This window comes from Thalia democratica, chromosome 4 (assembly GCF_965202585.1).
Source record: "Thalia democratica chromosome 4, ktThaDemo2.hap1.1, whole genome shotgun sequence".
In the NCBI taxonomy this organism is placed as follows: domain Eukaryota; kingdom Metazoa; phylum Chordata; class Thaliacea; order Salpida; family Salpidae; genus Thalia; species Thalia democratica.
Genome location: NC_139168.1, coordinates 69,789,870 through 69,852,681, shown reverse-complemented (window position 1 = coordinate 69,852,681; position 62,812 = coordinate 69,789,870). Strand labels below are relative to the sequence as shown.

The 62,812-nt window shown below is 26.2% G+C and overlaps 1 protein-coding gene and 1 pseudogene across 1 annotated transcript; one reads left to right on the top strand and one right to left on the bottom strand.

Annotated features, from left to right (window-relative positions):
• Positions 1-2,990: 2,990 nt before the first annotated feature.
• Positions 2,991-24,851, top strand: LOC145834543 (uncharacterized). The gene is made up of 17 exons (XM_082941989.1): positions 2,991-3,336; positions 6,079-6,175; positions 9,767-9,912; positions 10,828-11,086; positions 11,416-11,484; positions 13,122-13,223; positions 14,015-14,134; positions 14,278-14,351; positions 19,526-19,642; positions 20,523-20,670; positions 21,438-21,566; positions 22,174-22,353; positions 22,793-22,909; positions 23,239-23,364; positions 23,725-24,046; positions 24,266-24,343; positions 24,579-24,851. Exons 1-17 carry the CDS (start codon positions 2,993-2,995, stop codon positions 24,614-24,616), a joined length of 2,466 nt encoding a protein of 821 aa, XP_082798115.1. The 5' UTR covers positions 2,991-2,992; the 3' UTR covers positions 24,617-24,851.
• A 2,558-nt stretch (positions 24,852-27,409) lies between these two features.
• On the bottom strand, positions 27,410-27,859 carry LOC145833618 (ubiquitin-conjugating enzyme E2 E3 pseudogene; annotated as a pseudogene).
• Between the last annotated feature and the right edge of the window lie 34,953 nt (positions 27,860-62,812).

The window sequence follows — 62,812 nt, the reverse complement described above, 5'->3', positions numbered from 1 at the left end:
AATAAAATCCTGTGTATATATTTTTATTTTCTTGAATAACAATATTAATTATTCCAGTCATACTTTTATTGATTTCAAACATCAGTTTTGCGGTTTTCCTTAAAACTTGCTTCAGTTTGATCGTACGAATACGCTTTTTACGTAAGTTAACAAATAAGTAAAATGTTTGAAAACGAATAAGTTTAATATTTCATTTAATCGAAAAAAATTGTTAATAGTAAAATAAAGTAAAGACTTTGTAGTTGTATTTGTAGTTCAAATGTTTGAAATAGCTAAAACGTTATTAACTTTACTTTCTAAAAAATGTCTTAAGCAGTTGAAAAAAAAAAGTTGAGGCTTCACTATTGATATGTGCCGATTGTTTGTAGTTTTATTAAAAATAAACATAAAAAGCATTAGTTCAATAAAACTTTTTGAAGTTGTTAACTTCTGTATTAAGTATTTACATGACAAATGAAAGTTTAAACAAATATTACAATGTTTTAGTTATGTTGTGTTTATTATTACAGGTTTTATTAATTTTCTGAAAGTTTTTTAATAAAAGCAATTATATTAAAATAATCGACTTTTAAAATCAATTAAGCTTTTGTAGAAGAAAGTGCCTATAAAACTTATCGATTTGTATATGACCTGACTGTATACTGTATACCTGATAACTACTTTTTTATAGTGTTGAAAAAAATGAAGTCTTTGTAAAGTAGTTATTTAGGGGAGTGCTTGTGCTTTGAAGAGTTAAAGAGTAGTTTAACTTTTATTAATAAAAAAATAGTTGTTAGACAAAAAAAATTGTTTGTTGTAAAGTTAATAAAATCAATTCCTTACTTTATTGCAGGTTGTAATAAAACTAGTTTCGATCAAAAAGGAAATAAAATGAAACGAAATAAGTTCTTTATCCCTTTTCATTTTATTAGTTGTATTATGATTTTTTATTGTAAAATTTTATTTGCTGCTACTAAATAAACTTTGATGATACATAGTGCACACTACACATACACACCCTAAGTTTGCTATTGTTTTGAAATCTTAGTCCGATTTTTATTATTGTTTATTGAACGACAAAAAATACGTTCAAAAATTTGGTTCAAGGACCAGATTTATAATTGATTACGTTTTTAGTTAAAAGTTTAGCTGTTTATGTTCTTAGGAACTGTTTTTACAAAAACAATTTAATAAGTAAATGTAGAACTAATTCATCATCAAAATATTGTCCATCAAACTATAAAAAAAACTAAAAAAAATCAATATTTTTTTTAAATATAAATTCTTAGCTTAATATACAACCTTGTTAAAAAAAAAAAAACGTTACTAATAGTATACAACTTTTTAGTACTACATATCTTGTACAGAAATCTAAGACAAAATTCATTCAAAAACATCTTTATTAAAGCAACAAACAAGTAAAATCGATTTCGGCTAACGCTTTTCAATTACTTTAGTTAGCAACTAATTTTAAGATTAAATTTTGAGTATATAAATAGTTAGAGGTTACATCAGAAAAATCAGAAAAATCAATTAACACTAATTAGCATAATTGAGCAAAATTAATTAGACATTCACAATTCATAAATGCATATATAAAACAGTTTATCAGTAATTTAACTAAGATAAGCAACATTAAAATAAAATAAAAATAAGCGACAAAATTCAAATAAAATCTATAACAACTTATAAAGATTAGATTTATAAACATATTGTTGCTTACACAATTTAGGTTTATATGTTTTTATAAATAGAGATTCTAAAACACTAAGGTGATAATCGTTACGAGCTTTACTTAAAATTGAAAAGTTACTATCATTATAGTTCTTTGCGCAATCTGAGTTGTTTAATAAGTGTTCAGCTATCGCTGATGATCTATTAGATGGTTTTTTAAAACCAGTGTCCATCCATCTTCTGAGGGAATTAAAAACGTGTTGGTCCCTTCTAATATGGAATCTTTGAAATAATAGTAAAAAATATGTATAAGTTCTAGTAGCATATAGTAGTAATTAAAAATAATGTTTTTAAGACTAGATAATAATAACTTATGAAAAGGTCTTATGATTCATAAGATTATATAAAGTATTTATTCATAAGAAAGACTCTCTTATTTATAAAATTTTTGTCGTTTTAAACATTGTAACAATAATTGAAAAAAGGTTTTATATTAATTTTTAACACAAAGTTAGGACTATAAATATTTTATGAATTATATTAAAGTATAGTTTATTAGTTGTGTTATATAACTTTAAAGAGTTAATAACTACAAAGTACTATATTCAATCTTAATTTGCATACAAACTAATTTAGTCGTATAAGTTCTTTTGAAATTAAAAACTAAAAAATAATTACGTTTATTATGTAGTTTTTTGAAAGTTTTATTTTTACACTTTTACGGTAAAGAACAAATTTAATCATTTGTTTTCTGTTTATGTATATGTTAACAATAATAATATTCTTTATATGGAATTAAAAAAAATAATTTAAAGTAAGTTTTTTCGTGAGAAACCAAGGGATTGTACATTTTAGTTTTTAAGAAAGTTGACAGAATATTTCTGTTTTTAGATCTATGATATTAATACATTCATATTTTATTTTTTCCAAGTACGTACTAAAAAAGCAGTAAAAACTACTAGACAAAAAAAAAGTAAAGCATTACTAAGACTGTTGAAAGAACTATTTTTTTGTTATATTTTTCATGCGATTTTAAGTAGAATTATTAGATATTAATTTTTTAACTTTATTGTATTTCGTTGAAAAATTGCAAAACTTTCTTTTAAACTTTAGGTTTTTATTTAAAACTAATGTGCTGCTTATACCCTGGTATTTTCTACTCTGTTTGTTATGCGCTAACTTGGCCGCATTCAAAAACTCGCAAAGAATTTATTCAAAAACACTTTTTCTCCATTGATGCTCTGTAGTAAAAGTAGAGAGCATTTGTTATTGTTTTGATTTCTTCACCTAGCAAACAGTGTTAAAGCAAATTTTAAGATAAAACTCTAATATTTTGAACATGATAGACTCAGCCACGACGAGCCAGGGCTTGGTCCAGGCCCACAAGGCAGAAAGTGTTTTGATACCACCTAAACCAAATATTTTAGGCTGCATAACTGGCAGCTACATTGACGACTACTTCATATGCAAGCCAACAACTGTCATTGGAAGAAACTCTGCCCAAGGTCTGGTGGACCTCCACATAAACCTGTCTTCCTACATTTCTAGGAAGCATGCTGTCATCAAGTACAATGGCAAAATGAAGGTGAATTCCTTCACAATGAACTGTGTTGGCAAGAATGGGGTTTTTGTCAATGGTGATTTTCACAAGAGTGGCACGCAAGACATTCCACTAAATGAAGAGTTTGTTTATTTTTTATGACAAATAAGTCTAATAACATGTGTTTTTAGAGAATCAAGCTATTATTAAGTAATAAAAATTATTTTTATAAGTTATTGAGTAGTTTATATAAGCTAAGGTTTTAAAAATTCTAATTAAGTTATGCTATTTTAGCTTATCAGTTGTTGTTGTACTAAGATTTTTCTACTTAGTGTTTTAAAATTGAATAAATTTCAACACCAGAATGAAATAAAACCTTTATTTTATAATATCTTTTTTTTGTGTCTGTGTAAACCACTGTTTTTTTTTTTTGCTACAATCATCGCATATATTAGCAATAGCTTGTTAAGCAAATTAAGTTAAAAGTTTAACAGCTATTTGCAAACATCAAGTTTAAGCCACACAACAGGAGTATTGATTTTTTATTAATAAAGTTGGTTTGGAATACAAGCATCTAGGTCTAGTTTATGTAAATGTCATCACTATTTTTTTAATTGACCCATCAGAATTCAAGTTTAACTTTTAAGATTTCATTGAAGTTTCATTTTTGTTCTTACAGAAAAATATGCTAATTTTCATACTCCAAAAAGAAATATTTGTTTATAAAATTATAACCATAGGGGGCCTTCACATTGCTTTTTACAAGTTAATACTATTTTGTAAAAATTAGTATATGTTATCAGACATTTGTAACTGCTTATTATAATTCAAAATAACTTTTGTTTTATAGATAAATAAATAAATGAGCTTAATATTTTCCTTGTAGAAGATGCAAACAAGAAGCGTAAATAATGGTTTTACACTCAATCATATTTATCCTTAATTTTCAACCAACATTTTTACAATAATTCCGTCAATAAATATTTTTTCTTACTGGATAAATTTTTTGTTCTTAAAAGTATTTTGAATTTTAATTTTTATAAACAGTTGTTTTACAATTTTTGTTATCAATTTAATGTCATCTTCAAATTCAATAAAAAAACTAGTTTTTCAAACAATAACACTAAAAATGGTATTGAACTATAGAACATATCATAAAAATTATTACTATAGGATGCAAACTTTTATATTCTAAAATTAACAGTGGCTCTTATATAAAAGTCATTTTTGAAGAATTAAAAAACAAAAATTGTGGTATAGTGTGTTATGTAATTAGTTCCTGATACATACATATAAATCACAATTAAAAATTGTAAATTTTGCTGAATAAAAAAGAAATTTACTTAATATCTATTAATTTTTTAATTTTATGAGGTCAAATATTAAAGAAAACATTGCTTAGACTGTTATATATATATATTTAATTTTAAAATTTTCTGGAATTCTACAATAAAGTTATCAAAAAAAAAACTAAAAATTGTTCAAATATATATTTTTCTATAATAAGTTTTAGTAGGAATATTGAAATGTTAGAAATGGACTAACTGTCAAGATATGAAGAAAATTCTATAAATATAGATAGAAGATAGATTTGAAATAAGTTCTTTTTTGTCATTTTTCTTTGACCCTACCTTAAACAACCTTTTAAATAATAAGTTTTGGTTCCGTAAATTTGAAAGTTAATTGGACTTTGTTTGGTGATAAAATTTTTTGACAACTAGGATTAAACTCAACTGATATTAAACTTGTGTTATAGTAAAGTGGATCTCCTATGGCCCTATTGGCCAACTTGTATCAAACGTAGTTTTATTGACAGCTTTAGTATTTGTTTTGAAACTCTAAACAAGAGTAATATATAAATTCAATTGTAGTTTATTCAATCCAACCTGACACACCTAACTGTTTTGTACTTTAACTATCATATGTTTTCAAAATCTAGTTAAAGGTTGTTTGTTTTGTTATGGTGCCGAGTAATGACTTGAATGCGGATTCTCCAAACCTTGTTTACTTATTTACAATGTTTGTTTACTATGTTACACACACAAGTTCTATAAACTTACACATCTTAATACTTGATAGTTTACTGTTGTGTAAATGTAATGGAGTAATAAACAAGATAACTTAATTGAATTTTTGATTAGTTTAAAGCATTTATGCTTATATTACGCATACTAACTATAGACAACAATAACTAGCTATAGTATTATAAAACATAATGCAATATAAATTACTTTATTGGTGTTTAAACTTAAAAAAAAATTTTTAGTGATTATTTATCAAATAATAAGAATATTTTTATGTTAATACAATCCCTATCTAATCTAATATATTTATTCAAATGTGTCTATTTTTCTCTATAAAGTAATAAAACAAAAATTTTATTTTATGTTATAAACTTATCAACTTAATATATATCTGTTTTGTTTGGTGTATCACAATTCAATAGTAGATATGAGCTATTGTAATTTATTAATTTTCCATTTTTATGAAGTTTTTACTTCTTTTATAATTTTCAATAGTTTGGCCTTATAGTAATTTTTTTAGCATTTAGAAGACATGGTTCCTTAAAATACTTAAAAAGATCTTGAACTGTCAAGTAAAGTTTTATCAATTAGTTAATATTGGTATGATATAATGTTAAATATCAACTAATCTGAAGAATAACTCCGTATTTAATTAGTTTAGTTTATTTATTTTTGAATAGGAACATATTCTTTATGATATTTTTTCTGTATTAAATTAAAAAAAAAATAATTAAACATAAATAATTATAATAAAATTAGTAATAAATGATAAATAAAATAGTAATAAGCTATAATTATTTATTGTTTAACAATATACTTTAATAATACTAATAATAATAATAATAATCATTAAATAAACAGGTGCAGTATAAGATTTCCAAGCACATCAATAACTCTGGAGTTTCAGCCTGAACCACCAAAGGAAATTCATGTGGAACAAAAAACTATAAACAATTTGGTTTGTTTAATTTATTAGTACCCATTAACTTTGATAAATTCATTTCTTTATTAGGTAGTAAAATAGAGTTTACCAAAGCGATTATGCTTTAAGATTAACAAATGATATTTTATTAATGACTTCTAGAGTTTTAATAGTAAATCAATTGTATTTCAAGTTTATAAACATAAAAGAGTATTGTTGTTTTATGTTTTAATCCTTAAATTAGTATTCAACTATTTTGTTTTAAAAATAAATAAAGACTATGTAGAGTATCACAACAACACTGTACAACTGAACTTTTTAAAAATACTTAACCATTGGACTTAATTTTTTAATGTATTTATTAAACTGTTATTTGATAGACCACAACTTTAGGTACTTAAATGTTGTATGTGACCCCTTTATTTATGTTCAACCTAGTATTAACACATGTGTACCAACTCATTATGTAAATTCATCACAAAAATATGGTTACATGACAACTCGCATTCTTAAAGTTTAAGATTTTCAAGAGGCTACACCTGAGAAAAAAAAACATTAAATCAATGAAATGAAAAAATGTTCCAGAATTTTGTATAGAAATGTTATAACAAAGAAAAGTGTATATATTTGCTAAAAATAGCCATATTTTAGTAATTTTCAAATTAATTTGAGCAGAATCTCAAAAAAAAATTGAAGAAAATAAAAATATACTAGATGGTACAGTTAGTAAAACGATGATAAAAAATATTAAAACATATCCGTCACAGTTGCTGAGAATAAAAAATATCAGAGTTTAAATATATCTATAGCTATGTATTCTTACATGCTTACCATACTTTATTAGATTTTATTATTAACTGATGGTCTTTTTTTTTGAGTGAAACATTGTTTTGAAAATAAGTATCAAAATATTCAAACTTATATTATTTAGGGGTAGGGAGTATAGCACATTTTTTTGGTCATGTTGTAAAATCCATATGAGGAGTCTTGATTTGGATGTGTTTTGGTATCATTAAGAAGAATTTAAAAAAAAAATTAAAAAAATTCCTAAATAACAAAAATGCACCCCAAAAAACTGATCCGGACCCCAAAAATCACATAATTTTTGATTTTTTGACTTAAATAGTAATAAAATCATTCATACACGTCTTAGACTTATATTTTATATCTTAAATTAAAGCTAATAATTATAGGCATACACTTAATGACATTTCAACTGCTTTTGGAATATTATGACGTCATAATCACACAAAATGTGTAAATTTTATCTGTAAAATGGTACGTTTTGTAAATTAAGAAGCATAGCTGGTTGTCTAATCTAATTAAAACAAAATATTTTAAAATAAAACTTTGTAGATATACTTACTTTGCTTTAAAATTTAGGTGATGTTGTATGTATATTAATGGGATATTTGATTTCATAATTCATTTAGCTATAAGTATTTAAAAATAACCTAAGAATGTTATTCAATTTGCATTACAACAACATAACGAAATACAAAAAAGTTGTAATTTATTATAGGCAACATAATGTTGTATGGCATTAAACATTAAAGTTAATGATTGCAAAATAAATAGAGACTAGTATAATAAAGAAATAAAGAACATTGCATAATAAAACGAACATTGCACTGTATCATTTAGTATTAACACTTAAGATTACTGCAAAATGACTGATACTTTTAAAAATACTAGTATAAAATAACTGTCAAATGATTGATAAAAATCTAACTGACTATATGTACATAATACTCATAAAAATACATAAAAACTACTTTTTAACTTAATGTAAAAGACATCTGTTCTGCTATTAAATCTATTTGGACATGGTTTCTCAGTGAAAAAGTAATAGATCTTTCATTAGAAACATCCTATTCCCCATCAACTTTACAATCAAGAATAGAATCTAAATGCAAGTTTAGCAAATCACGTTTAGGTGGGTGTTTCAACTTCGAATTTCTTCTGTCTTGAACTCTTATGAGGTGGTCCATCTTATAAGTCCCATCATCATTTTTACCTTCACACATAGCAATATACCATGTGTCTGATGACCATTCACTAATTAATGTGACATAAAAATTCCCTTCCATAATATCTTCATTTTTTTCTTTCTGTATATTGGGGGAAGAACCCCCTACAATTAATAATGCATCAGTGTTTGTTGGTAAAGATGATTGAGGGCACTCATCATCTTCTGCAACAAGAGCACATAAGTTTAGAAGTCTTTCTTGGTGAGTATTACCACTAACTTTAAAAAGTTCTGGATTGTATAACACTTCAGATTTGTGAGACTCTCTAAAGTAAATTAACTCATTACGAACAATAACTTCATTTTGATCAGGATGAGATTTTAAAATAGAACGCAGCTCTTCCACGCTCACTACAGGCCCACCCCAACTTTTACACAGTTTGAGACGTTTCTGCACATATTGATCCCTTTTTTTCCCTTTTTCAATTTTTTCCTTTATCTGTTTGAGCTTTAAATTTTTTTGATCTGCTACCCACCTTTGCTCCATCTCATTCAGAAATTGAACAACTTTATTAATTTTTTTTTCATGTTTAGTTTGAAAAGAATCAGATATAAGTAATGTACAGTCATTTCTTATCCCTTTTTCTGTGAATTGTTGGTTCCTAAACTTTGCCACTGCTGCTCGCCTTCCAAAACCAGCAAGGTGTCTTTCAGATTCCAAGTTGTTTGTTGGGAGTCCAACCAGTTCTTCATTACTAACCAACTAATTTTTATAAATTTACATGTAGTTCTTTTAATATATGTCTAATTATTTTACTTTTACTCAGGTGCTCTCAATAAACATAATATCTAAAAATGGTTTAGAGTGTTTTTATATCTTTATAAAGAAACAATTGAAATGACTTAGTAATATCTTTCTGGTTGATTGAATTCAGAATTAGTCATTCAAAATCATAGAAACTTAAAGTAAAACCAGCAGAAGAATTTGCTTTTTATAATAGAAAAAAATCAATTTTACAGACAAAATTTGCATATTTTGTGTAATTATGACGTAATAATATATCAAAAGTAGTTGAAATGTCATTAAAAGTATGTCTATAATTATTAGCTTTCATTTAAGATATAATATATAAGTCTAGGACGTGTATGAATGATTTTATTACTATTTAAGTCAAAAAATCAAAAATTATGTGATTTTTGGGGTCCAGATCAGTTTTTTGGGGTGCATTTTTGTTATTTAGGAATTTTTTTAATTTTTTTTTTAAATTCTTCTTAATTAGACCAAAACACATCCAAATCAAGACTCCTCATGTGTCTAGCAAACATCACCCAAGTACTCCCTACCCCTATATTATTCTCCTTATCAATAAGTTTATACGTTATCTTTAAAGATAAAACTTCTACATTAACAGCTGTATAACTTTACTATATAATTAAAACAAAAGTTCTATTAAATTTATTGCTTTTCAACTGTTTCTCGCTTACATGATGATCACAAGAAAATAAACAAAAAGTATATAAAATATCAAGTAAGCGTGGAACAGTTGTAGCAATAAACGCAATAGAACTTTTGTTTGAATTATATAAAGGATTCTTAGTGTGAAGTTCTCTAGCAATTTATTGTTTAAATTTCAACGTAACTTTGCTATGTGTTGCAGGTCAACAAGCCACAGGTTCCAAAAGCCAACAGCAGTTTGCCGGAAGCGTTTCCATTGCCAGTGAACAGAATTATTGCTGAGCTGCCGAATAAAATCCTCACTGCTTTAACTGATAGTGCGCCCGCGTCGCCGGCTGGTACATTGAGGTAAGTTTGTAGTTTATATTTAGTTTTATTGATAAAGTTATTTTAATATTCTGTCTACTTCAGTGGTCTTCAAGTTAATTGAAACACACCCAGGATACTCAGTATACTCAGGATAACTCAGGACAGATTGAAATTTTGAAAAAACTCATGATGAATTAGAATAGTTCAGGACAGTTTGAAAATTTTCAAAAAACTTAGGCTGAATCAAACTTTAAAAAAAAAAAATAATTTAGTTTTATAATTTCTTGGAACCTCAGGTCAGTTTTTCATGTTTCTTGAGGGAGATTTAGTTGAATTAGTTTCAATATTTTGTTACTTTATTACGAATTTTGTTCAGAAACTTGACTACATTGATAAAGAAAGTTAATTAATTTTTTTAGATGACTCAGTACCCTTAAAGGTCGTCCAGGATAGAATGTGGTAAGTCAGGAAACTTTTTTTAATTGTATAATTGCAACCCTGTAAAAACAATATCAGAAAAATCTTACTAGTCACATTTGTCTAATTTGTTCTAGTTTTTTATACAAAGAAGTTTTCTAACTAGTATATAATATATAAAGTGAAAAAAGACTATAATTGCAAAAATCAAATCTAACCAACATATAAATATAAATATCTTACACCATCAAATATCACTTTTAGTTATGTGTTTAAAAAAAAATGTATCAAAATATTTGACTATATCTACTAATTTGTATACTAACTGAAATGTATACTAACTAACTTGTATCAAATATTGAAATGTGTGTATTTTATTTTCCAAAACTAAATTGCATTGAACAACTTTCACTATAAAAACTAAATAGAATTTTGTGTAATTTTAAGAACTTCCACTGAACTTATAATGTAAATGAATTAATTATAACAGTTTAAAGTAATTAAAAAATGAATTAATATATCGGTATAACATTACAGTGCAGTAAGCTCATGCCCGGCTTCACCAAAACCAGTGAGGAAGAGAAACACAAAAAGTTTAAACGATGTTGTTAAGGAACATTTGAACAAAATTAACACAAATCAATTGAATAATGCTCAAATTGAAGGTTCAAATAAAAATAACACTAACAAATTTAATGGTGCTCACATAGAAGACCTGAATAAAAATAATACAAAGCAATTGAATGATACTCATAATGAAGATTTGAGTAAAGTTCTTACTGCTGAAGAAAGCAAGGTAAGTTTAGAAAAACTTATTTTTTTTAGTTTATACTTTTAAGGTTCCAACACTAGAAGTTTTAATCTATCAAAAATGCTTCTTGAAAATTTAAATTCCACAACCAGTTTTTCAGTAAAGTTTTTTTTATTTGTATTCCGTAAAACGGAATATTAAGTACTGAATAAATCAAGTTTTAATTTTTATGTTTAGATAAATATGTTTTACAGTTTTATTCAAGATTTATGTATCTGTTATACTTCAAATTATTTTACAAAACTTTTAAAATGAACATTTTAACAGTGGCCATTACACAAAAGTTAATTAATACATTTGTTGTTTGCAAACAGAGAAAACTGCATAGTGAGCCGATTTCATACAACAAACCTCCATTTAGCTATGCTCAATTAATTATACAGGTAATTAATATTTTTCATAACTTGAAAAAAAGTTTACTGTTATTAGTTTTACACGTTTAATTATTAGCACATGCAATAATTAATATTTATTATATTCTAATATGGGCGATTTTTTTAGTAAAAAATACTTTAATTAGTTTTGTGTGTTTTATTTATAACAAAAATAGTAGTTATTTATGATAGTATTTTATATAGTTATATTTATTGAAGTAAAGAAATTTTATTATTACTTTTTTGACATTCAAAATAAATTATTATGAAAATTAATAATATTTACTAAAATTGTTTTCACTTGCTGTACAGTATGCATTAGAAATACTTTAGTTATATTTACAGGTGCAAAACTTTTTCTGTTTTAAAAAACAGATTTTTGTTAATTTAGGCCCTGTAGTTTAAACTTACAATTTTTTGAAGACCAAGTTTTAAATATTAAGATTTATTAAACTACTCATATCAAATTAAAGTTTTAATTATCAAAGTTTTTCACTATAAAGTAGAATTTTGATAGTTTTAGTTTTATTATTATTATTACTATTTTTTCAATTTGTTAAAAGTTTTTACCAATAAGTCTTAGAGATGGTACTTCCAATAAATTTATTTTGAATATGCAGTCTGTTATTTAAATAAAATAGTCTTCAACACCATAAGTATCTGAACCTGTTTAAAAAAGCTTGTCGTTTATGAATTTAAGTAAATTAAATGTTTTACAATAAGTAGGTGTCAATCTTAATTATGTTGAGTTGACACCAACTTAAATAAGGTCATTTGGGTTTAAAAAACAAGTTTATTAGATTATAGATTACCTGACAATTGTATGTTAAATTTATCTTTCTCTAGTCGTAATATATATTATCAGGCCAAATGTTAATTATACTATTTATTTCCAATTTTTAAATAAAAAAATAGTATACAATGGTAGATATGCCCTATTTTTTTTGTAACCAACGATTCGAACATAAAAAGTTTCGCTTAAAAGTGTGTATAAAAGTGGTAATGTTACAAAACGTTTATAATCATTCAATACTTCGCATTTTATCGTGAAATGGTTTTAAGATAGTACTAATAAAATAAACTTGTTTATGTTTTGGTAATTTACCAAAAAACAAAAATTATAAACAATTTGACGATTTAAACGTGTTTTCTTGCACGCATTTAAATTATAATATTTAGATTATTTTATATAGTTTGAAAAAGAAACTCATAATCATCCGTTAACTTTATCATGTACAATTTTTTAAAATTTTATTGTAATGGTTATAATAATCACATTAATTGAATCATGTGTGGTATCATTTTGACTTACATATTTTATATTGTCTAAAATCACTTATGTATGTATATGTAATGCTTTTAAAAGAATGTTATTTTCAGTATATCATTAAATTTTTATTTTATTAAAGTTTATTTAATCAACTAATAATCTTTTAAACCTTTTTATGTTTATATTGTGGTTATTTATATTACCAAATCTAAATATCAAAACTGTTCTATAACAGGCAATTTGTACTAATCTGTTTAATATTACAGAGTTTTTCAGAGGCTATTTCGTGGACATATATTTTACTTAACATAGTTAGAATTTAAAATAGTATATAAAAATATTGATTAGTTTATTTAATATTAAATACTTTTAACAGGCAATATCTTGCGCGCCACAGCAGCAATTAACATTGAACGGAATTTATAATCACATAATGAAGTATTACCCTTATTACACTTCAGCTGAAAAAGGATGGCAGGTTTTTAGTTTATTTAAATATTTGTTAATAATTTTGTGACATGTTATGAAATATTATCCATACTATAGTAGTTCTAAAAAAGGATTGTAGGTACTAAAATTATTATTTATTTATTATTATTTTTTCAATTACGCAATGGGATATTATCCGTACTATACTAGTTCTGAAAATAAGCTGGCCTATAATTAATTTAATTTTAAATTTTTTAGCTAATTATTTTTAATATGTAATGATATATTACCCATACTACACTAGTTCTAAAAAAACTGCCCGGTATAAATTTAATTTTCAAAATGTAGTTAGTATTTTGTGATACATATTGAAATGTTACCCATATTACATTAGTTCTTTAAAAGGGTGGCAGGTATTGATTATCTAGTATTTAATATTCATATGATGTTTATTTAATGTTTGTTATGTATTTAAATTGTACCCGTGGTATTATTTTCACTACAAATGATTTATTATTGTAAATATTATTTAGTAATTACCACTGATTTAAATAGTATACAAACTTCTCCACTAAGTCTGAACAGAATAATAATTTTTATGTAGATTTTTGCTTATTGTATAGTAGTGTTAAACCTTATACCAATCGAAACAAAATTCAATTCGTCACAACCTGTCGCTGAACAGATATTTCGTTAAAGTAAATTAATGTAAAAGTATGTATTAATTCAAAAAAAATAATCCTTCTGTCAATCACCAAAATAGAACTTAATATTTAAATTACTTGTCTTATGTTTTTAATTATCATTAAAGCAGTATATAAACCTTTTTTTTTTCAACAGAATTCAATTCGTCACAACTTGTCGTTGAACAGATATTTCGTGAAAGTTCCACGAAGCGACGAATCAGCTGGGAAGGGTTGCCACTGGAAAATTGATCAGTGTCAGATTAAAAACTTGCAGGTGAAAATATACTGAAATATAAATTACAATTAATAAATATAATAGTATAAATTTGTAACCAGGTATTAGTGTACTGGAAAATAAACTACAAATAATAAATATAATAGTATAAATCTATAAACTAAAGTTCTCTAAACTTGCAGGCTACCGCTTGGAAGAAGAGAAGACCTCAAGGTAGTGGTAGCAGTGGTAGTGTGAAAAATAATCAGCTTTTTTTGTTAGTTGATTATAAGTATTACTAACTAATAATAAATATTTTTTAATATCAAACTTTAGATTATTATTTATTAATGACTCAGTTGAGGCGACAACGTCAAGAATAATCAGTAGTTTTTGTTAGTTGATTAAATAAAAAAATATATTTAATATATTTAACAGCATAAATTAGTAGTAACAACGTGAAGAATAATTAATTATTTCTGTTATCTGGCTGTAAATTAAGGGCATGGGGTCCACCTTGATTTTTACAAGTATATCTTATTTTGTAGAGTTTTATCTGAGCTATCAGACATTTTTAACCGCTTGAAAAAATTCAAAGCATTTTTTAAGATATGAGCGATCAAAGTTGGTGATTTCAATAGGTTCCTAATGGAAGGCGCAAACTAAAAATTCGAAAAAAGACCATTTCACTATAAATGTATCTCCTCCTTCATTTTTTAAGCAATCTTTTTCAAAATTTCACAGAAAGTGTTTTACTAAGTTTTAAAGAGATCAAATGCAGGAATTTTTTTAATTTTGAAAAATAAAATTTTTATTAAAATAAAACCACCAATTTTTTTTTTGTTTTTTTATCTAAAATTTTTATATTTTAATATTTTCAAAATTCCAACATTCAAAGTCTTCCAAATTACAAAAGGAACGTTTCCTGAAAGTTTGCGGTCTTTAGCTCAAAAAATGAAGGAGAAGATAGGTTTTTAGTGATTTTTTAAACTTCCGAGAAAATTGACCCCGAAAAATTTGCGGTCCATACGTTTGTATCGGAAACTTTTTATAAAAATTACAATATCTCAAAAGTTAAATAAGATTTTTGAATTCTATAAAAACTGGCTTGTAGTTTGTATTTTAAGCTTTAATTTAAGATACAATGTTATTTTAGTAAAAAAAAATGTCGGATTCCCCCGTATCCCCTTAAAATGTTTTATTGACAAATTATTAATAATTTTAAGTTTAGTTAATTATTTCTGATAGTTGATTATAGTAATATAAATGATAATTAACATAATATATTGGAAAATATAATCATCTGTTTCTGATAATTGATAACAGGTATATAATAATTAACACAAAATAACATATTGTATATTAAGTTATTTCTGTTAGTTTTTCGTTAATTGTGTTTTTTTTTTCAAATTGTCCTTGTTGATAAGTATGTTATAGTATACATACAAACTTATAACAATAAAAAGAATAACCAGCTGTTTCTCTTAGTTGATAATAAATATAAATAATGTAATTATTTTATATTAGTATAAGTGAAAAGTATCTAATCACATATTTTGCTAGTAAATATACTTAATAACTTACGCAAAATAATAGAAAGAATAGTCAGTTGTATCTATTAATTATAACCATGTATATAAAAATTTTACTATTGTTATAAGAAATCAAAATCTTTTAATTGAGGTTATCTGTGAAAATTGTTATTTTAATGTTACTATAGAAGAGAGTAATATACCTGTATTAATATGTATAGTAGCAAAAAAGGTTGTATAATTTTCTATTTTCTGTCAGAGTGAAACCTTCTTTTAGATCTCAAGTCCTTGTCTTTCTTAACCTGGTTCCAAACGTTTTAAATACTTTAAAGATGAGATCTCTTTTTGACATTTATTTGCACTTATAATTACTTAAAAACTGAAAAGTTGAAAACTTTAGTGAAAAGTGTAATTTATTGTGCAAGTTTGGTGAGTATAAACATGTCAACAAAATAAAACGAAAACTAAAGTTATTTCCAGTATAATAAGCTAAAGCAGTCAATTTAACGAGTCAGTTTAATCTATAAGCTTTTAAACAATACAGCTCAGAAAGTTTAAGTGCTTACAAAAGTAGAATTAAATAGCTGAGCGCTATCAATAAAAGTTAAATGTAAACTCCACAAAATGTTACTCCTTTTTTAAAAATAGCAAACTTGTTTGTTTTCACAACAATTTGTTTACAAAAAAAATCCAACAAAAGTTTATTTTTGCAAAATGAGTTTAGATTCATTTTTCATTCTGGTTTTTTACAAATAAAATGCTATGTTTAGTTCCATTATCTTTTAATTGATTTTAGAACTAGAATTTTGAACCAAATCTACAAGTCTACTTAAAAAAAAATATTCTAACGTATTCTTACTCATTAACTAAGTCACATAAGAACAATATATCAGCTGTGTTTTTAAAAAAACATACAAATAAAAGTCATGCAGAAAAATAAATCACTTTAAAATTAAAAATGTACAACTATTTAAAACCCTACAAATATTTACAAGTAAATGTTTCAACGTCCAAAATTTTACTTCATTAAAGCAGCTTTGACCAGAATGTCCACAAGTGAATACACATGAACATGAGCACAAATATGGTGAAGAAAACATCCAGTGCAGTCAGAATGCTATCCCAAATCTTTTTTACGTCAAAACCTTTCTGGTAAATATCATCATCAACGTCATAATAATATACATCATCTTCAAAATCGTCCTCTTCAAGACTTACGTCATAGGTTGTAGTTATCTGATAATTTTCATCACAATCATCACTGCTTATTTCGTAAATATCCTCATCAAAACATACGTCATGAAGCACATCCATTATGGTGTCTTCGTCCAGTTCTCTGATGCTTGATTCCTCACGGTAAACTTCGAGTTGGGTAGCGCTCATTTTTTTCAACAAAATCAGACAATCTTTTATGGAAAATAATAAATCCAAATTGACTTATCAACGTTTTATTCTTTGCACGAGAAAGTATAGGAAGCGAGAAAAAATAATACGGGAGTTTATTTTTTTGAAAGAAAAAATTGCAACAGTTTTACGATGCTGATGAAAATAAATGCTCGTTAAATTTTATCGAAAGAAAAATTTCAGTGTGGGAGTGTTTGAAGTTTTATCCCTTACTTGACAATTTAATTTTAAATAAAAATGACTGTGAAACTTAGAAGATTATTTTTTTCAAATGACAGTTTTATTTTTATATAGAAATCTCAAACTTGAATTTAATATTTATCAATTTTTAATAAAGTTTTTAGTTAATAAATATAGTATATATGAATATATGAAGTTTTAACATTCTTGAAACGTTTTATTACATTAAATGACTCATATTGAAAATCTTTAAGTTTAAAAGAAATTAATTTTTACTAGATTTAAACTAAATACTGAAATTCAAACTAGTTTTTGAGATATAGTGATACAAAGTAAGATAATATCAATAGATACCTTTCGGAAGAACCAAATTACAAAAAAAAATCATCTATAATAAATATTCTCCTAATATAGTTTTTTAGTAATTGTGTTGAATTTTTATCAGTCTAATCTTAAATTGTAATAATAAGTAATTGTAATAAAAATAACTTATTGTATGAATTGATTTAAATTAGAATGAAAGATTTCTTTGTACTTTAAAACAACCATTTTTAAACTTCGATCATAAAATATTTTTTATAACTTTTATAACAATGTGATTTTATAAAAATTCGAAAATGTTCAAAAAATAGACTTAATTGCTTAAGAAATAAAGGAAGATATTTATTTTTATCAAACTTTTCAAAATTGTTAGCTATCATTAGTTCTCAGCTCAATAATTTAAGCTTTCACTTATAGGTAAGATTTAATTTTTGTAAAAAACGTTTGACGCCTATGGCCTTAACTGAAACTGTACATTTAGAAAAAAATAACAAAACATTATCAAACACTTTTAATTCCCAAACTTTTAAATATATTTTTTTATATTTTATAAAGTGGTTACTGATACTTATTAGTAGAATTAGTAATGCAATTAAAGGTTATAATAAGTTAACTTACAATACTATCATCAGTTTTAATTAACTCTAGTAATATTAGCTGTTTTTTGTAATTTAAGGTAATTATGTTGGTATGCAATCCAATTAAGTTAATAGTAGCTTATTGTTTACAAAATTATTAACAGCTGTTTATACAAGTTTTTCTTTTTAACTAAATGTTGTATTTTGTATTTTTAAACTTAAAATTTATTGAAAAATAGAATTAAATAAGTTGAGCATGTTTAGTTTATATTGAAAAGTTTTAAACTTGCATCAAAGTTCGTAAAATACTTAAGACAAGTTTGAAATATGGCTACTATAAATTTAGATATGCTTCTGTCATATATAAAAATTCTTATAAATTGATATATTGTGCATTTTAAGTTATGCTCCTGATAGATTTATTTCAATAACTACAAATAAGCTGTAATAAATAATTATACTATAAAAATTAATTTTAACTTTACAAAATTGAATTATGTTCATTCTTAAAATGAGTTAAAATTTGAAACTACTACTTTTAAATAAACTAATCAGAGTTGCCAAAAACCTGGAGTTTTTTAAAAACCAGAAATTTGACAGTCGGGGAAAAAACCTAGAATTTGAGAAAATTTAAAAAATAAAAACCGGGAGTTTCTAAAAAAATCACTAAAAAAACCTAGAAAAACCTGGAGTTTTAAACTAGTTTTACAAGTAAAGTAACAAAATTTTGATGAAATCCGAAAATATATTATAATGATTAAAGAATTTAGTATCATTTTTTTTTTCATTAAAAACACATTTAAAGTAACTTAACAGTATCTTTATAAAATTGTTATACACTTGAAGATATCTTTTTTAACCTAAGTTTAATTTTATATCAAAAATAAACCAAAAATTTAGTTTTTGAAACCCTGAAATAAACTAAGAAAAAAGAAATAAACAAAAAAAACTTTTGGTAACCCTAACTTATGTATTGAAAAAAAGTTTTTTAAATGTTTGCTATTTTTGCTGAATTATACTTACCTGAAATATTTTTAATAACTAGACAAAACTTTAAAGCGCATAACATTTCATACAACAAAATTTTGATATTGGTCCCTTTTATTTTTTAATAACATTTATAACAATAATGTCTACCTAAAATATTTTAAAATTAAAAAATAAATAGCTTCTAAAAAAAAACTATTCAAAAATTATAAAATAGATATCTTGTTAGTTTCAATCTGTAAACAGTAACATTTTTTTATTTGAGTAGGTAAACTTAAAAAAAAACACATTTGTTTTATCACACTAACTCTACCCATCATTTTAGTTACTACTGTTTTATTAAGTATCTGTTTTTAAATTCAGGTCAGCACCTTCAAAATAAGATTAAATATATAAATCTATATTTTATACTATGTATTATTTTATTGAATATATATTTTTAAATTCAGATCAGCACCTTCAAGCCCATCAACAGCGAACAACTCGAAATCGAGCGACGATTTCACAAATTCCGCTGGAAGCCCGTCGGTTGTACAAATAAATAACAACATGCAAAATATTTTCAAGTAAATGTTTTTATTTGAAGTGTATTTTGAATAGTTTTAATATAAATTAAGTATTTAAAAAATTCCGCTGGAAGCCCGTCGGTTGTACAAATAAATAACAATATGCAAAATATTTTCAAGTAAATGTTTTTATTTTATTTTAATTTTAAGTACTAATATATTAATTAAGTATTTCACAAATTCTGCTGGAAGTCCGTCTGTCGTACAAATAAATAACAACATGCAAAATATTTTTAAGTAAATGTTTTTATTTGAAATGTGTTTTAAATAATTTTTGTATAAATTCAGTATTTAAAAAATTCAGTCTGTGAGTTGTACAAATAAACAACAACATGCATGAAGTTTTCAAGTAAATGTTTTTATTTGAAGTGTGTTTTGAATAGTTTTTATATAAATTAAGTATTTTAAAAATTCTGCTGGAAGTTTGTTGGTTGTACAAATAAATAATAATAGCAAAACATTTTAAGTAATTATTGTTCAGTAACTATTTATAACTAAAATTTTAGTTCAAGCTTTAAAAACCAACTATTTTTTCTAATATTTTATTAAGACCTAGTACAAATAAAAAATCGAAGCCACACAAAAGTCGACCTTTGAACTAAAATTTTGAACTAAAATTTCTTTAAACTTTGCGCTAAAGTTTATTGCTTTTAAAAGTTAAATTAAAAATATCTGTAACTCCTCAAAGTTTTTATTCATAGCGACTTTTAAACTTCGTTGCGCTCACATGCAATCACTTGTACAAATACTTTAACAAACATTATTTTATGCTCAACATATTTAATATCAACTTGTAACAAATTAGCAGTTTCAACCTTTAACATATTTTATATTTTCAATAATATTCAAACAAACATTCTACCAAAATAACTCGCAACAGGTTAGCGAGATCGGCTCCTACCAGCCCTGCAACTAATACCAACCAGAAACAAGAAGGAAATATGCAAGTGGTCAGTTCGCAACAAAATGGTCAAACACCGCTGATTATTGGGCTTCAAAGCACGCCTGCGTACCAGCAACAACGACAGGTTTAATGAAGTTTAACATTTATTATTACATATTTAATTATAAACATTTTAAAAGGTCTCTACTCTCTATAAAAACATTTTAAAAAATCTTAAATTTCAGTTTAAGACAAATATAAAATCCTTCTTATTTTTTACACAAAACCCAAATTTATCATAAAAAATACCAACTAACTTAAATTTGATACTTAACTATAAACTTTGAATACTTTATTTATGTATTATGTTATAAATATTTATTAAACTATATATTTGATTACAAAGATTTATGCAGCTCAGCTATGAATCATAATAAGTTATCTTAGTAGAACTCAAGCGTATATTTTTTTGAGTACTTATTACAAACAATTTATCAGGTACTAAGCATACGGTCACTAGTGTGTTGTAAATTTAAATTAGTTGAAATTGTTTTATGATAAAGTTCGTTTTTGTATAAAAACATAAATAGAAATTTATATTTTTCTTAAACTTAGAAGTAAGAGTTTCTTTATATTACTGCTTTAAATTAATATGACTTTAGAATGGAAGACTATACTTACATATATTAAAACTTTTTTTAAACTTTCTTTAATGTACTAGTTTTAAACAGCTTATCTTGTACTAAACATACTTTTACTAGAATGTTGTTAATTCTATTGAATAATAAATTAGCAAGCTTTTATATTAATTTTAAAGCACCCATTTTGTACTAACTGTAAAAAATTGATCAGATTCAAATAAACTATAAATAGTACCTTGTTAATCGTTTTTAATCAACTACAATTTTTTAGGTACCAAACATAATATCTGCCCCGCCAAAGAAGTTCACCCAGAATCATCAGAAAACAGGTCTTCATTTGTTGAGTGAAGTTTGCTCGAGTCAGCCGTCTGCCATAAAGAACTCATCTAACATTATTAAGGTCAGTTTCTTTGTATAATTGATTGGAGAAGATTGTAATTATGTCATTTTTGTGATTGGTTTTTAAGATGATTTTTAGTGATAAACAGAATGTTTTTCCCTTGACAATTAAGGATTTAAGGAAACTTTTAATTTAGTAAACCATAGTCCGGGATCCTAAAAGTTTAACGCTTTTTGTTGATAATTTTGGATATCAGGGGACAACAACTAGTAATGGAACAAAAAAAGTAAATTAATAAACTACTTTTAATATGGCGATATCTAATAGTAAAGATTTTTTTTGAATTTTCGTCAAGCTTACGATTGCGAAAATGAGTTTTAGTGTCTTGAAGGAGTACAAAATTAAAAAATGTTACAATATTTTAGTTCTACTTGAACAAGATTTGTTTAAGCACTGACGAGGTCTTTGACCGAAACTTAGTTTGTAAAATTAATTCTTGAAAGATTATTTTCATTATTTCTCCTCTAGCAGCTAAGATCTCTTTATTTCTTTTCTTAAAACCAAACCAAATAATATTTTAGTTCCAGATAATCCTAAACTTTCAATATTATAACAAAACTATAAAAAAAAACAAAAAAACTAATTAATTAATTACTTTCCCTTCCAGGTCGGCGCGCAAGTCGGGATCAATACAAGCTCAATAAAAAACATAGTCAGTAAGTCGGCAACAGCGTCATCTAGCGGACAGATGATTTCGTCTGGCCGTAAGCAGCACATCGACATAATAAAGCCTCACAATTTCAACAAGCCTTCCGCGCAGTTCGTACCAAGAAATAATATTAACCAGGTTTTCACTAGTTTATTTTTGAATTTAAGTTTTTTCTGCAAATTAAGTTGTTTTATTCACGATTCCAACTACAACTTAAAATAAGGTTGTATATTTATATATTTTTACTTTATTTACCTACTTATACTAAAACAAGCAACAATTTCTAGCGAGTAATTTTTACAAACTCGACTTAATAAAAAACACCAAAGTTAACTTTTTTTCCGCAAAATATTTTATTCAAAACTCTGTAGAAAACCTGTGCATGAAATTTTAATAAAACATTTTTGTGTCAAAAGGTTAAACTTAACACTTCAAAAAAGTCGTTTCAAGAGTATACTACTTAACTCTATTAACTAACACAAAAGTAAAACTTTTATACTTGAAATACTTATCACAAGGTGTTTATAAATACAAATGTTTATAATACAACTTATATAATACAAATACTTATCAACAGTTTTCGCAAGCGGTTACAACTCAACACAAGTTAATGAGCCCTCCCCAAAAAATTCCAGTTAAACTGCTGACGTCTGCAAATAGTAGAAATAATAAGCTCCACACTGTCTACAACATGGTTTGTTCGTAACAATACCTTGATAGTTTGTTTTAATGAATTTTTTTAAAATAGTTAATAAGTTAAACAATAGTTAAACAGTTAATAGTTAAATAGTTAAACAGATAATTGATGAAAACAATTAGTTTTATGCTTTTTATAGTATTGCTAAGAATGTATTGTAGGTTATTTTAAAAATAAATACCAAGTTAGAAACTTTTAATGCTCTACTAATTCTAAACAGCTATCATGCTTGAAAAGCTTTTTTTTTTTAAAGTTATTAGTTTAATATTAATCAAAATAGCAATATAACTTTAAACAACTTGTAACAAATATCACTCTTCTAACAGGCAAGCACGTCATCACAGAGCATTGTCTCACCCAATCAAAACGTTCGAAATTTTGTCTCACCCAATCAAAACGTTCGAAATATCGTCTCTGCCAGTCAGATTAAAATTATACAAGCTCCACAGCAGGTTAGATTTGTTTTAATGAATAGAAATTGGACGGTAAGGTTTGGGTGCGTTTTAATTTCTTGTTTGTACTAATAATACACGTTTTCTTTTTAAATTAAATTCGTTTGGTATTTACTTGCAAATACTTCTAGTTTAAGTACTTTTTAAAATATTATATTTTTCTTATGGCTCAATACATAAGATTAGCCTTACTTAAACAACTATAATAAACTAGTTCGTTAAAACTTGTTAGCAAATAATTAATAAATACTCTAAAGTATAAATGCATAAGTTGTAAATATAATTATACACATAAGCCGATTATAACTCAGCCATATCGAAAACAATAATAACACTAACTCATACAATAAAAAAAAACAGTGGCAACCATCAAAAATACAAGTCGGCCATCAGCAAAACAAAAGCGTCACGATCGTGTCGGCACCAAATGTGAACGATTTTACAAACGTTGGTCAGCCAATCACAGAGCAGAATGTCGCAGTGCAGAGCTCGGTAGCGCCACCACAACTCGTTGCGGTCAACACGGCTGAAACGGTTAACAACCTGGTGAAGAACCCAGCTGGTTCAGAACGAAATGCTGACTCAGCGCAAAATAACGTCACTGTTGTGAACAGTGTCGCTGTTGTGAACGCTGTCAGTCAGTTTGCAGTTCCGAAACCGCTTCTGTCCGATGAGCAACTGGGTATGAACTGTTTTCGTTTTCTTAATTAATAAGTTTTTTACAAATTTGCCCCGAGTCGTTTGTTTGATGCTTTCATATAAGCAACTAATTAATCTTTTTATCCAGAGTGGTTTAATAAGCAATTGTGATTTTTAATAATATCATTAATTTGTTTCTACTCGTTATAATATTTCCGATTGAAATGTTGTAGGTTACATAATAACGAATAAATAAAATTAGAAAAAGAAACAGATAGAAAGATGAAGAGAAAAGCCGAGGAGATTGCTGCAGTTGAAGCCAAAAAACTGAAAATTCAAGGTAGTATTTAAATTATATGTATATATATTTTTTATATAATTTAAATATATATATATATATAATATATTAATGATTAAGTTAAGAGTTATATTTTGGATTGAAAAAAAAGTTTTAATAATAAAGATAAAGTTATTGTTATTTTATTCCTAAAGCAGACTCTAGTACAAATATTTTTTAATAATAAAGTTCCCTTTTAGGAAATTAATTTACTTTAATTACAATTTTTTATTTACAGAGGAAGTCTTTGCGAAATCATTAGACGAGTTGGAATAAAAAAATCACAAAAGTAGTAAATAAAAAGTAGATAGTTAATTTTAAAGTCATTTAAACTAACTACACAAATATCTGTTAAACTGCCTAAAATTTACTAGATAGTAAGTAGGAGCTGTAAGTTTAGTTTGTAGTTTTGTTACTGTAAAATTTTAATTTTTTGTTCAAAACTTAAACCAATAATTTTCAAGCATTTAATCAAAATTTAGTTAAGTGGCAATTAAGTTAACATTTTAATTTTTTTAAAGCCTCAAATATCAAAAACTTGGTTTTTTAATGTATTTAAGTTTTAAGGTGAAACATAGTTTGTTTTAAATTTAATTAGTTACAGTAGATAATCAAAATTGCCTTTTGTAGAACTTTTCTAAGATTAGATATTCAAACTAATAAGCAATTTTTATGGGTTTTTAGAGTGTATAGAGTTGTAAATAGTTTTTATTTCTTTTAGCACGTATTTCTGACAATAGTGTACAAACTAACTACATTTTAAGTTAAACACAAATTTAGTTCTGTATAAAATTTTTCATTTTGTTTTTATTGTTTAAATTATGTTTACTGAAAACTAAATAATGTGACTAGAGCTATTTTTCTTTACTGTTATTGAACTCTGTATTTGTAGAAAAAAAAATTGTAGAATATTTAGCAACTTCGTTCCTTTTTCTTTTTGGTACTTTTTAGTAGCGTTTTGTAATTAATAAATTGTAGATTTTGTTTTTTTTTGAATTTTTATTTGTATAAGATGCTTAAATTATTAAAAAAAGGTATAATATAATGCTTATGAATTTTTTTTTATATTATCATTTGTTTGTGAATATATTAGAATTAGAAGTTTTTGATTTGTTACCTAGTTCCTAAGTTTAAGCGTATTTATTTTAAATACTTCTTATTACTTACTTAATATTTTGTTTCATTCTAAATAACAGAAACATACAGATGATGTACCCTGCTTCACGTACACAAGAATAATAAACATAATTTAATTTAAACTAGGTTCTCGTTAATTTCTCGGTATTGTAGGGCTCAATCGTTTCTAACTTGCAACTCAGTGCAGTTTGAATTTTTAATAGAACTTGTGGCCATGTTTAAGGTCTCGGCAGAAATAAAACAAAACCAACGTAGTTTTTAGCGTAATTGTAGTTTTTACACGTCGTTTAAACATCACGGCTCGCCAAAATGAATTATAAATGAAAAATTTTTGTTACAAACCTTAAATGTTTATGTAAAAACATTAATTTTGTAATTTGTAACCCCTGATATGCACCCACGCAAAAACATTGCAACAGAAGTTTTTTAAATATGCAGCAAATTGTCGGAACGTCCTAGAAGGTTGAAATACAGATTTTAAAGTGTAATGAAAATCAAAAGAGATCATTTAAATTTCACTAGAGTGTTTAATGTCAACTAATTTAGTTTTAATATGAACGTTTTATAAGTCGATACTAAACAATTCATAAAACAGAAGTACAATTAAGTTCAACATTTTTCTGTTATTTTGACCAAAATGTTAAATATAATGATAAGCAACTTAAAATAAACGTTTTCATTCTTTACTGTTTGCATAATTTGGTAATATCATTTTCTTATGAGAAAAAATTTAGACTATCATTGGACTAGTTAAAAAATTTAATAGATAATTTGATGATGTTTCATTTAAAAAGCAGTGGTTTTTAGTTAAACAGTTAACATGTATTCTAAGTTTGGAATATATCAATTTTACTCTTTATTTAAAACTAATTTTTATTCATGCCAAAATCGTTACAACAAAATAAATTTTAACTGACTTATTCTTGAGCATGCAATAAAAAAAAAATCTTTAAAGAATAAAACTTCTATTAGCACATCGGTTGGAAAACGCAAAAAAGTTAAAAACACATCATTAAAAGCAATATAGTATGGAAAATACCATATAAATTGTAAATTTAAAATGATAGTCTTACGGCTCCCTTTGCAGCTTTTGGCCCCTTATTTTCTAAAATGGACCGCTTTGGGGAGCCCTGCTCTGTTGTAAGTTTCGATAATACCCTTAAGTACGCCTAAGAATTTTTTTTGCTTTTCATCAACTCCAGAATTTCTAGTATAAGTTTCAAGTTATGACCTTACGACCCCTCTTCCAAACCCCCACTTGGTCAATTTGCTGCTTATTACCCCCTTAATTTCTGAAATGACTCCAAGGAGAAACATAGAAGTTCAAACATTTAATCAAAATGAAAGTAAAATACACTGTGTGATCCAACAAACTGACTGATTGATCACTGTCAATGAAGTGAACCTACAATTGGATGCTACAAGTAAATGTTAACAAATACCAGAAGCACCAAGTTGCAAAATACTTCCTAGAAACTGTTTTATAATTTATAAGTTGTTGTAAAATGTTTTGAAAACTAACTGTAGTCAAGCCGCTAACTAACCTAACTAAATTTTCCAGCTTTCAATGAATAATAGGCTTGGTTTATCATAAACTTCTAAGTGTTTCTCCAAACATTTTTTATTAAAGTTTTCAGCTTAGTAGAAGAGTTATATTTCAGTTGTAATTTTTTTATGAACACATAAGTAAAAACTAGTGATTTTTCATTAACTTTATTTGATTTGCTACTACAATGTAAAATACAACAAATGTCATAAAGGTATGCTGGTATTTATAGTATAAAAACATATTAAAATAACTAAGATTTTTCGTACTGAAAGCTGTCTTGTTTTTAGTAAACCAGATAATTTGATAAACTTAGATGCTTTCTTTAAAATTATAAAAACAATAATCCGTCTACAAAAACAATTTAATTAAATTTAAACATACTATTACAAACTGTACTCCTTACTCGCACACTCATCACTGCAGTGAGCAAGAACCGATTGAATCTCCATCAAAATTTTTCCGATCGTGTAAACTGGGGACCACAATTCATACAACACGTCCAAATTTATATGACCCTTGCAATTGACCCTGGGGTGACTTATTTCGCTAATGAAAGTTACTCTAGGTGCAATGAATGGGTGCATTTCACTGAAACTGACGTCTAATAAGAAAATCCGACCTTCGTAAGTAGTGCTAGGAAGTCCTTGGATCTCTGCTTCCCATTTGTACAAGTTGGAATCTTTGGGACGAGCTTTGATGCTGGGAAGCGGGTTCTCTGTGATCATGTCTAACTCTCTTTGAAGTCTTTTGTATGCTATTGTGTTTGTATTAATTTTTGATAAAGTTTGAGAGTTGTGTTGATTAATTGCTTGTTCTTGTGTCAATAAAGACATTTCGATTAAAAATACTTATCTGTTAAAATAATGGTTAAAAAACTTATTTAAAACTATGTAGGTTTTTTAGGCTGTAAAATTAATGAAAAAAGTTGCTTAGATCTATAGCTATACTAAGTGTTAAGTAAGCTATTGAAATGAATATAAATAAAGAATTATTACCAATACTATTTAAACATACAGTTTAAGTTTGTTTAATAAGAAAGAAAAAGAGAAAAGTAAAATTAACTCAAATGTGCTAAAGCTTCTATATCATATTTATTGACACTTGCAAGTTTTTCAAGGAAACCAATATTATAAAAATGGTTTTGTTTGTACTTCAAAAGTCGATGAATAATTTTAAATTTAAAAATTACTTTTGCATAAAAAATTAAAAAAATATATTCATCAAAATAATTAAATTTAAAACTGTATAAAACTATTTAGCTAAAAACTCCTTATCAAATAAATCACTCAGTTACTATTGATAAAATAAAAAAACTGCCTAGCTAATTCGTTAAATCTTTTGCTAATATTTTTAATTCAATACAATGTGTTATCATTTTACTTTTTATTTTAATATGTTTTTTATTGTACAAACGGCTAAAACATTATATCAAAAACTTACAATAGTTAAAAAAAAAGAAACATATGTGAAAATAAAATGAAGAAAAACTTTTAAACATATGCAATTAAGCATCTTTGTATGATAAAACGATTAATTAGACAATTTCAGATTGAGAGTTTTATTCAACACGGTTTTTCATGCAAACGCAATGATCACGATTAAAAACTCTTTGAAGTAAGATAGACAAAGCCATATACACTAAACAACACTAATTAACACTAATTATATTCTGATAAAACGATTATGTAAAAACAAACATTTAACTTTTCCCTATTTAAAAAGGTAAGATTTATGATAAGTTAAAAGGATTAGGAAACAAACTGATTTTATATTGTTTATTAACAAATAGTTTTGTTCTATACTGTTTTAATAATCTTTCATTATACACTAAATGTGTAAAAATTTAAAGATATACAACAGAGCTTAATATTAAGAACTTATGTTTCTAATTTGCTTCACTATGCACGAATTACTTAAGTAAACATAGTAATCTACTGTGGTGTATGTTTAAAGTATTAATAAAAATGCCGAAAAACTTCATGGTTTTTCTATTAGTCTTAAACTAGGCTTTGCAAAATTTGCATTATTATGTATATCATGTTTTATTGCCAACGTTGCTTCTTAATAAAATAAAATGAACTTAAATTATATTTTTATGACATATTTAAAAAAAAATTAGTTTTATCTACATAAAGTCAATATATTAAAAATTTTCAAAAATTAAAAGAAAGTGTAAACATAATTGTTTACTGCTATGTAGTTTTAAACTGCTCAAAATACATTTCCTAATATTGAAATTTTAAAAATAGCAAAAGTTTGCTAATAAAAGTAAAAATAAACAGCTAAAATAATAAAGTAGTAATCATTTAAAGTGTAGTATAACTTAGTGATATAATATAATTTTTTGAACAAGAATAAGAATAAAAAAATACCTCTAGAAATGAACAGATCAAAAAACGAGGCTCAAAAATATAGTAAATGGACTGGTGTATAGAAAAACCTTTAAGTTAGGTTATATAACGTACGGCCCGCGGGACGGATTTGGTACGAATAAGAAATGTCTAGCCAGCGACGTATTATTAAGATTAGATAAATATAAATTTAAACATTTTTATGAATAAAATTAAAAAAATATGTTTTTTATAAACATATTGACGATAGTACCATTATAATTGTGCTTTCTAAAGATATTTAATAAATTAGTAGTAATGTAACATATAATATGATTAAAATGTTACAAAAGGTCAAAATAAAAGTTAAAAAAAAAAAAACTATTAGACTTATGTCTGTGTTATAAATAATAACAACAACAACAAAAAAGCAATTATTAGGGTACAACCATACTTATCAGAAATATAATTTCACTAATTATCGCTGTTTACTCAGTCGTGAATTATTTTGTTTGATTTATTCTATTAAAAAATTTAAAGCTAAGCATTCTACTTATAAGGTAAGGAAAAAATATAAAAACGAAATGGTTTCTGGCAACTCTAGTTACTACGTTTTACTATAAGCACTGTCATGCAAACTATATTTATAACACTGGTTGTTACTTATATATGTAAAAAAGTTATTTAAAAATAAAGTTTATGCTTTCTTAAGTGTTGTATCTAAAGTTTTATAGTGTTTCTAAGGGGATTTTATACGTAAAAATGCTACTTTTAGTTTTAAAGCTGCTTGCATACATATATGCATGCATACAATTATTGAATAACCATTAAGATATCTAAAATATTATTGCAAGCTAATAATATTGAATGCATACATAAATTAATATTTTTTAAATTTTGATGTTTGTTAGTAGTGTTTTATAGCTGATTTCTAGATTAAACAGCTTCAGAGGTTCTATTGGTTTTATTTTTAGTTATGATTTAAAATTTTTAATTTACTGCTTAGTTTCTTATTGTTTTAATAGTAATCATTTTTCGTGATTTTTTGTATTTTATTTGTTGTTAATAAAACCTACTCAGTCAGTTTATTATTCTTTTACTATAGTAAATACCATTATGTAATTAAGAAAACCTTTTTTTGTAAAAATATCTAAAATTTGTATAAAAAAAAATTAAGACACTTTTAGATAAAAGTAGAACAGTTTCTTTTGCAAAAAAAATACTGACTAAAACCAAAAAAGATTGCTTAAAACTGTTAATGAAGAAAGGTTTAAATAATAAAGTTTTGTTTAAAAATTATTATTAGTTAGGCTTTACTTTATATATTAGAAATTTTAGTTTTAATACATTAAGTGTAGCCTTACTAAAAATGATTTTACTTTGTAATAATTTGAACGTTTTAGAAAACTATTTGGTAGGACATTAATAAAGTGACAATTAAAACTATCAAAAAATTAAGTTTTTTATTTTATGACATTTATACAGGGTAGCAAAAATCAGTAGAAAGAAAATCATTTATACTTTATAAGGTGTCCACTGAACCTGAAATGCTGGAAAAATCTTGAATTTGACAGTTTAGGGTAAAAAAACCTTGAATTTGAGAAATTAAAAAAAACGTCTAAAAAACTTGAAGTTTGATCAAAAATCACTTTAAAACTTGGCATTTTAAAGAATTTTTAAACTTTAAGTAGTAAAATTTGGATTTGCCACGAAAAATCTATCATGTAGATTAAAAATATTTTTTTTTAATTATCAAAAATTTATTTTATAAAAAAAAAAAACATTTTTAGTAGTTTTCCAAGATCTTTTTAGTGTCATTATACTATTTAACACAGTTTTTTACCTTAAACTTAATTTCAAACTAAAAAATAACTCAAAAACTTGTACTTAAAAAAACCTGGAAGAATTTAAGAAAACGTGGAAGATGCTTCTCAAAAACAAGTGGCAACCCTGCTTTAAGGGTTAAGAAAAAAACCTATAGATAACAACAACATATTTTACTGTATGGTAAAATTAAAAATTTTTCACAAATAAATGAGAACATGCTTGGATTTTTTACTTTTAATATATTATATATTGTGCATTTAAAATTAAAATTAATAAAGTTGTATTCATATCAGACATAATTGCAATACATTAAACTAGGTATTATTAAAGGCTGAAAGAAGTATTGAATATTTAAGTTTTTTAAATCTACTTGTAGATACTAATTTTTTCTACCAGATACTTTTACAATTAGGGAAATTTTACAGTATAAATGTATATTCATATAGTACTTACTCTTCCTTATTTAACAACTATCAGTGGGTGCAATCATTTCTAAGGTTTTTAATTTTTAATACTTTAAAAGAAAAAAACTCTATCCAATTTATAATATAGAATTTATGTTTTGTTTAAAGAATATCAAGTTTAGACAAGTTTAGTTAAATCATCTTTAAATCAGTACTTATTGATGTATATAATTTTTTAAGGTGAATAGAAATTAGGTATAAATTGAAAAAAAATCTAAATCAAAAAACATTAAATTTTGCTTAGGTATTCAAAATTTTAATTAAATATTTTTGACAAACTAAAATAACACAGTCTTAATAAATAAAGACAAATATTTAATACTATCAATAATAATTTTTGTCGTGTTACAACAGCTTTTACTAACATCATTGCACAGAATGTTGTTTTTATATTTCTTAGCGAAACCTGAAATTTTTATCGGTAGAAAAATAAGTAAAATATTAATGTAGTACAGAGATATATAAACGTATTTAAAGACATGTTTCAAATTATTGTTTTATCAATTTCGTAATTTCTAGTGTACTACTATGATTTCTAGCTTTAAGTTATCAAAGCTGGCAATTAGTTATAATTGCTGTTTCAATATGTTATAGAAGTAAGTGGAATAAAATATATTTTTAGTAAAATAAAGTTTTAAAAATAAAAATATGTCTTTTTCATCACTTGCTTTTTATCACACAATATCTTATCACACTAACTAGTAAAAAATAAGTAATTCTTTAACAGGTCGTAACTGTACTATAAAATAAATAAAGATGGCAACTTTGGCAGAATGTTCACAATATTTTAAAGATGAAGTCATCCCAAGACTACAACAGGAATACTACCACCTCAAAATCGACTACCAGTCAGGAAACCACTACGCCATCATCAATTTCCAGACCGCAGAAAGATACAGAAACTTCAGGATGTACAACAGGATATTAGTATGCGTCATACCGACCCTGCAATGCAAAAATAACAGTAACAATCTGGCTTTTGAGCCGAATGTCATATCGGGCAGCTTGATGTGGAACGGTCAATTTTAATCAAGCAGGTTTAGTTGGAAATCTTTGGATGATGCGGTCAAGAATATTGATAAGTTGGAAAATTCATATTGGTGTTTTAAAGACTTACTTTTGATGCTGCTGTTCGTGGCTCTCAGTGTTTACTTGAATAGATTTACCGAATAAAGTCTAAAATTACTTTAAATTTTATTAAATGTCTTTTCAGTATTTACAAGATTATGATACATAAGAAAGAGAACTGAAATCTTTTTGGTTCAAAATGTTTGATAAATGTATTGTGAATCTTTGAAAAGCTATAAAATAACCTTTATGTAAATATTTACGGTTTTGAAAATCTTATTTGCATTTTAATAAATTGTCTTAGTATTTTCATATGTTTAACTTACTTTTTTTCTATTTTTTTAACATGTTGTGTCTTAATAACTTATAATAAATTATGATCTAAAATAGTCTTAAAAAGATACTGTTTGTTGTAAATTATATAATTTTAAAGAAAGCTTGTATGTATTTTACATAAACTAAGTTTTTGTAAAAAATAAACTTCTAGCAGTTCTAAATGTTATAACTAAAAAAAGTTCTGCAACTGAGATGACTTAGTAAAAACTATGAAATAATAAACTGCATCAATAGTCATACCTAGATAATTCTACACCAGAAAGACTTCTTGTGCACCAGGTTCTTAGACAAAATCTTTTTAGGGTTTTATTAGTTGTTTAATAACTTTTAGTATAGTATTAAAACAAAATATTTCTTAGTTAACTAACGCATACGACTTATTAGTTGTTTGTGTGAAATAAACTAAATCAACGAAAGAAAAATAGTTTTAAGCTAAAAAAGACTAAAAGACACTGTTTTTCTTATAAACTTTTTAAGGATATAATAAAAACAGTTATAAAAAGCTTAAAACTTAATAAACCTTCAAACAAAATAATAATTTGGAAAAAATTTTAAAACTACTTTTTTTCTTCTCAATAAAAAACAAGTTAAAGCCTTAAGTTTTGTAGACTATGTTTAACATCTAATTTAACCAAACATTTCATAGGTTTATTTAACAGATATAAAAACAGCTATGTAGTTTCAAAGTTGGTGATTAAATGGCACGTAATTACTTTGAAGTTTTAATACAGACTAACGAAAATATTAAATAAAGAAAAACTTTGTGCTTATTTAAAAATTTATTATAAATACAGAGCGAAAAAATGTAGAATTTTATAATTAAATGAAAAAACTTAACTAGAGCATTTGTAGTGAGATAAGTTGTTAAAAAATTCAAAAAACTGTTTAAAAATGTTTATCATACTATTTAAAACCATGATATATATATTTTCTTAAAACTAAGTCGGTTTAGTTATAATTCTAAATACTTTCTTAGATTTCAATAGAAAAACATTCAGTTTTAATCAAAAAAAGTTTTATAACTTTACAAGGTTATCAATTTTTATGAGTTAGAATTGTTTAGAAAATTTTTCATTTAAACATCAATGAAAACTTATGAGAAGTAAACACAGCTGATTATCTCTGGCTGACTATCCCCAAATAAATTTTCTCCTGTCTTCCACACCAAAGACCGGCCCCATTTGCCTGGAACTAGGCACGTAGCTTGGTACGTAGCTGCGAATCTTTCTGAAACTACTTTCTTCGTCTTCATCTATGATGATTCGTTCGTGCTTGTATGAACCTCCATTGAATCGTCGTGCATTTAGGTGATCGCTTGTGCTGCTTGGGTATTTTTTGGTGCGGTTGTTAGAAAGTGCGGCTATCCTGTTTTCTCTTAGATTTCTGTGAAGAGTTTTTTTTCATAGTTTTTAACTTAAAAATTGAACACACAAGGATTTGAAATTGAAAGCAATAGAAATAATAGTATAGTGTTATGAAATTAAGGACATAATGTTGATAGTTGTTGGTAATTTTATATAAATAATTTTAAGTTGTAATATTTTATAAGGACTATTTCAACTAGTTTATCAGATTTTTGATATTATGTTTTAAAAGAAGTTAGTATGGGATTTTAATATATATATATATATAATCTAAATTAGCTATTTATAAATATTCAGAAAAATTTTTCTGTTTTTTTTTGAAAACAGTTGAAAACATTACATTTTAAATTAAAAAAAGTTGTAAGTCGTTTAATTGCTTTGTATGGCACATAATTATTGAGCACAAGAATTTATTTTTAAAAAGTTTAAAACATGTTAAAAAGTTCTACTGCGCAGATTACTTACTTTATTTTATAATTAATATAGTTTTTTAGTTTAAATGCTTTGGAATTAATTTACATGTTTTTCCTTTCTTTTATAATTTTCTATTCATATTCAATTATGGTTGTGATATAGTTGTAAATGGTAAAAAAAGAAATTTAATATTTAAATCATGTAAGTGTCAATTAAGAGGTACTTTCATAAACCACAAACTTATTACTAACTTTGTAACTAACACCAAAAAATTACTTAATACTTCTTATAATTTTTATAAGATAAAATATGACATTTAAAAAACTTTAAATAAATTGTTTCTGTTGTGATTAATTAAACGATAGGTATGAAAGTAATCTGAACTAATTAATTTGTTTGTAATCTGCTTAATTAATGTGGAAAAATAGTATTATTCATTTCTTAAAAAATATTTATGTAACTAACCTTTTCCTTACACACCGCATAACCAAAAGCGCAAACAAGATCAACGCTAAAGCTGCCGCAAATGTTACCACAACGTATATTCCATATTTTGCTATTTCAAATTCTTTAGAAGTAGTAGAGATTTTAGTTTTTGTTGACTCTTCAGTTTGTGCAGATTCTTTAGTTTCATTGGAGCTGTTAGTGTTTGTTTGTTTAACAGTTTTTGCAGATTCTTTAGTTTCATTAGAGTTTTTACTATTTTTTGGTTCATCAGTTTGTGGAGATTCTTTAGTTTCATTAGAGATTTTACTATTTGTTAGTTGTACATTTAGTTTAGATTCTTTAGTTTCATTGGAATTGTTAGTGTTTTTTGGTTCTTCAGTTTTAGCAGATTCTTTAGATTCAGTAGAGTTATTAGTGTTTGTTTGTTTAACAGTTTTTGCAGGTTCTTTAGTTTCATTAAAGCTTTTGCTTATTGTTGCTTCTACAGTTTGTGCAAATTCTACAAAGTTAGTAGAGTTTTTAGTATTTGTTGGTTCTACATTTTGTGTAGATTCTTTAGTTTCAGTGGAGTTTTTACTACTTGATGGTTCTACAGTTTGTGCAGATTCTTTAGTTTCATTAGAGTTTTTACTATTTGTTGGTTCTACATTTTTAGCAGATTCTTTTGTTTCAGTAGAGTTATTACTATTTGTTGGTTCTAAAGTTTTAGAAGATTCTTCAGTTTCAGTAGAGTTTTTACTATTTGTTGATTCTACAATTTGTGCAAATTCTACAAAGTTAGTAGAGTTTTTAGTATTTGTTGGTTCTACATTTTGTGTAGATTCTTTAGTTTCAGTGGAGTTTTTACTACTTGATGGTTCTACAGTTTGTGCAGATTCTTTAGTTTCATTAGAGTTTTTACTATTTGTTGGTTCTACATTTTTAGCAGATTCTTTTGTTTCAGTAGAGTTATTACTATTTGTTGGTTCTAAAGTTTTAGCAGATTCTTCAGTTTCAGTAGAGTTTTTACTATTTGTTGATTCTACAATTTGTGCAAATTCTACAAAGTTAGTAGAGTTTTTAGTATTTGTTGGTTCTACATTTTGTGTAGATTCTTTAGTTTCAGTAGAGTTTTTACTATTTGTTGGTTCTACAGTTTGTGGAGATTCTTTAGTTCCAGTAGAGTTTTTACTATTTGTTGGTTCATCAGCTTGTGGAGATTCATTAGTTTCAGTAGAATTTTTAGTATTTGTTGGTTTTACAGTTTTTTCAGATTCTTTAGTTTCAGTAGAATTTATACTACTTGTTGGTTCTAAGGTTTTTGCAGAATCTTTACTTTCATCAGAGTTTTTAGTATTTGTTGGTTCTACAGTTTTTTCAGATTCTTTAGTTCCAGTAGAGTTTTTACTGTTTGATGGTTTAAAAGTTTTTGCCGATTCTTTAGTTCCAGTAGAGTTTTTAGTATTTGTTGGTTCATCAGTTTGTGGAGATTCTTTAGTTTTATTAGAGCTTTTAGTGTTTGTTGATTCTACAGTTTTTGCAGATTTATTAGTTTTAGTAACGTTTGTAGTTGGTATTTCTACAGGTTTTATAGATTCTGTGTTCTTAGTAAAGTTTGTGGTATTTTTCGATTCTACAGAAGTGGTGGAATTGGCATCTTTTTCAAGATTTACTGTATTTGCGCCAATACGGACGAAAAGTATCAGATGTAAAACAAATATTATTTTCATACCTTGTTTAATCCTTAAAAAAAATTATCAATAGTTTGATGCAGTAGTTTACAAAATGTTAATAATAAACGTTTAGTAATAATTATATTTGTCATATATTGTCATAAGTTAGATGATAAAAAAACTTAAATACTATTTTTAAATCACTACAAAAAAGCTTTTCTAAAGCATGGTTATATACTTTAATTAAAATAGACTCTGTTAACACTTGAACTTATTATACGAATGTAGTCAAAAATGCATAAATCAAAACTCTTGCAAACGGGCTCAAATGTTTATGTGATGTACTTCAGTATTTAGGTACACTAGCTAAAACGTAACAGCTAAACCTTAACTCTCCTAAATTATATCTGACTGCTAGTAGCAATAAGTCATCATAAAGCTAAATACTTTTTACACAATATATAAGATGTTAGATAGTTTATTGTAACTACGTCTAACTGATAAGTTTTAATAGAAACTGAATCTGTCACGTACTGCTGTTGATGGTCGTGCATTTCAGTAAAGCACTAATGATTAATGAATACAAATTGTAGGTTTGAAAATATTTCGATGATCTTAAACGGTTTTGGAAAGTTTTAATATGATCTTGTAAAAATACAAGCTGATTTAAAATTAATATAAATAAAGCTTTAAAGATTATAACAAAATAAAGCTAAAATTTTCTTTTTACTTAGTACATTAATTACGGTTTTTTATTCTTAAAACTAAAGATTTTACCTAAATTTAATAAAATACTTTTTCATGAAAGCTTTAAACAACATTGATAATTAAATAAACTACATTATATCACATTGACATTGTATATTTCTTAAAAAATTAAAAATAAAATTTACGCTAGCTTAATGAAGAGTTATGTGTTTTTTTAACAGTTTTGAAATTTAGAACTATTAGTTATTATTGTTATTATTATTTTTTATTTGATTTGTATGTAAATTTTAGTATATGAAGAGTTTATATAAAAAAAGTGTTTAAATGATAATCTCCAAGAAAACAATCTCTCATTATTCTAAAACTACTTTCAAAATAAATGCAACTTAAAAAAGGTTTAATTTTAAATTAAGCTAAACTTTAGAACAGCAACATTAACATTAGATTAACAAGTAAAGCTAAATTAATAAAAAATAAAATAATTTTTCTTTTACTGAGCATAATCTATGAACTAAGATTAAATCGCAATTTAGAATTTTATTAAATTATACTAAATAATATTACTGAAAATATAATTAAAAAAAAATATTAGTATGATAACTTTACAAGCTAATTATTTTTCTTAATTTAAGCTTTACTTATCAAAAAATGTAAACTAAAACAGACTAAAAGATGTTATTCAATTTATATATTTTAATTTTTTAATTACTCCATAAACTTATAATTAAAGCTACTTAAGTAAAACAGTTTTTTTTTAGTTCTTTTATCTAAATTATTGGAAACAAGTTTAGTTAGTACATTAGTAAGAGAAAAATAGCTGTATCTAAATAAGTCAATATATAGTCAATTGAAACCTCTTGTTTTATCATCCGCCATAGTAGAAAAAATATTTTCATGTAAAACAGAAATTACACATTTTTTACAGAATAAATACTAGTTTACTACAAAACTGGGCGTCTAAAATTACCGCAAAGTAGTAAATGAACTTTTAGTTAACGTTATTACCCATTAAATTTACTGTTTTAAAACAATTTTTTAGAAAGACGAAGACCATTGTTATTTCTAATAAATTTAAAGAAAAATCCTTGTATGATGTATAAGTACTGTTACAAGAAAAAGAAAGCTTTTGCAGTTTAAAAAAACGATGCAGTGTTATAGACTCCTGAAATTTCTCTAGAACTTCTTTAGAACAGTTCAAAAATACTAAAAAATTGATTTCTACAACATTTTTTATATGTTTTATTGCCATACAAACTTTGACTGATCCGCCATACGACAATATTTCTATTTTAAATTCAAACTTTGTGGTCGGGGTTTGATTTTCTTTGCAAATCAGTGTCCTATAAATGAATTTTTTGAACCAAGGGGTTCTAAACTCAATTATTTTTACACTTAAACCATTCAAACAAGAGGCAAGGCGATTTTAGCATAGCGTTTACAACTTCTGAACTTACAAAACTCAAGTTATAAAAAGAGCAGACTGACTGGAAATTAAATTTAGTGTCTTGTAGAAAGTAGTTTTTTGTTGCTGAACTTTTTGTGTCAACTCGTAATGCTCAGCTTCTGCTTGTCGTTATATCAAACAAACAACTTTATAGTGAAACAACCTACAATTCTATGTGTAACGTAAATGTTCTGTAAGTTAAAGTTTCATACTAAAATTGTTGAAACAGAGCATGTTAATTCTAATAAAAGTTTAGTAAACAATCTTGTAGAACAGTGATTTCTAACCTGAGGTAAATTTACCCCTGGAGGTAAATTCCCTTGTTCTAGGGGGTAAATTTCTTTAATACAAGTTATTTAAATTAATTTTTGTTAGTTGTAGTTTTCATTTATAAGTTAGTATTTAAAATTTAAATCAACTCTCTAGAATTTATGATTTTTTATATTTAACAAGCTTATAGTTCAAAAACTCAAGTTTTTTTCCTCAAAATTAAACACTATTTTGTATTTTGGGGTAAGTTATGAAAAAAAAGGATGAGAACCGCTCCTGTATAACTTGTAAATAGCTAGCATAACTTCAACAGTTCAACTGGAAAGTATATTTTATTTGTCTTATAAATGCGACACTTGAAATTCAGTCATAAGTACTTAGTGTTAATATATTGTAAGATGATACAAGTTGATAGTTAGTGATTTTTAGGTCGACTACAAATAAATGAGAAATTTTATTATCTGTATTACACAGTGAAAACAGTTATACTATTAACTTTTTCTAACTTTGTTACAAAAGTTATGAAATTTTCCTGTTTTACCGTTATGATTTTATTATAATATTTTATGCATTTGTTTCTCTTTGACTTTTTATCATAATTATGACCAGTTATTAAAAGAGTTTTAAGTTGCGATTCACTTATATTAAGTGTTTGTATTTCTTAAAAAAAATCCAACTTCATTTAAACTTACCTACGTAATAACAACCATAATTAACCAGCTTGAATTGCATATCAAATCTATTATTTCATACAACATAATAATTTTCAGAGTGTTTTAACAGGTATTGTTTCAATCGAAGCTTAACAAATTAAAAAAAGATTAAAAGGTTTTTAAAGTAATTATAAAACAAAATGTTTAGCTTTTGAGTTTAAATTTAGTGAGTTGTGAATAACGTCAAATCTTAAATCAGTAAATTTAGTCATTGTAAACAAAATTGTTTTTTAATTATTTATTAATTTTGCTGCAGTCGTTAATCTTCTTTCTTATAGATCAATATATTTTTTACAGCTTATGCAAATTACAAGTATTAAAAAAATATCACTTTTCATCAAGAGATTTTTTGTAGTAGATTATAACAGGTACTTAACATAAATTCTTCCCAATAAAACTGAATAAAATTTTAAAACGCATAGAAAACTTCTAAATTTTTTATTTTTAATTTGTTTTATTGACTTAAACAGCTAAGAATATCAACATTATAGAGCAGCTATACAGCTTTTTATTAAGGTAGCTTTAAGATAGGTTTTTATTAGTTTTCTAAAAAAATATAAAACACCCAAAAACTTTGATGTGAATGATTTTAATATAACTAAAAATAAACTCATTTTTTTAATAAATGATATCAAAAAAAAAAATATATATATATCAATTTTGTTTTTATTACACTTCATTTTGCTTTAAACTAAAAGTTGTCTCAGTTTACGATTTTGGAGATATTTTTTCATTTAAACTGTATTTTAATGTTCAAAACAATTTATACAAACTAAGATTGTTAAACAAAAATGTTTAAACATAAATAAAACACTCCAACGTTTTTTATAGACGCTTTTAATATTTTCACTTTTTCTAATTAAAAACCTACTGCGGAATAATACAAAAAAATCACAGTTTTTTAATAAAAACTACAAACGTATTCTAAACTATTCAGTCATTAATGTAATAAAAATCAATTATAAAACAGTTAATAAGCTAAATATGTTTCAAACAAAACAAATTGGTCAATTAATAAAACAAAAAAACAACTTTATAGTCAAACTTGTTTTGCTAACATTATTCTGGTTTATTAAAAAAAAAAAAAAAAACAGTCTCTAATCTAACTAGGACAACTGAATTTCTACAATTGCTAATACCTTTAACTTCCAATAGCTTGTAGTTATTAGCAAAATAATATATGCAATTACTATTTAACTAGCACTGAAAGTATTTGTTTTCACAAATAAGATAACTTTTGTATATATTTTTAGAAACATAACAAAGTATGAAATGCTATTCTTGGTTATTTTAGTTTTAGCCAGCGTTGGGGAAAGCTTGCCTGCAAGTTAGAGTGTTTCAAACTTTATCACCACTTTAATAAAAAAATATTTTTTCTGTCTGTAAATAAAACTAAGCTTTCGATAGTAAACGTTTATGAACTTGAGTTAAAGTTGTTAGTATAAATATACAAATTATCGAACTGTACACATAAATGACCTAAAACAAGTTTGTTAAAATACTTAAAGAAACTCGAAATAAAAATATTGATCAAAAACAATTTATTTTTCAGAACAATTTTCACCAAAGTGCAGCAACCGAGGGTTTTACGACGAAGGATCTCAGAGTTGCGATTGCCCTGACCGTCATTACTTCGGAACATACTGCGAAATCGGTTTGTAAAACTAATTTTGTGATAAACAGTCTGTTAGAACATGATTATGATAACCTCGTTTATCTGACATGATTTGTTTTGTTATTAAACAACAGTTATTATCAGTTTTATAAAAGCTTAATAGTCTCATTAAATTTTTCACTACAACAGCAACTTTAAAACTTTTGCAAATTTAAATATGGTGTTGAGAATGCATTTTAAATCGACTTTAACAACTTCAAGCTTTATAATTGTTTTTGTTAAATATGCTCTTACGTACTTCAAAGTGTTCAAAGCTCGTAATAAAAAGGAAGGTTGCTTTAAGCGTGTTGTGTTTAAATTAATCATGTACCGGACCCACAATTTCGGGTCTGGCCGGACCCGGACCCGGACTTTTTTTTCAAATTAGAATCCGGCCGGAACCGGATCCGGACTTTTTTTTCAAATTAGAATCCGACCGGAACCGGATCCGGACTTTTTTTTTCAAATTAGAGTCCGGCCGGATCCGGATATCAGTCAAAAATGGCAATATCCATAGTGAGTCCGGTACATCACTAGAATAAACTAGCCTGAGTCAGATTGAGGTTTTTAAAAACTTAAAAAAAAGAACTTTAGTCTAATAATAAGTAGAACAGCTAGCCCTATGCTTTACAAATTTAGGTGTTATTTACAATTAAAAATCTGAAATCAAGTTCCTGAACAAAATACACTAGAAAATAACAAAATATTGAAAACTGGATCAGCTCAAACTCATTCAAAATCTAAAAGAAAACTAGCCTGAGTTTTTATAAAAAACTAAACTAGCCTTAGGCAGTTCAAGATTTTCTAAAATTCCCGAAAATTTTCAAACTAGCAGGGTTGCCACTGTTTAAGTCAATAAAACTAGCTATAGTGAGTATAAACAAGCATGAGTCAGAATGAGGTTTTTAAAAACTGAAAAAAAATACTTAAATCTAATAATCAGTAGAACAGCTAGCAAAGGTTGACAATTTGGTAGTAAAGTTGTGTACTGATTGTGGTACACTTAACTTATTAGTACTACCCATCATAATTAAATCCTACCTTATTTAATTAATATCTAACAAATACTAAATTCTAACTGAGACTACTTTCTATAATCAGACACGATAGTTTTGAGTGATGAATCTTTTATATAAAACACAACAAGAAATACTAGCATATACAAAATTATTAATTACTTTGGTAACACTTTAAACTGGAAGCTATTTAAATCTATATCAAAAGACTTAAAACAAAAAACTAAAAATTCAATAAAACTTTTAGTAAACAAGAAACTGTAAAATTTTTAATTAACTATTAAACTATAAACCTGGCATAAATATTTAAACAATTAAACACCTGTTGAAATATTCACTTTAAAAACAAAACGTTACTTATAATAAGCATTGACAAAAACGTTCAAATATATTTTGTTGCTTCAAGCTACACACCAAACTAACTAACTGCTTACATATAAACTGCCTGTCATGTTCTGATGTTTTGTTGCATCAGTATTAAGTTTGAAACATTTCGTCATATGATTCTCATTGGCTCGTACATTCAACCGTATTAACTCTAAATATTCTCTGAGCTCAACTATAACAATAAATAATGCAAGTATTCATTCCAAAGTTTTCAATTTTACAACATATGTAAAGAGTTGCATTTCATTTCATAAAATGTTTATTTTATAGTTTAAATGTAAACAAATGTAAACTAGTCACATGTACAAAATGAGCCAATCACAGTAGGTGTTTAATTTTAACTGACGAAAATTACTCTTATTAATTTACACAGGGTTTGTTTTTGATAAAATACTTTTCAGTATGCTCTTTTTTACTAACTAGATCCGGGTCCGGCCGAATCTCTGTTAGGATCCGGCCGGACCCGGATCCGGACTTTTTTTTCAAATTAGAATCCCGCCGGAACCGGACCCGGACTTTTTCCTCAAATTAGAATCCGGCCGGAACCGGATCCGGACTTTTTTATCAATTTAGAATCCGGCCGGATCCGGATATCAGACAAAAATGGCAATATACGGCCGGACCCGGACCCGGATAGTGAGTCCGGTACATCACTAGTTTAAATTGGCTTGGCTAGAGCCTAACAGTACATTTCTGAAACCTCATCAAAAAATAAAAACTGACACACGTTTTAACACCAGAATACGACATGCTTTGCTACCGGAACCCGTGCACCCGTGGACATTGCATCGACTTCAATAACATGAGAAAGGAAGAAAAGAAAAAAATTATGCACGGAAGGAAGCACAGGTATATTGATGAGGACAAAACACAATTTTGCCTGTGCCACCCGGGTTTCGGGGGAAAAAAGTGCGACGAGGGTCTGTTTTTTGATTTCTATTTAACTAGGTCTTCAACAGTTATATTATGTAAGTGATAAGAAATATCAAAAGGTTCTGTTTTTTGATTAATTTATTTAACTAGGTGTTCAACAGTTATATTATGTAAGTGATAGGAAATATCAAAAGGGTCTGTTTTTGATTGTTTTATTTAACTATGTCTTAAACAGTTATATTATGTAAGTAATAGGAAATATCAAAAGAGTCTGTTTTTGATTGTTTTATTTAACTATGTCTTCAACAGTTAAATTATGTAAGTGATAAGAAATATAAAAAGGGTGTGTTTTTTGATTGTTTTATTTAAGTATGTCTTCAACAGTTACATTATGTAAGTGATAATAAATATCAAAAGGGTCTGTTTTTGATTGTTTTATTTAACTATGTCTTCAACAGTTACATTATGTAAGTGATAAGAAATATCAAAAGGTCTGTTTTTGGTTGTTTTATTTAACTATGTCTTAAACAGTTATATTATGTAAGTGATAGGAAATATCAAAAGAGTCTGTTTTTTGATTTTCTATTTAACTAGGTCTTCAACAGTTTTATTATAAAACTGAAAAGAATTTTAAAAGGGTCTGTTTTTTGATTGTTTTATTTATTTATGTCTTCAACAGTTATTTTATGTTAGTGATAAAAAACACAAAAGGGTCTGTTTCTTTATTGTTTTTTCAAGTATGTCTTCAACAGTTATATTATGTAAGTGATAAGAAATATCAAAAGGGTCTGTTTTTTGATTGTTTTATTTAACTAGGTGTTCAACAGTTATATTATGTAAGTGATAAGAAATATCAAAAGGGTCTGTTTTTTGATTGTTTTATTTAACTATGTCTTCAACAGTTATATTATGTAAGTGATAAGAAATATTAAAAGGGTCTGTTTTTTGATTGTTTTTTCAAGTATGTCTTCAAAAGTTTTATTATGTAAGTGATAAGAAATATCAAAAGGGTCTGATTTTTGATTGTTTTATTTAACTAGGTCTTAAACAGTTATATTATGTAAGTGATAAGAAATATCAAAAGGGTCTGTTTTTTGATTGTTTTATTTAACTAGGTCTTAAACAGTTATATTATGTAAGTGATAAAAAATATCAAAAGAGTCTGTTTTTTGGTTGTTTTATTTAACTATGTCTTCAACAGTTACATTATGTTAGTGATAAAAAATATCAAAAGGGTCTGTTATTTTATTGTGTTTTCAAGTATGTCTTCAACGAATTTTATTATGTGATTGAAAAGAATGCTAAATGGGTCTGTTTTTTAATTATTTTATTTAACTACGTCTTCGATAGTTTTATTGTGCAATTGATAACACATTAGACAAAAGTTTTAAGGAAAAAATTCGAAGTTGTGAATAGTGAATGTTTTATAAATATTATTTCAATTAGTTTTACTTTGTAATTGGTATAAATAAAATAAACACGGTGAAAGTTAAAAAAACAAAATTATTTCGAAAAAGTTGGTAGTAAAAGCTTTTAATTTAACGTAAATAGTATTGTTTTACAACAAAAGTTTAACAGTTTTACAATGGTTAAACAACTGATTTTGTCTTTTTACTTAAAGTTGTACTAAATTAGAAATAGTTATAACAATTACCAATTTTAAAGTGCAAATAACATACTGTGAAAAACCTAATGGCTAAGGAGTTTGAAAAAACTGTCATCTAAGATAAAACATAATGTTGATGTTATGAAAAAGTGTTTTTTTAATTTTAAAACTAATATCATAGTCTTTAAACGTACTTTCAAATCAAACTAATATAACAACTATTGTAAATAAACATAAACAAAAGAAAAGTTACCTCAAAATATACAGTGTTGAACATAATGCTTATTGTTTTTATATAAAACACGCCTTTAGCTTTTTTTCATCCACAAATAGTAAAAGTTTGAATACAATTAAAAATTAAACAGCTTGTGATGGATGTGAAGCAAATGAGGAATGTTACCACAATCACAGACACGAGTACAAGTGTCATCATTATGAAGTTGTTCCTACAGGTGAGTGGTAGTTTGTTCTGATAAATAAATCATATTTATATAATTTTAATCTATGTGAAACTTTTTTTATAAGTATATTGCAATAAGTTTTAGTAATTATGATTAATTTATACATATAAAACTTTATTCAGTACAAAGTTGCTCCTACAATTATTTAGTAGTTTATTGTTGTAAATATATTATTTTATCTATAGCATTTTAGTCTTTATGAAGTTCCCCTACAGGTATATAATAGTTTTTCACGGTAGATAAAAGTAAAATATAGTATTTAAATCTGTTAAATTTCATAAATATTGTTTGGTACAGTTCTTGAAAGTACTATGAAGTTATCAAAACTAAAAGTACTCAAAACTTTTACGATTATCAAAAGCATTTTGTTGAACTTTATACTTTTAGTTTTGGATGTAAACATTTAATTTTTTCTTGCCATAATTTCAGTTTTTCTAACCAAAACAAACACTTGCAGGTTCAACTACTTGTGGTCATTGCAAGAAAAAAGAGGCTTGTTTGAGGATCGGGTACGACAACTTCAAATATCAAGAGTTCCAATGTGCTAAACGAAAAAAGAAAATACTTCCGTGTTTGTAATATATTTCTTTGAATAGACGTTATCTAAAAAATTAAAGACCTAAAAATAAATAAATGATGTAATTAACACATATTTATTGTTTTGGATAATTAATATAAATCTATTTTATTAAAATTTCAAACGTTAAACAGTACAATTTTTTTTAAGAACAAAAAATTAAAAATAACAAAGTTTAAAACATATTTATATTCATAACTAAAAAAATAGCTTTTTAAAATTGACAGAAAAGAATAAACTATAATTATCAAAAACTTTTCGCTACTACTAGCATAAGTAGCTTTTTTGATACAATATTTTTCTAATTAAAGATAAATTAATGCAGTATTAGTATAAAAGGAAAAAAAATAAGTATAGGTTTCTAGAATTACTTTTTGTTGCTGATGTTAAATATTCAATGTTAATAATTCAGATACGGAATGTGATAAATGCCTTCGGACACAAAAGTGTGTAAGAAATCATTATCATGCAAAACATTTTGACAAATCCTTCATAGAAACTAAAATCTGCCGAGAAAAAAGTTTGTATTGCTCGTGTTCTTGAAAATATTTTGCAACGTAAAGATTTTTATCATAAATATTGGAAATCTTTGATATTTACTTAAAATATTTTTTAGTCATTTATATCACAACAAGTAATTAATGTGATTTTTATCAGTATTTTTATAAAGTTTAAAAAACTATTTTAACAATAGTGATTTATATTGATTTGAAAATATAAGTATATTATAAGTTTAAAAAAAAAGTTTGAAATTAAGCTATAAGATTACGATTGCTTTTTAAAATCTTTTTTAAGTTAAAAAAAAAAGTTTTTTGATATATGATTTTATTTTAGACTTAAATAGACAAAGTTTAAATAGAAAACTAATAAGATATTTAAGTTTATACACACTAGGTTACATTTTAGTTAAGTATAAGTTAAAAGTTTACATAAAATAGAGTTTATATAAAAGTATTTTCCGGAAAAAATGGTTTAAAAATAATTCTATCCTAAACATTGCTTACAATTAAAAAAAAGGGAACTAAACTGTTTATAAAGTTTTAATTATTATCGTACTTAATTAGTTTCGCTATTTTTATAAACTATACAAACCTAAGCCATTTCTTGACTATAAGTTATTGTTTAATGTTCAAAACAGAATCGAAGACCAAACATCTTCCACCACCAGAAGATGATGATGATCTCCCGCCACCTCTTGACGACGATTATGATTATGATCTTTCATCACACCTTGAAAATTACGATGAAGATGAAGATATTCCACCACCAGAAGATGATGATGATCTCCCGCCACCTCTTGACGACGATTATGATTATGATTACGATGAAGATGAAAATATTCCACCATCTTTTGGTAACAATAATGAAAACCATGAAGATTCACAATATAATGACGACAATGAAAATAATGAAGATTCACAATATGTTGATGACAATGAAAATAATGAAGATCCACAATTAGTTGCCGAAAATGAAAATAATGAAGATCCACAAAAAACAACAACTACAACTTTACAACCGAAAACAACTACAAATTCACAACCAACAACAACTACAACTTCACAACCGAAAATAACTACAACTTTAGAACCGAAAACTATTACAACTTCACAACCGAAAACAACTACAACTTCAGAAGCGAAAATGACTACAAATTCACAACCAAAAACAACTACAACTTCACAACCGAAAATAACTACAACTTCACAACCGAAAACAACTACAACTTCAGAATCGAAAACAACTACAACTTCACCACCGAAAATAACTACAACTTCAGAACCAAAAATAACTACAACTTCAGAACCAAAAACAACTACAACTTCACAACCGAAAATAACTACAACTTCAGAACCGAAAACAACTACAAATTTACAACAGAAAACTATTACAACTTCACAATCAACAACAACTACAACTTCACAATCAACAACAACTACAACTTCACAACCGAAAACAACTACAAATACACAACCAACGAAAACTACAAATACACTACCGAAAACAGCTAAAAATTCACAACCGAAAACAACTAAAAATTCACAATCAACAACAACTACAACTTCACAATCGAAAACAACTAAAATTTCACAACCAACAACTAATAATACTATAAAGCCAATATTTACTACTACTTCAACACCAGAAAATAATAAAAATGAAGATGTCTCACGACCTCATAAAAACAAATATCTTATCAAAACTGAAACATTAGAATCTATAAAAAGTAATGAAACAGCAAACACTAAAGAGTCTGTAAAAATTATTAAAACACCAAATACTAAAAACCTAATTAAAACTGCACAAACTACTAAAATAGACACCACAACTGTGGTGACAACATCAGGGGTTGAAAACAATGACTACGACAATTATTACGACTACTCCGATTACGATTATGGTAGTGAAGAAACTTCTCCTTACGAAGAAGATTCCGAAGATGATGATAACGACAACTTTTCTGAGATTCATGAAAAAGCAACCACATTACCTGCTGCAACAACTAATACAAGCCTATTTCAAACAACAACAACTGTTAAAACAAAAGAACCAACAACAACTACTGAAACCCCGTTACAAACAACAACAACTACTACAACCCCATTATCAACCACAAAAACTGCTACAACCAATGAACCATCTATAAAAACTGATACAATTCCGAAACAAAATGAAAATAGAAATGTTCAACTAAATCATAAAAATAAACTTTCTCCTCAAACTGAAACAATAGAATCTAGAAAAGAAAAGCGAACAACAAATACTACAAGCCCAATTAAAACTTCAGGACCTGTAAAGTCTATTGTAGCAACAAGTACTATGAGGCCTACTGCACAATCTACAAAAACAGAAACAACAACTGTGGAGACTAAAAATTCGCCGGATGGTGATTTTGTAGATGATTATGACGATTATGACGGTTATTATGATTACGACTATGATAGTGAAGAAATACCTCCTTCCGAAGAAGATTACGAAAAAGATTCTGAAAAAGATGATTACGACATTTCTTCTGCAATTTCTGAAAAAACAACTCCGTTACAAATTACAACACCGACTAAAACTCAAGAACCAACCAAAACAACTGTTAAAACACAGAAACCAATAACAATTTCTTCTAAGACTCAAGAACCAAATACAACAACAACTTCATCCCTAGAAGATATAAAGAATGAAAGTGTCATACCATCTTATAAAATCAAAACTACTCCCGAAACTAAAAAGATAGAATCTGCTGAACTAACGAGTACTACAAGCCCAATTATATTTGAACGATCTACAAAATCAAAAACAACAACTGTGGTGACGACAAATAAGTTAAAGGGTGATTACGTAAACGAATATGAAAATTATGACAACTATTATAATTACGATAGTGAAGAACTACCTCCTTCAGAAAAAGATTCCGATGAAGATTCGAAAAGAGATGATTACGACATATTGTCTGAGGTTCCTAAAAAAACAGTTAAAAAACCAACTAAAACAAATACTTTGACTCCAGAAACATTTTTAACAACTACCACGACTCCAGAAACGGCTTCAACAATTACCACATCTCCAGTAACAAATTCAACAACTACTACGACTCCAGAAACAATTTCAATAACTACTACGACTCCAAAGACAACTTCAACAATTACTACGACTCAAGATACAACTTCAAAAACTACTACCTCCCCAGAAACAACTTCAACAACTTCTACGACTCCGGAAACAACTTCAACAACTTCTACGACTCAAAAAACAACTTCAACAACTAGTAAAACTCCAAAAACAGTTTCAACAACTACCACGACTCCAGAAACAATTTCAACAACTACTACGAATCCAAAAACAACTCCAAAAACTACTATGACTCCAAAGACAACTTCAACAACTTCTACGACTCCGGAAACAACTTTAACAACTTCTACGACTCAAAAAACAATTTCAACAACTACTATGACTCCAAAGACAACTTCAACAAGTACTACTGCTCCAGAAACAGTTTCAACAACTACTACATCCCCAGAAACAACTTCAACAACTTCTACGACTCCAAAAACAATTTTAACAACTACCACGACTCCAAAAACAACTTCAAAAAGTAGTACGACTCCAGAAACAACTTCAACAACTACTACCTTTCCAGAAACAACTTCAACAGCTACTACCTCTCCAGAAACATCTTCAAAAACTACCAAGACTCCAGAAACAACTTCAAAAACTACTACCTATCCAGAAACAACTTCAACAACTACCACCTCTCCAGAAACATCTTCAAAAAGTACTACGACTCCAAAAACAACTTTAACAACTTCTACGACTCAAAAAACAATTTCAACAACTTCTACGACTCAAAAAACAACTTCAACAACTACTACAACTTCAAAAACAACTACAAAAAGTACTATGACTCAAGAAACAACTTCAAAAAGTACTACGACTCCAAAAACAACTTCAACAATTACTACCTCTCAAAAAACAACTTCAAAAACTACTACCTTTCCAGAAACAACTTCAACGACTACTAAGAGTCCAGAAACAACTTCAGCAACTACCAAGACTACAGAAACTACTTCAACAACGACTACATCCCCAGAAACAACTTCAACAACTTCTACGACTCCGGAAACAACTTTAACAACTACTACGACTCCAAAAACAACTTCAAAAACTACCACGACTCCAGAAACAACTTTAAAAAGTAGTACGACTTCAGAAACAACTTCAAAAACTACTACGACTCCAAAAACAACTTCAAAAACTACTACGACTTCAAAAACAACTTCAAAAAGTAGTACGACTCCAGAAACAACTTCAACAACTACTACGACTCCAGAAACAACTTCAAAAACTACTACGACTCCAAAAACAACTTCAAAAAATACTACTACTAGTCCAAAAACAACTTCAAAAACTAGTACGAATCCAGAAACAGCTTCAAAAAGTACTACGGTTCCAGAAACAACTTCAACAACAACTAAGACTCAAGAAACAATTTCAACAACTACTATGACTCCAAAAACAAATTCAAAAACTACTACGACTTCAGAAATAATTTCAACAACTACTACGACTCCAGAAACAACTTCAAAAAGTAGTACGACTCCAGAAACAACTTTAAAAACTATTACGACTCCAAAAACAACTACAAAAAGTAGTACGACTCTAGAAACAGCTTCAAAACCTACCAAGATTACAGAAACTACTTCAAAAGCTATCACCTCTCCAGATACAACTTCAAAAAGTACTAAGACTCCAGAAACAACTTCAAAAACTACTACGACTTCAGAAACACCTTCAAAAACTACTAAGATTACAGAAACTACTTCATCAACTATTAACTCTCCAGAAACAACTTCAACAACTACTACGACTCCAAAAACAACTACAAAAAGTGCTACGACTCCAAAAACAACTTTAAAAACTACCAAGATTACAGCAACTACTTCGAAAACTATTACTTCTCCAGAAACAACTTCAACGACTACTAAGACTCCAGAAACAACTTCAAAAACTACTACGACTCAAGAAACAACTTTAAAAACAACCACAACTCCAGAAACAAGTTTAAAAACTACTCTTACTCCAGAAACAACTTCAAAAACTACTACGACTCCAGAAAGAACTTCAAAAAGTACTCTTACTCCTGAAACAACTTCAACAACTACTACGTCCCCAGAAACAACTTCAATAACTACTACAAATCTAGAACCAACTTTAACAACTACTACGATTCCAGATTTAATTTCAAAAACTACTAAAATTACCTTACCACCTATAAAAAACTCGGAAGTAATTAGAATATCTAGTACGATCCCAGAACAAACTAGCTTGGCTAATACAACTCCCGATTCAGCTACAACAACTAATGCAATTCAAGAAACAAATAGAAAAACTGATACAAATCTTAAAACAACAAGAACCAATATTACTGTGTCAAAACTTACTGTGGCAGATACTACAACTCAAGATATTATCCTGAAAACTACTATAAATCTAAGAAAATCGAAAACAACTGATAAATCTCCAGAACTTACCATGACAACTACAAAATCTCCAGTACCTACAACGACAACTACTACAACTCAAGTACCAATTAGAATTACAACAACTTCTACAAGTTCAATACCTACAAAGCCAACTACTACAAACCTAGAACCAAATAAAGCAACTAATTTACCACTAGCTTCAAATGCAACAGTTATTTTAAATTCTTCTAAATCAAATGAACTTACAAAACCTATAAAAACAATTAAAAAGGTTGAACGTGAAGACCTACCACCACCCACAAAAAATGCACTCTATCAAAGGCAGGAAGATCTCTCACTACCGGATGAGTACTACAATATGGAAATTTTCGAGAATGAAACTGAGGACAAACTACCTCAAGTACTTACCACGGAAACAACAAAAACTCCAAAACCTATCACGACAACTTTAACATTTCCTATAAAGAATACGACAACTAAAACAACAACAGAACCGACTAAAGCAACTCCAGCGCCAACTAAAACAACTCCAGCGCTAACTACAACAGCTGCAACAACCCCAGAGCCACATACATCACTTAACATAACTTCAGAACCAACAAACACAACTCTAGCACCGACTACAAAAACTAATAAAAATTCAACATTAATTGCAATAACAACTACTACTGCAAAATCAACTACAACAAATACTAAATCTCAGGAGCCTACAAAAACAACTAACAAGACTCCAGAACCAAATACTAATACAGACTTAAATCCAACTACAGAAACCACTTTTACTTCAAAACCAAACACAACAACAAATACAACTGCAGAGTCAATTACAAAAACTACTACAACTTTTCCATCACCGACAACAACTAGTGCAACAATTCTGAAATCAACTAAAAGAAATAATAAAACCCAAGAACCAACTAAATCAACTACTAAAACTTCAAAAACAACTACCACAAATTCAATCCCAATAAAGACAGCTAAATTTGTAGAACGAACCACAACGACTAATATGACTAATACATCTCGTGAACCTATTAAAACAACAACCACAACTCCAGCACCTACTAAAAAAACTGCTACAACTCAACTACCTACCACGACATCTAGCAGAACTTCAACACCAATAACCACTAATGCTACAACTCAAAACATTATCACGAAATCTTTAAAAATTCCGGTACCTATCACAACAACTAAAACAGCGTTACCATCTACAACGACAACTAGTACTATACAAGTACCTACAACTACAACTTGTACTACTCAACCACCTACAACGATAACTAGTACTATTCAACCACCTACAACGACAACTAGTACTATTCAACCACCTACAACGACAACTAGTACTACTCAACCACCTACAACGATAACTAGTACTATTCAACCACCTACAACGACAACTAGTACTATTCAACCACCTACAACGACAACTAGTACTACTCAACCACCTACAACTTCAGTAGTTGACACAACTCAAAAACCAACTAAAACAAATACTAGAACTCCAAAGCTGACTTCAACAACTGCTACAACTCATGAAAAAACTACAACAGCTTCTGCCACAAGTAAAACAACAACTACAAAATCGGAACCATCTAAAAGTTCTATAAAAATCAAAGTATCAACTTCAATAACTACTAGTACTTCAGAATTACCAAACACAACTATTGAAACTCATAAAACTACTTCAACAACTTTAGCGCCAACTAAAAAAACTCTAGTAAAAACTACAACAAGTACTACAACTCAAGAGCCTATCACTAAAAATACTACGATTCCAGCACAGACCACGAAAACTAGCGCAACTCGAAAACCTACCAAGACAAAAAATATACCTCCAGCACCTACTAAAACAGTTGATAAAATTCATGAACCCACTACGACAAATGCTACATCTGAAGAACTTACCACGGCAGCTTCTAAAATTCCTGCATCTACTACTACACCTAATACAACTCCTACTTTAACTAGTATAACCAATACAACTCTAGTACGTACGACGAAAACTAAAACAAATCCAGAAATAGCCACGACAGCAAATTCAACAACAACTACTTTAACTAAAGTACCTGCCATGACAAGTCCTACAACTCCAGTACCAACTATGATAGCTAACAAAACCCAAGAAACATTTACAACATCTAGCACATCTTTAGAACTTACAAATCCATCAACTAGAACTCTAGCACCTGTTACCACAACTAATACAACTCCAGAACTTACTGAAGTAGTTAGTACAACCCCAGATCCAACTATAACCCTTGTTACAAATCCAGTACAAAATACAAGAACTACTACAGCTCCAAAATTTACTACAACAACTTCTTCAACTTCAGACGAAAATGGTAATTCTTCTGGGTGTAAGGGCTCAAAAAAACTATCTTTTATAATTTAAAATATTTAAGTTAAGCTACAAAACGCTAGTTATTCATAGTTCTAAATCAGTTAAACTATGTACCTAGAGAGAAATTGATAATACATTTGAATTGAAAACAACTGTTTTTTAAAGTAATTTATTTTAATTTATTCATAAAAAAGCTCGTATAATGTTTGAAGTATCTTTTTGTTTTTTATGAAAAAGTTTGTCTTCATATATCCTTTTGGTTGCACAAAAATTATAAAAAATACTTTTACGTTTTATTAACGTTTTCAGATCCTCTCTGGAAATTGGTTGTACAACAAACATACATTATGGTTACTGCAGCGGGAATATTTGCGTTGTTCCTGTTTGTTTGTTTCGTAATACGGTGTGCGAGGAAACGGTTAGTTAAAAAATGTGTGTTTTAAAGTTAATAAAAATAAATTTCTTTTTTTTAAACTAGCAGTGAGACAAAAACAAAGCTAATTTAATCTAGACTACTTTTGTATCTATGACTAAATAAAGCATAAACAAAACTTCATTTTCTTAATTTCTTGCACAAATTTATCTTTTCAAAACTTATGTAAGTCGAAACCAATGTATATTTTTAACTAGTTAAAGTTACTTGTAAAGTCAAAAATGAGTCTTTAAATTGAATACGTATTTTTAAAAATCAAAGCAACACATACAACAACAAAAAAAATTAAGTTTCTTTTGTTTACAACTAAGGTACAACCACATATTCATAGTAAATCGATATAAAAACAAAGTAAAAATAATAAATAAATGTGAACAATATAAAAAGCATTCACTATACAAAAAATAGTTAGTTTAAGAAAACTGTAAGTTAGAAATATATAATACTATACTAGCATGTTTTGTGTATATAACTCCTATCGTTTCAAGTTAAGAAATACTTAAGTTAAGTAAATAAAATAAAGTCAAAGGTTTTTAATTCTTTTTTGTTCAAGTTTTCCATACTACTGAGTTTATTATCCTCTGGGTAAAAATATTATTTTTGTCAATTTTTTGTGATAATTAATGGTTATACTTTTTACAAGCCTTTATAATTTGAGACAATTTATTTTAGTAGAATGATCAACAAATTTATGTTAACTCTTTAATTTAAACTTTTATTTCAAATTCAATTCAGAATGTTTACATTCTTTAAAAAATAGTTTATATAAAATCTTTTACAGAAAACAAAAGATTAAAAGATCATCCGAATTTTTTGACTCTGACAAAAAAGATGATCTTTATAATGACGCAGTTATCAAAAAAAAAGTCTGTGAAGACATGTTTGTTGAAAAAGATTTCTATAACAATATAAATAATCATCGAAATGCTAGAAGGACCAATGGAGACTCAAATAAGCATGAACGAATTATCATGAACCAAGACAGAGAAAATAGTTCAATGCAGATTCGTAGTAACGTATCAAGATACGTACCTGGTTCTAGGAATATGGGACCGGTGTATGGTGTGGAAGACAGGAGAAAAGTGATTTGGAATCGTATAAACAGAGCTAATATTTGGAACTTCGTAACCGGAGTAAAGACTCAGCATTAAAAATTTCTAAGCTTGAAATCACATTTCCAAGACAAACTTCAGGTAAATTCTGAAGAATTGGATTGTTTTGCTGGCTTTAATGATTTGTCGCTGATATAATTAGTACGAAACTGACCAGATAAGAATTTTAAGCACCAACTTAATTTTCAAAAAAAAAACTGTTTTGCGACTTTAAAATATAACTCGTTATTTACTAGAGGGGAATTATTGCCTGTTCAGAGTTGTTTTCTATAAATGTGTTTTTAAGCAGATCATTAAAAGTAGCATTAAATGGTAGTTTTGTTGTATTTTTATCTGATCAAATAAAAATCCGTTTTCATCCACTAGAGTTTTGTAATATATACATATGAGAGCTAGGACTTTTTACTTTATAGTTGCTATCTTTATAAGCTTTGACTTAAGTTTGCTGTTAGGAACACTTATAAAACATTTTTGACTGAAAACATTTCATTTATTTAAAACTTTTTAACTAATTTTTAATGTTTAAAACTTGTGCTCAAACTAAACTAGTTGTTTTGGTGGTTGTAACTTTTAAATTCATTTCAAAATACAACAAATTCTTAATTTTATATCTGCTTAACTAGATTAAAACAACCATTTTCTTCTTCTGTATTGATTTAAAATTTATGATGTAATTTACTTATTTAACTTAAATCAGTCTTTCCTGCTAATCTAATAGTTTAAAATACAAATTGTTTATAGTTTGTTTTTAAAGTAGGGTGGTTCCCACGACTTCATTGTTATTCAAAATATAGTAGAATAATTCAAATGTAGAAAATATTTCAAACTAAAGTATAAGCATATAAAATTTTTAAAGTTAAGTCAAATCTCTGTGTTAATATTTAACATCAAAACTTAAAATAATATATTTGAAAATTTAACTACATATATGAATTTAACTTTGTTTTAAGTTTGTAGTACTTTTACTTTATAAAACGGAATTTTAATTTGTACTAAAAATAATTTTTAAAATTATTTATACCAGTAAAACAGGTAACATGTTCGGAAAGAAAATTAAAGTATTAGTGTTTGCGTAATCTTTTTAGTTATTTGTTTAGTAAACTTTGTTTTATATAATTTTACACCGTTGTCAAAAAACAAAAAAACTATATTTTGAAAATTATGAAAATATTTCTAAAGTAAGGTTGTAAATAAAGTTCTTTTTTTTGCAAATCTAAATTTGTATTTTAGTTTTTTAACATACATTTTTAATTTTTGATTTGTATATTACTTAGATCAAAGTATTTATAATTTAAAATGTACTATCATAACTGCTCAATTGAAGGTTAAAAAAGTTTTGGTTTAATGCAAAATAACGTTAAGTCCAAAAAAATGCTAAAAAAAGACGCTTCGTACAAAAATAGAAGAGAAAAAACGGGCAATAATGACGATCAGTGATAAACTGACGCCGTGCAAAAGTGACACACCGTGCTAAAGTGACGCCGTACAAAAGTGACGCACCGTACAAAAGTGACCTATCGTGCTAAAGTGACCCTCCGTGATTAATTGAAGGCTAATTATTTAAAACAAAAGTTAACTAAAGATTAAAAAAATAATTAAAGTAATATAAAATTGAAGATCAAGTAAACATTTTATCAAACATTAACAAATAAATTTTTGTTGTTATAAATTAAAATGAGTAGCTTTAGATCAAAAACATTTATATCCTTAATACCCAATAACCACACATAACAATAAGTTATATGAAGATTAAATAGTTAAAAACAATTAATCAATAAAAACAAAATTTAAATGACATACATCATGTTAGAAAAAGAACAACCTTTACTGATAAATTTAATAAGATGAATTTATTATCTACTATAAAAACTATAAAAAAAAGCTTTTATTAGTATAAGCTTTACTAAATAAAATAAATTTTGAATATAAAATCAGTCTTAATTAGTAGTGAAAATATATAAAACCGTTAAGACAATAAACATAAACTTTTAAACCTTTAACTGTTAAACCTTTACATAAAAAAAGTTTAAAGACTTATGAAAATTTTTTCAGAAATATTATTTTTATTATTGTTTAACAGTAAAAATGTAAATAAAAAAAATTTTTGATTATTGTCAAAATTTTGGAAACGCACTAAAAAGATAAAAAAATAATATTAACTCGAATAAAAAAAATGTTTTACCTATAAATGCAAATGCTAGCGCGTCAAAATTAAAACAATAATAATTATCAAAACTACAAATAAAGCTTTGAGTAAAAAAACTATTGAATTCAATATTGCAATAAAAATAGGAATGGTTATTTTTGCAATGTAAAAAATAAAAAGTACTGTACCGTTATAAACTTCGAAGACGACTTGGATTGATAAAAGAATGATAACTATGACGTAAATAAGAGTAGATAACAGATCAAGTATGTTTGTATCACCACCTAGAATAAATAGTGTGTTGATATAATTACTCTTATACACACAAAATAATTTTTTTATTAAAATTTATCGAATTTATCATTATTTCTTAAAACTTTATTTTCAATAATTTAAAAAACATTTAAAGCGTTATTACTATAGTTTGAGGATAAGGTTAATAGTTTTAAAAATCAAGTATGTTAAAACAAAGTTTTTTTAAGCCTATCAAAATTATATACTTATGTAAAAAAATCACTATTACCATCATTTTATTTAAAGCTACAGTGTATAGTTTCAAAATGTAAGTATTAATTTTTTAAATGTTTAACTGAACTTTCGTATCTAATGAATATAGTACTTTGATTATTCTATAAATTTTAAGCTTTTTTTTATTTTTAATTTTATTGCATTGAGAAGTTTTTCGTTTTCGATTAAATTTCGTTGTTAAACTGACTTATTGAAATTTTTTTTTACATTATTGGTTAAGTTAAATATTTTTTAATAGTTTTATGAGTAATGTTTCAATACTTTAATAGACTTTTTATTTTACTTAAAGTTTTAAAAAGATATTAAAAACAATAACAATAACCAAAATTTTACTAAATATATTATTTAATTAGTATTATATCAAGATTTATAAACTTTTAACACTTTAATTTTGTTCAATTTTTTTTAGTGATTAAAACTTATCGAAATGAAGTCTAATTTAGTGATATACCAGGTTAATAGTCTAAACATTAACATCTAAATCCAACAATTCGTATATTAAAGTTACTCACCGAAATTGGAGCATATTTCTCTTACTTCCGCTTCTTCCAACTTCAATTTGGTAAGCACAGACTTCAAGTTCAAATTATCATTTTCAATTTCTTCTATGTGACCATCAGAAGTATTATCAGAAGTATCTACATTCGCATACAACCGCTTGACAATGTTCCTAGGATTAATTTGTTTCCTGCACTCGGGGCAGTTTGAGTTTTCGGAAGTCCACCGGACGAGACAGTTGTTGTGAAACATGTGGCCGCATCCGGTCGCCGATATGACGTCACAAGTGAAATTTAAACGCTCCAAACAAATTGAACATCGCAAATACATATTAGTTTATTGTTATTCTGAAGAATAATAACTCTGTTAGTTACTTTTTTAACTATTTATTATTTAATTTAAGCAAATATTCCAGAAAGCAACAGACTGACAAAAACAAATAACCTTTTATTTATTTAGTTTTTTTCTATTTATAAACATTTTAAAATTATTATAGCTTACCTATAAGTCGTATATAATTTAAACTGTAATTATAATAAGCAAGTTTACAAGATTTTTAAGTAAACCAATCTTTGAAAAAAAAAGAAAAAATAACTTATACAAACAACAACTTGGTTTATTTATTAAGTACTCTTTTAACACAAAAAGTTTGATATAATAATTTGCAAAAATGATAAGCCTAGTATTAATGTTTCTTTTGATAGTTATTTAACTATTTTTATATTCAATACAGTAAACAAGTATCATCTAACAGCATAAAATGTTTTGTTTACAATAAATTATGGTTTTCAAAATAAAATTAAAAATTAAAAGTTTAAGATCCCTCAAGTTAGTCTTAAAAATAAACTAATGAACAAATGTTTTTTTTTTCTATGAAAATAAGAACTTAAACGCAAAAAAGTTATTATATTCAATCATTTTTCAAAGTTGAAGACACTAGTTTATCAAAGATTAAGTTTAAATATAGAGAAAAGGCCTTTGACTACACGGAAAGCATTATTTGTTTAACGAGCACAAATTTTTTATTTGCTTTAAAACTAATTCTCAAAACGCCAGCTGTTTTACCGGAAAAATACATTGTTTATAACCTAATAAGTCTTACAAAAATCATAAAATAAAAAGAGATGTAGTAATCTAAAAATCTCAAAAATGTTGTAAAAGCTAGTATGAAAACAATTATAATTCTAAAAAAGAATTATTAATTTTTTTGTGGCTTTATTTTAAAGTTCTTATAAAAAAATGCTTTCTTAAATACAGAGATCCCATCAGACGTACAACGATTTAAGTGTAAAAATAACATACATAAAATTATTAATATAAAAATAAAAAGTTTTATTCAATACTTCAGCGTAATTATAGACTTTTCTTATACCAAACAAATACACTGTATTATTAATACTATGTTTGAAATAAAAATACTAATTAGTTTTGAAAATAGCAAATAGTAACTAATACGAAAACTTAGTTTTAAATATTATATAGGTTATCAATTAAACTTATGCTTTTAGCTTTATACTAAGTATAAAAACAATATACTAATTATATTAGTGAAATTAGTTATTGAATGTTACTACTTTGTTATATTTTAGTTTTATTTTGAAAACATTTTTGAGCAAAAGTTTTATTTCACTTAGTTTATAACTAATAATCACAAAATTAAAATTTTACACTTTTTAAGATTCATATTATATTTATTTAAGTTAAGATAAGATTTTGCTGATAGATTAATTAAAACTAAAAACAATTATTTTGTTAACTTGTTTTTTACTTTATGACTAGTTTTTTGTGTTTAAAAATTTTCAATAAAAAAATTTAGAAAGCATAATTCTATAAACTTTTTGTTTATTGATCGCCAAAAAAAGCATTCAATATAGTCGGTTTTTATATGTACCTTTTGATTGTCGAATTGCACACCGATTAGAAAGCTTTTAGTGTATTTTCCAAGACAAAAAATTAATAATTAGATTAAAAATAGAGTTTATTACCTGTTTTCGTAAACAAGTGGTAAGTTAAATTCTTTGTTTAAATTTTAGATTTTAAAACACTGCGCTTTTATACATTAACCTTTCTTGAATTTTTAAGTTTTAAGTTTTTGTCCATGATGTATAATTTTACTATAACTGTTAGTTTGAACACTGAAATATAGAGTGGCTATTTGTAAATATTGAACAGTTCGGGTAAAAAACTCGGTTTTTTTCATTAATAAAATCAGAAAAAAGCTGCTCTTATCTTTTCAAAATAACAAATATTTGCTTTTGCTTTGATTTTCAATTGATATAAATACAACAGTCAAAAATTATAACAAATTTATCAAATTACAGTAGAAGCAGAAATGATATAAGTATATTAAATATTCTATTTACTTGATAACAAAAAGTTTTAAAGATCTGATCTTTTAAAGATTCAATTTATTTCTGTCATTAGTGTAATAAAACAAATTTTCGGTATTATACTTTATCTTTTTTAAGTTTTAATACTAAAACTACTAAATTTACAACTTTGTGTCATTTACGCATTAAGAAAGTTATATTTTTGCAATTGTTATGTCTAATTGTACTTAAAAGTTTTATTATTGACAATTGTTCAACTAAAACTGCTCTAAGTTGAATTAATAAATAGATCAAAATTCATGTTTTTTTTAAATATTTTCATTTTTAAACAAAAAAGGTCGTTTAAACTTTTTTGGTTTTTATTTTGTTCAAGGAATAACTAATAAATTTACCTTGTTTTTATCCTCTTACACACCTTATTATAAAACTTTGACTCAATTTAAATATTTATTTACTACTAAACTCCTCTTTAGACATTTTTGCTCTTTTTTCTCTTTTTTCAGTCTAACGTTATCTACAGTCAATACTCAGTAGTATCATAAAAATAAGTTTTTTTAACACTTTGAGCCGTTGTTTTGTAATTTATATGTCAATTATAAATTAAAAAATATGATTTAAGTTATTAAAACCATATTTAAATAGTCAAAATACTTTTTTTAATCAACTATGAAAATTTAGTAAGTGAAATCAGTTTTTAACTGTGAATTTTAATTTTAACTTTTTGTTTAAGTAGTACTTTTTGTTTATTTTTATATGTTTAGTGTAGAATAGAATTCAAATATATAATTTTATTCACCAAATGTGTG

Coding starts and splice junctions, on each gene's coding strand:
- LOC145834543 (XM_082941989.1), top strand. CDS start 2,993: ATGATAGACTCAGCCACGACGAGCCAGGGCTTGGTCCAGGCCCACAAG. Junction 24,047..24,265: donor TCTGTCCGATGAGCAACTGG/GTATGAACTGTT, acceptor AAATAAAATTAG/AAAAAGAAACAGATAGAAAG. Junction 24,344..24,578: donor CAAAAAACTGAAAATTCAAG/GTAGTATTTAAA, acceptor TTTTATTTACAG/AGGAAGTCTTTGCGAAATCA.